The 61,310-nt window shown below is 50.1% G+C and overlaps 3 protein-coding genes across 4 annotated transcripts; 1 reads left to right on the forward strand and 2 right to left on the reverse strand.

Annotated features, from left to right (window-relative positions):
- Window positions 1-8,205: 8,205 nt before the first annotated feature.
- CHMP4B (charged multivesicular body protein 4B) lies at window positions 8,206-27,258 on the reverse strand. The gene is made up of 5 exons (XM_005532872.3): window positions 26,963-27,258; window positions 13,195-13,372; window positions 12,350-12,464; window positions 11,738-11,864; window positions 8,206-9,030 (listed from the first exon to the last, which is right to left on the reverse strand). The coding sequence occupies exons 1-5, from the start codon at window positions 27,156-27,158 to the stop codon at window positions 8,963-8,965; spliced, it is 684 nt and encodes a 227-aa protein (XP_005532929.2). The 5' UTR covers window positions 27,159-27,258; the 3' UTR covers window positions 8,206-8,962.
- Window positions 27,259-31,722: 4,464 nt separating this feature from the next.
- ZNF341 (zinc finger protein 341) lies at window positions 31,723-51,521 on the reverse strand. Of its 2 annotated transcripts, none has more exons than XM_005532870.3 (15): window positions 51,224-51,521; window positions 47,234-47,344; window positions 46,043-46,230; window positions 44,825-44,977; window positions 43,689-43,922; window positions 42,231-42,426; window positions 41,584-41,668; window positions 40,393-40,583; window positions 39,283-39,476; window positions 38,125-38,333; window positions 36,791-36,887; window positions 35,740-35,872; window positions 34,875-34,986; window positions 34,014-34,084; window positions 31,723-32,810 (listed from the first exon to the last, which is right to left on the reverse strand). In XM_005532870.3, exons 1-15 carry the CDS (start codon window positions 51,252-51,254, stop codon window positions 32,299-32,301), a joined length of 2,517 nt encoding a protein of 838 aa, XP_005532927.1. In that variant the 5' UTR covers window positions 51,255-51,521; the 3' UTR covers window positions 31,723-32,298. The 2 variants fall into 2 exon arrangements, with proteins under 2 accessions (XP_005532927.1, XP_087920626.1); XM_088064500.1 differs by lacking the exon at window positions 51,224-51,521 and adding an exon at window positions 49,418-49,542.
- A 156-nt stretch (window positions 51,522-51,677) lies between these two features.
- On the forward strand, window positions 51,678-58,785 carry PXMP4 (peroxisomal membrane protein 4). Its single transcript, XM_005532869.3, has 4 exons — window positions 51,678-51,842; window positions 52,145-52,207; window positions 52,716-52,914; window positions 53,828-58,785. The coding sequence occupies exons 1-4, from the start codon at window positions 51,712-51,714 to the stop codon at window positions 54,089-54,091; spliced, it is 657 nt and encodes a 218-aa protein (XP_005532926.1). The 5' UTR covers window positions 51,678-51,711; the 3' UTR covers window positions 54,092-58,785.
- The last annotated feature ends 2,525 nt before the right edge of the window (window positions 58,786-61,310 follow it).

Raw genomic sequence — 61,310 nt, forward strand, 5'->3', positions numbered from 1 at the left:
ATCCATCAATCCATCCATCCATCCATCATCCATCATCTATCTATCATCCATCCATCATCCATCATCCATCTATCATCCATCCATCCATCCATCCATCATCCATCCATCCATCCATCCATCCATCCATCCATCATCCATCCATCCATCCATCCATCCATCATCCATCCATCCATCCATCCATCCATCATCCATCATCCATCCATCATCCATCCATCCATCCATCCATCCATCATCCATCCATCCATCCATCATCCATCCATCCATCATCCATCCATCCATCCATCCATATCCATCCATCATCCATCCGTCATCCATCATCCATCCATCCATCCATCCATCCATCCATCCATCCATCCATCATCCATCATCCATCCATCATCCATCCATCCATCCATCATCCATCCATCCATCCATCCATCCATCCATCCATCCATCATCCATCCATCATCCATCCATCCATCCATCCATCCATCCATCCATATCCATCCATCATCCATCCGTCATCCATCATCCATCCATCCATCCATCCATCCATCATCCATCCATCCATCCATCCATCCATCATCCATCCATCCATCCATCCATATCCATCCATCCATCATCCATCCATCCATCATCCATCCATCCATCATCCATCCATCCATCCATCCATCCATCCGTTAATCCCAGCTCCACACATCCATCGGCACCATCCCCCAGGCTCACCCTGTAGCAGGATTTGGGCAGGGTGAAGGTGCTCTGGGTGCCATCTGGGAGAAGTTCAGTTGCCTGGCTGCATGAGAAGCACATTTTTTGATGGAGAGCTGGATGATGGTCACTGGAGCACTCGTGGTGCTGACAAATGAACAGCACTGGCTGGGCCTGGTGGAGTTGAGGCTGGGGCAGGCCCTGCCCCTCTGCAGTTCCCCAGAGGTGCATGGATGTGACAGCAGCTCCACCACGGTCACCTCTGCTGTGATGAGATGTGCTGGAGCAGAATGGAGGAGTTGCAGATCCTCCCCTGCATGGGAAGTGAGGCAGTGGGTGACACCAAGCAGCCACCCCAGAAAAGAATGTCCCTTTCCTTGCAGTGATGCTGTGACACCCTGGGGACCCTCTTTGCCGTGAGATCCCAAGGATCCCGGCTGTGCCATGCACCCAGCAGACTCCAGACTCCCCTGGAGCAGAACCACACCAGGCATTTCCCAGTCGGGTGTTGGGGTTTCACCTGCAAGGTTCGATGCTGGCCCAGCTCTGCCCATTGGGTGCAGCCTTTGAGGTGCAGAGACTCCCAAGGAAGGACTCAGCCATTCCTGGTGCATCTTGAGCCCCGGGGTTGAGTAGCAGAGCCTGGATGCTGCTTTGCCCTGAGCTTGGCTGAACCAGACACCGGCTCAGCACGAACTGGTGCCAGCCATCAGCTTGGTTGGGATGAGAGAACCTTGAAGGTCTTTTCCAACCCAAAGCATCCTGTGATTCCATGGTTCTGTAAGCACGGAGCATCTGTGACATCCATGAGGATAAGCAGAAAACAGAGGAGGCCTTCACCCTGCCTAAGCCAAAACCTTTGGCTCTGGTTCAAGGCAAGAGATTGGAGCCAGTTCATGCCCACAATGTCACCAAACCCCAGAGCCCCAGCAGGAACAGCCCCCAGCTCCTCGCTGGCCACACAGAAGTGGTGGGAACCCTGCCAGCACATGTCCAGGAGAAGCTGCAGTGCTCCCTCGCTCTTTATCCCGACGCTCCCATCGCTCTCCCTGAGCTGGAGTTGGGGCTTGGTGGATTGGTAAAATAAAAACACCCCAAACTTGCCAAGCAATAACATGAGCCCTGGTGCTGAGGAGCTGAGTTAGGACCTCCTGGCCTTGCTGAGGGATGGTTTGACAGGGGAGAATAATGTCAGGTGAGGAATGGAAGAGGTGGGTGAGGGAAGATTTGTCACGTTCTCTGATAGCAAATGTGTCCTGGAGGGTTTTGCAGCTGAACCGGGGCACTGGAGTGAATCCTGGGCACAGGGGATGCCCCCACAGCCACCCTGCTGTGGGCAGACATGGGGAGAGCATCCCTGGTCCCCACAAGCCCTCCCAGCAAACCACACACACACACACACAGCCCCTCTGCCCTCATCCTTTTGCTCTTGCAATTGAGCTCTGTCCCCGTGTCCCTTGGCTCCTGGCCAGGGGATATGGAGGTCCCGAGCTCCCTGCAAACAAAAGGAAGTTCTCCAGGATTGCTCGTGGGATTATCTGAGATTTGTCAATATTTGCTCAGGACTGAGGTGAAACTGAACTGAATGAGGCTGAAGAATGATGTCAGATATTGGATTAGGAAGTGCTGTGACAGCCCATGGAGGTGGCTACTGAGGCATCACCAACTGTTCAACTTAAAAATGCTCTTATTTTTTTCCCCTTTTTCTCCTTCTTTGTATTTTAACTTTAATTTTGTATTTTAACTTACATGCCAGGCAGAGCTGCTCCGTGTTGCAATAAAAAAGAGTGTTTTGCATTTTATCTTTGTGTCATTGCTGGTCAGGTGGAGCTGTTACCAAACCATCCCTGGCACGAGTGAGGACAAGAGCCAGGAGAGGCCGTGCCTGACCCCAGGGACTCTGGCACTGGGGATCACAGAATTCCTTAGGTTGGAAAAGACCCCCAAAATCGCCGAATCCAACCATTAACCTGCAGTGGCAAAGCCAGCCCTAGGCAGAAAGCCCCAGCCTTGATCTGTGTGAGCTGTCCCAACACTCAGCGTCAGCCAGGATCTGCCCCAGCTTGGTTTGGGGTACCCCAACCCCGCTGCCCGTGACAGGAGGGTGGCAGCTCCTGGTATCACCTCCAGCCCTCCCTTTGGGGACAGGGACAGGGATGGGATGGGCAGGTCCCCTCCGGCCAGGACTGAGGCACTTTCGGGGGCTGCAATCACAGCATCTGTCACCGTCCTCCTCCCACGCTGGAGCTGTTTCAACACCCTGAACTGCGCAGGGAGGGAAACTCATCCCGGCATTGCCCTCTGCTGGCACATCCCTCTCGGATAAGCTTTTCCTCCGCTGTGTTCTCCCAAAATATCCTGGGGAGCAACTGCGCTGGCTCTGGATGTGCATCTGGGCAGCCACAGCATCCCCAAATCCCGGCGGCACCAGCAGCCTCAGCCGGAGGGGCTGGGCCAGGAGAAGGTTCCTTGAGGCTTGGTGCAGGCTCTGGGTGCCCAGGAAAGCAGCTGAGCGACTGGAAACAGGGACTGGAGCTGTTCAGGGGCTGGGATTTCCCTCGGGGAAAAGGGAGCTGAACATTAAAGTGGGGAAAATGTTTTTATTAAAAGGCAGCAGCCAGTGACCCCGTGAGAGCAGGGAAATATTGGTCTCGAATTCGCAGAAGTTTGATGGTGCTCAGGAGAGAGACACAGAGTGGTTTGTTGGGAGATGGTTTTCCAGAGAAGCGGGATGCTGGTGATGAGCCACTGTTATTTAGGGTGTGGGTGGCCTTGTCACAGCGGCCTCAGCAGTGTCACCTGTGCCCCAGCCCCTTGGGCCCCCTGGGCAGAGCTCCCCGGGTCAGACCCTGCGTTCAGGACAAGTGGCTTGTGCCCAGGAGCTGGGGCCAGTGACCTCCGAGTCTCAGGGGAAGGGAGGGCAGGAGGCTCTGCTGTGGCACCAGAGCAGGGAGGCATCCCGGTGTCCCTCGTCTGTCTGTCCTGTTTTGCCTCCAAGTGTTGGAATAGGAAATTGCAGGGACCGTCCCGTGCTCCAGCCTGGCTTGGGGCGGTGTTCGTGTGTCCCTGCAGAGGCTGAGCCGGCACGGGGAGGGGATACTGGGCAGGAATCCTTCCTGGGAGGGTGGGGAAGGCTGGCACAGGGTGCCCAGAGCAGCTGGGGCTGCCCCTGGATCCCTGGAAGTGTCCAAGGCCAGGCTGGACGGGGCTTGCAACAGCCTGGGACACTGGAAGTGTCCCTGCCATGGCAGGGGGTGGAATGGAATGGGATTTAAGGTCCCTTCCCAAACAAATCTGAGGATTCTCCAAGCACAGCAGAGATGATGGGCCAAGGCAGGGCAGCAGGACAAGCTTTTAGGGTGTGTCTTTGCTGGACAGCCCAGTGTAAACCCCACTGGTGCCTGGGACATTTGGGATCATGACACCAGGGTGCTGCCAGCCCAGCACCCTAGAAAGCCCTAGAAGCCTCAGTTCTACCTCATCCCAAAGCCATCTCCTCCCTAATGCCCACTGGGGAGTCCCAGGAGCTGCAGAGGTTTTGGAAAACTTGCTGTGGATGGGAAGATCTCCCCAAGCCCTGCACATCATGTCCCCGTTTTCTGCTGACCAAACCCCTCTGGAACCCCCTCCCATCACACACGGAGCTGGTTATGGAGCAGGATGGGGCCAGGAGCAGGGGAACAGTTCAGCAAAGGGCAGGAGAACCCCAAGGACAGCAGGAGGTGACATGAGCCAGCCCCAGCTGGATCCAGCCCTCCCTCGCTCCCAAGGGACAGCCAGCGAGGGAAGCTCTGGGCCACAGCTCTGAGGTGACACAGGGGAGGTCACCAAGTTTCCTTAGCACAGACAAAGAAAGGGAAACCTTTGATAGAGCCCTAAAACACGGCCTCAGAACCCTGGCAGCTGAGCAGACTGGGAGATGTCCAGCTGAGCTGAAGGCCTGGAGCCAGGGGAGGGAGGAAGAGAGGGAAGAATGGGGCTGGGCCACCAAGAGCCACAAGATTTGGAAAGCATCACTTTGATTTAATGGACCTTGATGTTTGAAAATTAAGTTGAGAGCTCTTTTCTTTGCCACAGGGCTGAACAGCAAGCAGGATTTAGAAGGGCAAGAGCTTTCCAGATGAACAGTGCAATTTTGTCACAAGAACCAAAATAATGATAAAAATAATGAGCAGGGGAGGGAGGGAGTGCTGGGCTCCCATTGAAATGTTAACCTGAGGGTCCTCTCAGCAGAGCCCTAGTAAAGGGATTAACCTGTTCTATCAATTAGTGGTGTTACATCTTGAGTGGGAATAAACACATCCTTACAGACTAATTCCATAAACATGCTGCATTTGGGGCCTTCAGAGTGCTTTTAATGAAAGGAATGAGATTTCAACACACATCTGCAAAAGGATTAGAGAGTTGCCACTGGTGTTGGCATCGCTGCAGCTGGAGCCACGTTGCCACAATAACCCAACAGGGATGGGGAGTGCATCCCAGGGGAGCTGTGGGGGATGGAACCACCCTGGAGAACCCACAGCCTGGCAGCCCCAGTGCAGCCAAGGGGGTCCCCAGCCCCCTCTGCTCTTTGGATGTCCTGAGCTGTCAAACCCTCACCTGGCAGCAGCAGCCCAGAGTGACAGAGGTGTCCCCAGCACGCCAGGATGTGGCACTGGGGTTGTGCCTGGGCACGGAGGAGCTGCAGCATCACCAGAGTGCCCAGTGGGATTCTGTGGGGGGGTTTAGCAGAGGGGGCAGGTCCAAGGTAGGGAGAGCAGGAAGAGAGAAGCACAAGCAGCTTAGCCCAGGCTGTGACCTCCAGGCCACCAGTTCTGTCCTTCAGCCTCCCTGCAGAGCTGGAGGCTCCAGCTGGGGCACAGCACATCCCACAGCCACCCACCGTGGCACCAGCAGCCCTGCAGGACAGCCCAGCACTGGGACCCTGCAGGGCTGGGAAAACTGGGAGCAGAAGGAACCAGACTTGGGTGAGACAGAGGGGGGCAGAGCCTGGGGGCTGGGATGTGCTGCTGGGAGAGCTGCAGCAGGGCTGGGCTGGCAGTGAACCCAGGTCAGCTGGCCCCAGAGCAGGACCAGGTCCCGAGGGTGAGATGTCACAGGAAGGGGGAATGTGGAAGGCACCTGATTTATGGCACTGGCAGCCACGACCTCTCACTGCTAAGGAAATGCCATGTCCTGTGTGTTGCTCCAGGGGACACTTCCCTGCAGGCACAGCAGACAGGGAGCTGATGGCATTTTCTGGAGAAGCTGTGCTTTCCCTCCAATGCTTCAAGTACCAAATTGCAGATGATAGATTTTAGTGAGGACATTCCCTTCAGTGCATCCCGGGAGGCTCCTTGGCACGTTCCTGTACCCACCTGCTTCCATGTGAGGCCAAAGGCTCTCCAGAGAGCTCTCAGCACCAAGCACCTCCTCAGAAGCCACTCCTAACCCCCACACACATTAACAACTCACCAGAGTGAAGCAAGTCAATAACAATTTTCCTCCCCAGTGGCCGTGTCTTAGGACAGTCCCAGAAGAGCATCTCCTGCAGAGAAGAGCAGGAAAGGCCCACAGGAGAGCCATTTATGCTCCTGGAAAGGTAAAGATCCAGCTGGAGATCAGTCTGACAGAGGGAAGTACTGGGCAGAGCTCTGGATTCCCATTATTCCCGGAGGGAACAGCCCCCCAGCTGCTGCACAACACAAAGGCTCTCCAGCCCCAGGGGTGATGTCTGCTCAGCTTTATTTATCCTTGGTTTGTCCACCTCACCTCAGCCTCTCTGACCCAGCTTTACCAAGTGCTCTGTGAGTGTTCACCCTGTTCCCAGGGTACAAACACAGATCCTCGGTGTCAGTGGACTCTTGAGTCTTGAGCAGCCACCAAGGAGGGATCTCCTTCCCAATTCCCCCGACCCAAATGTGCAGCTCAAACACCAAACACTTCCCTGTCCCTCCCAGGGTTGTGCTTCCCTTGGATCCCAGTACAAATGCCATGTCCTGGCTTCTCCACCTGCACAACAGCCCTTCTCTCTGTCCTGAAAGTATTCCAAGGGAAAAGCAGGGATGAGACCCTTCAGCCCAGTCTGTATTTTCACAGAATCCCAGAATGGTTTGGGTTGGAAGGGACCTTGAAGTGCCACCCCTACCACAGCCAGGGACACTTTCCACACATCCCAGGCTGCTCCAAGCCCCATCCAGCCTGGCCTTGGACATTGCCAGGAATCCAGGAGCAGCCACAGCTGCTCTGGGCACCCTGCTTCAAATGAATCATTCTGATACACACATACAACAGTGACAATGCTTTCCACCTTCCCCAGAGGAAAAAACCAAGAATTTTCCATAAACTGAGAACACCTGGATCCCAGATTTCTGCTTGCCTCCTTTAACAGCTCCACAAGAAAACACTGGCACAGCTGCTGCTTGAGTTTTGGAGGGCAAGTTAATTGAGCCGAGTTTCCCAGCAGGAACTGGAGTGGCTTTCCCAGGAAAAGGGACTGAGTGGCAGCTACAGCAACTTCTGGCAGGCACAGCTGCTCCCTCCTCCACTGCCCTGTGGGGCTCTGGACAGGGAAGTTCTGCCCTCAGAACCACTCTGAGCAAGGCAACAAAATGTTCACTGTAAACATTCCAGCTGGATATGGAATGGATAAGGAACTCAGTGATAGCTGAAGCAGAAAGGTGATCAGTCCTCAGACTGTTAAACTGAAGGATTAAGGAACCACCCCTTCACCACTGATTAAAAGGATGAAGAAAGAAGAGGGGCTGGGGTTGCCATGGCTCAGAGCACACAGGCTCTGTGCTTGGGTCAGGCTGAGAGAAGAGCAAACCCAGCTCCCCAGGCACAGCTGGGCTGCCAGGGGCTGCCTCTGCCACAGCTCCCACACCAGGACACTGCACAGCGTGAGTGGTGCTTATGGGCTTGGGATTTCCCCTCCCAGCTCCACCTGAATGCTCCTGTTGGGACACTTCAGTGCATCTGAGATGCTCCCCTGTGATTCCTAGAATAAAATAGAGCTGCTTTAACAACATCCATTAGCACAGAGCACAGCAGAGATCATTTCCATGATGGAAAACCAAGGGCCCCAGCTCTGTCCCTAAACCTCTTGATTTGAACTTAATTCAGCTGATTTCTCTTTAGTGTGGGGATTTTCACATAGAACAGAATCCCAGGATCACTGAGGCTGGAAAAGATCCCCAAGGTCACTGAGCCCAACCTGTGTCCAATGCCCACCTTGTCACAGAGCTCTGAGTGCCACATCCAGACCTTCCTTGGACACCTCCAGGGATGGGGACTCCACCACTGCCCTGGGCAGCCCCTTCCATGAAGAAATTCCTCCTGCTGTCCAACCTGAACCTCCCCTGGCATAGCTTGAGGGTCTCTCCTCGTGTCCTGCCCCTTGTTCCCTGGGAGCAGAGCCCAACCATTGCTCAGCAGGTTTTAGAGTGGATGTCCCTCATGTAGAAAGAGGCCAAACTACACCTAAAGCACAGCCACATCACTTAAACAGGACACAGAATCGAGCACAGCAGCCACAGGTGAAAATTAATCGAGATATTTAATACAGTGCAATCCATAGTAGTTTCTTAATTAAAATAATTGTGTGCATGTATCTGAATGGGTTATCAATTATCACAAAAAAGCAATAAACATTGTAGTGCTATGTAGAAAAATGTACAACTGAACTTGAAATCTTCCCTACTTCCAAGAGAGTGTGGATCAACTGCAGATCATTCTCACCAATTAAAATGGGCACAGTGACTACGTCGTTGCGGTGACAGACACAGGGCTGGCCACACAGCAGTCAAGGGATATAAATAGAATTGGCAAAGAACTAAAAACCTAAAGCATTCTTGCACCTAAAACACAATAAAGAAGCCGATGGGGGCTTACGACTTTTCCTGGTTTTTAAATGCCTTACAAGACTCCTAGACACACTTAAACTGACTTAGAATTACAGAGTGTTTTTCAGCTTATTTCAATTCAATATATGGCCCAAATTGAAGATGAAGATCCAGCAGTGGCAGGAGCACAGTCCCAAAGCTGAATGTTTGATTTTGCAAATACCTTTTCTACAGAAATTCAACCGTATCGACAGCAGGAAATGCCCCTGCTCCCCCTTCTCTCCTCTGGGCAGACTTTTTTCCATGCTATGCAGAAAACAGCAATGCAGTTCCCACTGCTCTGGGTTAAAATTAAAGATAAAGACATTTTGCTTATGCTTTCTCCTCAATCAAACACATTTGCACCCAGAATAGGTAACCAAAGTCTTTTTTCCAGCCAAGGGCTGCTGTGGTTACATGTTTCCTGCCCAAGCTTCCAGCTCTTTCATGTCATCATCCTCTTCTTCCTCTTTCTTCTTGGCTGCAAAACCACAAAAGAAAACAAGTGAGTGGGAATCCTGACAGAACCCAGTGGCCTCTGTGCCACTGACAAACCTGTAAATGAAGTACCTAAAGCCAGCTGTGGACAAAAAATTCACAAAACCTTTTTGAACTATTTTTTTTTTTTTTTAATTAAAAGGTGCTTTGCTGAAAGAAGCCTAAACTTCCTGACAGTCCAGCTCTGAGTGGAAGACACAGCTCCCACAGGAAGAAGGCAGTGGGCAGGAAAGTTAAAGTGTGGTATTTTTTCATAATTTTCAAGCCTCTTTCAGAGGAATACAGCTTCTTACAGAAACTCATCTGATGTCTCCAGTATTAATCTGTTCCCCATCAAAAATTAATTCCTTATTCCATCACTGAGTACTGCAAATGCAAGAAATGAGGTGTTTGGGTCAGGTATGGAATGTGGGAGGGCTGGGGAGCCCCAGGAACATCCCAGTCCCTTCTCCTGTGCTCCCTGGCAGCTGGGTGGATGTGGATGGGAGGGAGCAGCCTGGACACTGCACTCTCCTCACTCCTGGTTGTTCCAGGGCAGAAAATGCTGCTCTTTGTCATAACCTGACATGTCCAGTTTCCATTAACTCAGCAAAAAAAAGGTTGGAACCCACAAATAACTGCAATAATTTTAGGAAATGTCAGAAGAAAAAAAAAAAAAGTGTGAAACAATTCCTGGTCCAAGTGGTTCGTGTCATTCCAAAAGAAACATTTACATCAGGAAAACTGAGTCAGCTCCAAGCTCCAGACCCTTCATTTGTACAAGGCTGGAATGGAATTTGGTTTTCTATATTAAGCTGCTCCAGCCTCCATTAAACACAAACAGCTTCTGCCTGAATTTCTCCTGACACCACCAAAATTCCTCATTCAAAGCCAAAATCCAGACAGCTCCCGAGAACTGGAAAAGCAGGAAAGCTCGTGGTCATCTTTCCTTCAATGGATAAAAAGGAGGCAACAGAGTCAGCTCTACCTCAAAAGACACATTATTCTTCCCAAAAGACAATTACACATGAACCTGAACTGTTATGGACAGTATTCCCTTTGGAAGTCTGACCATGATAATCACAAGCAAACTTTTAATCAAGTTTTAAGTGAAAAACAATTTAGGTTCAAAAAATAAACCCACACAAAATCCCCACCCAACACCACCCCAGAATCCAAGTTTCTCCCAAGTGCCAGCCTTGGAGGCAGCTTTATTGAAGCAAAAAGTGCTATTTAAATACATTAATGGAATTCATGGAATTCTCATTTCCATCCAAAAGCAGCTTAGCATAAATCCTGTGAAACACTGAGCTTTATGCCTGAAGCTTTTACTATCAAAATTGTACACAATTTCTATTATTTTAGGGAGTTTCCCTAAGTTTTATGCTGTGTAAGTCCTTAAATATGTCCACAATTAAACCACCTCTTACTTTGTGTGCAGTCACAAAATGCAGCTCGGTCCAAGACATTTTGTTTTAAGACTATTTAGGGAACAAACCTCATTGAACCAGCCAGACAATAAAAAGGCAATGCACTGCTTCATGTAATCTATTTCTCCTTAATCTGATGAAGTCTCAGATTTCAGATGTTCTGATAGAACTCCCTCCCCACTCACCAATTCTGGTCAGCAGTTCTGCCTGGCAAAACACAACCAGGAACACACAAAATCAGTGGTGTCAGTAAAAGCAGAGTAACACACAAGAAGCAGTGGCACAAAGCAGAACCTGTTCTGGCAGTGCTACTGCTTCCCACACCCATCCAAGCCTGGAAAGGCAGCAGGAGAATTACAGACACACTGACCAGTTGAGATTATTTTCATCCACTGCTTTTTTGGACTTTTTTTCCTCTCCTTTTCCAAGTAAGGACATGGAATAGAGCTGCGAAGTCTACAAATTATTCATCATAGTCAGGCAGATTCAGCAAAATGGGCTTGTAAAGCTTCATATCCCATTAGTGCTGCCAGAGGTGTCCCAACTTAGCTGAATTCCATGGGGAATGTTCATACAAGAGGGACCAGTTCAGATTTAAGAGCAGCTTTTGAACCATGTGTAAATACAAACATTTCTTGTCCATCCTCCAGGTAAAATCCTCACACCAGCTAAAATTCCCTGGATATGTGTGCTCCAGGATTGGGATGACCCTGAGTTTGGGACTGCCTGGCCTGGGTACTGCAGAGGAGCCCACAGGAAGATCCTCCCAAAGGGCAGAAAAGCAGGGATCAAATGAAAACCCAAAGCAGCAGCAAGGAAGCATGGATCCATGGGGGAATCTAAACCTGCCTGGGACTGGATGACTCTGAAGGTCTTTCCCAACTTCAATGACTTCATGAGTTAATTTACTCTGCCCTCCCCTTTTACAACCTCAGGGTATCTTATTGAGATTTCTTCCTTGCTGGCCCAGCAGCACCTGGAAAAAGGCTCCCTTCTCCCACACCTCCACTGCACCCTGAGCATCATCCAGGCTGCAGATAACCTGGATGAGCTGGAGCAGAAAACAGCTGCTTCTGTGGCAGGGAGTGATTTTTGTGCTTCTTCTGAAAGGCATGTGCACCTCATAGAGAAGTGGCACTGGGTGTGATTTGGGATTCAGGAAGCAATTTCAAGCAAAATGTCTGTGCTGCCTGCAGCCAGATCCCCAAAATCCAAGGAACTGGCAGATTAAAAAGCACACTTTTAATGATCCAGGATCTTTCAGTAAAGGTTGATCCATACCTGGCTTGGAGGGTATTGATATTGAGGGCACATTTGGTAGTGGTACTGTCTCCGGACCACTGATTTCCAGCAAGTTTTTGTCTAGTTCTTCTTGTTCTAGTTCCTCTAATTCTGCCATGAGCTCATCCTAGGATTTCAAGGAGAAAAAAGAAGGAACTTTAAGTCATATTTATTAACAATCAGATATAGCTGATCATACTATTAAAGAAAATAGCACTAATGCACAGGATGAGAGCAAAGTGAGGAGATGGGGAGTCTGATTCTGATGTGATTCCTGTACTTGATCTCTAGGAGGGTGAGGAAAGCAGAGGAGGGAAGGAGAAATCCAAATATTCTCAGGTCAGGCCATCCAGACCATAAAGTCCAGGCCACAGCCACCAACAATTCCAGGAGAGATTTCACAGCCCAGTCCTGCACCCAGGCACACACAATGTGCAGATCTCCTGAGGAAGATCTCCCAGGGGTCACAATTCCTGGAGGGATTTCAAAGCCATGCAGATGTGGTGCTCAGGGTTAGTGATGGGACTGGCAGTGCTGGGTCAGTGGTTGGACTCCCAACCCAGAGGATTCTATGACTCACTGGTACAAACAGAAACAGGTTGAAAGCCATACCTCATCAAATTCCTCCCCAAATCCTACTGGCTTGGAGATGGCTGTAGAGATCTCATCTGCCAGCTCTTGCTGTTCTGCAATGTCCTGCATTAATTCATCTACTTTATCAATGTCCCTGGAAAAGAAAGGAAAGAATTCAGTATCAGCAGGCACCTTCCCAATCAACACGATTTCCTGGCTTCTGCAGAAATGCCACACCACAGTTACATTTCCAAGGCCCTTTCCCAAAATATAATTTACATGCAAGTCTGGGCTTTACCCCCCTGGTCCCAGCACAATTAGAGATGTGTTTTTATAAAAACACAATTATAGATGTGTTTTTAACTCTTCCCTGCAAGCTTAGTTCCCAGCAGTTACAGAGACACCAGGGAGAGGTTTTGTTGTGGACCACTGATGTTAATAATAATCTGCTCTTTTCCCTGATTCAGCATTATTAAATCCACAATATTTGCTTGTGGAGCAAGCACAACATTCCCATAATGCAGTTTTACCTTTAATTATTGCTACATACACCAACTCCACTGCAGAACAAGTTTCAAAACCCCCATTGAGACTTAAAATTCTTGCTGCTACGAGATGGATCCGTAACTGCTGCAGGTTCCCATTTTCTTTAGACCACACTGGTGCTACCCAGCTTTTGGATAAAGGTAGAAAATAAAACAGTAGTAAACTGAGGAAGCATCGACATTTGTGTATTTTGTTCAATTTTAGTTTAAGTGAGAGCCTTTCATAAGGAGGTTTTGCTGCTCCAGCTTTTCCTTTGGTTTGGAACACCTGGCATTCAGTAGCTCTGACAAATGCCAAACTACAGATCTCATGGAAAGATGCAGGAAGGAGTAACTTACATGTTGTCATGAGCAGCTTTCATAGCCTTAGCAGCAAAACCCATGTTCTTAAGCACTTCAGTGTTGGTGTTGGCATTCTCCAGGGCTTCCCTCTGGAATTCAATTGTTGATAACGTGCCATCTATCTGTGCCAGCTGCTTCTCATACCTCTTCTTGCGCTTCAGGGCCTGCAGGGCAGCTGTACAGCAAAGGACAGGATAGGATTGATGAGATTTGTGCCCAAAACACAAATTCACACTTTGCAGTCACACTTTGCACCAAGTGCCACTCAGCACAGAGAAATATTTAGCATGTTCTAGTATTTGTTGTCCATTCTTCCCAACTAAACTATGATGCCCAACCCTTGATTTGTCTCCTTCAACAAAGTTGTTTTGAGGTGGCTGCTGCCCTGTGGCCACCACCTGTCACAGCAGGATGCCAGCCCAGACAGAGACCATGCTACAACAAACAGAAAGCTTCAATATCCAAGCTCATTTCCAAAACCACCCTTGTGCACTCACACCCCATCACAGGAAGGCAGCACTGCTGGTGCAGCTCCTGCCAGATGAGGTCTTTGTGCTGCTGCAGGTCCCCACCTCCTGCTGAACCCCTGGGAGAAGCAGCTTGTTCAAATCCAAGGAGAAATATTCCCTCAGCTTTGTGCTTAAATGTGAAATACACATTCTAGAAATGCTGGTACTTATGGATGTTTTGTCTTACTCCTCCAAGGTGTCCACACAGCAGCCTGAGCTGAGAGAAGCCCTCACTGAAGGTGGTTTGAGCAATTTGCTGCTTGTGAGCACTGGTACAACGTGGGCTGTGCAGGAGGAGCCCACCCAGGACAGCTCCCACCCCTGAGGATCAGTGTGGGAGGACTGGTCCAACCTGCTCTACCCACCCCACCCACACAGCACAGCAGCCAGCAGGTGACAACAGCCCACAGCCAGCTCTTCCCAAGGCACCTGGACAGAAATCATGGGCAAGGCCACTCCTGAAACACTGACAGGGAACACGAGCTACCTTCACACAGAGCTCTACCAGATGTGGTCGATGCCACATCCCTGGAAGTGTCCAAGGCCAGGCTGGATGGGGCTTGGAGCAACAAACACCTCGTGTCACATGGAGTAAGACACAAATACAGCTTCCCTTCGTGGCACTGCCACTCCCCCCTGCTCTGGACTGACCTGTCCTCTCCATGACAGCCCTGGTCATACATACCCTTTGTACTTTAAACCTCACCTCGGGCCCAAGCTGCTGCTCCAGCAGCCTCGCCCTCAGCTCCTCACACACACACACTTCATTTCTTCAGTGCTCTGATCTCTGAGAGTCTCACAGCAGAAACCACTTCATGTGACATAAGATTGGCTCTGCTAAAAATCAGGCTTGGCCCTCCCAAAAGCTCAGTCACACACACCAAGAATATGGTGGTAAATAAAAGCTTTAAATCTTTAAATCTCTGAGAGATGTTATTTCCAAGAAGAATTTTTTGAGGAGAGCAGGAAACAAGGAGTAGGAAATCCTGACAAGACACAGCTTCCCTTATCTCCCCTTCCAGAGGGTGCTAAATCGGGGATGTGATGAGTATGTTTCTGCAGCACACACACAGAGGCTGCTCTCCTAAAAACTGATGGAGCCCACAGGCACCCCAGGTGTTTTGGCAGGTGCCATCCTGAGATGCTGACAGTCCTGCAAGATAAAGTCCTAAATAGAGTTCCAGCTCTGCAACTGGTTATAAATATGCTGTATTTGGTTAATTTCAAATTAACTAGTGTGTTAGAGAAGAAAAAAAGCACTTTTTTATAGGAAGGCCCAGCTAAGGATGCCAAGCACATGAAGTAGCTCAGGATTATTTAGGAGAAGCCAGTAAAAAACCTCAACTGTTCCAAGAGGAGCCCAGGACACAAAACAAACCTCTGCACTGACTTTCCCTCTAGTGGCCAGCAAATCTCCCCTGTTTTGGGACCAGTCCAACATCCACGTGTCTGACAGGAGTGAGAACAGGGGGTTTTCAAAGGACAATGTTTGCTCTGCAGAATGAGGCACAACACAAATATCCCAAACATTCCAGCTTTATGCCAGATCATAAAGTGATGAGCAACACATTGCTGGGATATTTAGGCTGGTTCATTCTGCACTAATGGTTTAATTATGGATATAAGAAGTTTTCTTACTCAGAAAGATAAAAACTGTTAATAGCTGTGTTTATATAGTGACAGATGCTGGGGAAATGCCTGACAACAAGGGGATGTTCTTCATTGAGAATTTTGTGCCTCACAGAGAATTACTGGCAAAACCAGAGATTTTACAGCATTATAGAACATTATACAAAGCCAAGGAAAGTGCTACAATTTATGTACAGCTCCCCACTCCAGCTTTCTCTGGGAACAATTACAGTTTGTCTGCATTTCATGTTTAAAACAAGCTCCTCAGACACCAAACATTGCAAGAATCATCATGAACAATCACAAGTTCTTATCAGAATTGTTGGGTAACCCTGTCCCTGCCATTCCCACCCACACCACTTGTGCACCAGAACTGCACTGCCCTTAAACTTAACCTGGATTTGTGGTGTTTTCTGTTTCCCTCCCCTTTAGCCCAAGGAAAATAAACTTACTTTCTCCTCTCCGTCCTAAGGCCAAAGATCAGGAACCTACTGAAATATTATGAACTGCCATAGTAACACGTTTTTGTGTAGTTTTTATTAAAATCAAAGCCATAAAAATTTAATCTGAAGGGAATTACGTTGGCTCTTTTTCTCAAAAAAAAAAAATTCCGAAATCAGAAATAAATAAGAACCAGAGACAGTGGGGTACAAATGTCCTGTAGCATTATGCACATGCAAGAATTGGGTGTGTTTGAAATCAGAGCAGGACAGGGCCTCTCTCTGCCCTTCTCAGAGGCATCTATCACATCAAACAGCCAAGGCAGAGGCTCTCCTCAGCACCCACACCCCGAATTATGCCTTTACTGCTTCCAAGACAGCAATTATAGAGGCAGAAATGCAATCTCTAGCCAGCTTTAATTGCTGTAGAACTGCTTCAGCAGGACCTGTGACCATACGCTAAGTGAAAAGCATTTATCCCCTGGCCAGCCAGAGTTCACTCAAGCCCTAGAAGGTTTTGTAGAGATCACCCAGCACAATTTTCTAGAAACAGCTGACCTGAGCTTTCCTGCAGTGGGACAAACTCCTTATCTTGGAGCCAAAAGCCAGGCAAGATTTCCAGATGGCCGGGCCAGCCTCTCCCAGCAGCTCCTGCACAGGGCCTGATATCCAGAGGTTCAGTGCCTGAGCTCACCCTGGAATATCCCTGTGACATAAAAACCAGCTCAGCAGCAGCTGCTGTAAGGGGGATTTAACATTTAATACAACCCCCAACAACAGCAAAAATATTTGATCATTCCATGGGAAGTTTTCACAAGACAAGAGCAAGAACCTACCAATAAAGAGAGTTTTAGACAACCTTTACAACCCACACTTCCTTACCAGGCACAGTGGGTGTTTTAACTTGCAAGTCCAAAGTGCAACATGAATTGCAAGCACTTAAAAGATCCTCTAAAAAAAAAAAAAAAAAACAGATAACAAAGCTTAGCTGCACTTTATCTGAATTGTAATAAAGCTTTCAGATAATACATATGACTGGGGGGGAAACAGATATATTCATCTATAATTATTATTATAATTAAATTAAATGTAATACATTTAAAACTACCTGGTGACTCCTGCTATCCATCAGGAGACAGTGAATAGGCTCAAAATGCCCTTCTCCATATGACATATGATATATTAATTGTTTTTATTACCAGCTATAACACGATGTTGGAGCCAGGTTTATTCATAAGGATTGCCCCCCAGAGCTCTGACCAGTTAAAATGGATATCAGTAGTTTATTACCACTTTTCCACTGGCAAAGGAATGTAAAATTTCTCTGTGTTAATGAGCATCAGACTGTGATCTCTGCAGTTCCTTTTTACAGAGAAAAGAAAACACCAGATTCCAGAGAGGAATAAAACTGCAGCTCAGTCCAGTGAGATCTGGGTTGGCTGCTTCCATTTCTTGAATGCAAAACATGCCTAAAACTACATTCAAACGTTTTTTCAAACTTTTTAACACATAAAAAAAAATTATTCCTTCCTCTGGTTTTTGGTTTGGGATTTTTTGGGAGATGGTTCATCATTGTTGGTTGGTTGGTTGGATTTTTTATTTCCAGTCTTTGAACTAAAAAATACAGTTTTAATTGTCTATATATTTGAATTTCTGTGGTAAATACTATTTTAATTGTCTATTTGAGTATCTGTGGTAACCCTCACTGCTAGAAATTCCAGCAGAAGTTCTACACCTCCTGTTTGTCCATGGTGATTTCCATTGGGATGTCACCATGACAGGACCCAGCCCTCCAGCACAAGTTAGGAGCAGGAACTCATGTCACAGTTTTCAGTCACTGCTCCTGATTAATGAACACCCAGAAATGAAAAGAGCAGAGTCATTCAGCCACACTCTCCTCCTCTGCCAGCAGATCAGAAAAACATGACTGCTCACCCAGATCATTTCATTTTGTCCTCCACAAATGCTATCTGTAAGAATTGGATGTATTTTGAATTATTTTAACCTGTGTATAGGCAAATTATTATTATTAAATGAACTGTTGTAAGTCTAACGATTTTCTTTGCAATATTTACAGCAGTTTGTTAGTCAAATGAGAGGAAAATTCACTGTGATAAGCAGCTTGCAGGATAATAAAAATATAATTTTACTACATGGTATTGCATTGAGAGAGGAAGAATTGACTGTGACTGTTAGTGGTTTTGTTAAAAATCAACAGCCCTCCTGCAAATAAATATTCCTTATACACTGGCAGGACAGGCAGTGTTCCTGGGATATTTATGTACACAGCAATGCTGTGGAATTAATGCTTTTAAATATCATTAGTAGAAAAGAGAAGATCAGCAGATAAAAACCTGGGTGAACAAGGCTTTCTCTACTTAATTGGAACTTCAAGTTTTGCTGGCAAAAACACATTTCAGCTTGAGAGGAGCAGAGAGCACTGGGAATAGAACTCAGGAGTTTCACTGAATTCAAAAACACCCCTGACTGAGGTTGAAGTGTTGATGATGCCACAGGATTTGGCCCCACACAGTGCAGGTGTCTCCTGCCTCTTCAAAATCCTCCCAAAACTCACACTGCCACCTAAAATAAAGAGGCTTCTCCCCCAGGGGAAGACACTGCAGTTCACAGCTCTGATTACTCCAATTGAGGGGAAAAATAATTTCATCTCACAGCTAATTCTTGCATTCTCTCTGGCAGAAATGGCAGCAGCAGAGATGCCAGGGCACAGGGACAGCAGCAATATTCATATGGCATGAGAAAATTCCACAACAGCCTCAGAAAATAAAGTGCACCAAATGTCAGCCATGCCAAAATAATAGAGAGTGCAAGAGCTGCAGAGGAGCTGCTCAAATTGGGGTGCCTTGGCCCCTCGAGCTGCAAGCCCAGGCACTAAATGGGATTGAGATAATCAATTTAATAGTGTTAGAGCATTCCACGTTACCCTGTGCATCCATCTATAATTTGCTGTGCAGAAAGAAGCAGCATTATTTTTGCTGCTTCTGAAAATACCATTCCATCTTCCTGGCACTCGCCTCAGCATCAAATTTAATCAGGAACAACATCCTGGCTTGTCCTTGGAATGGGATAAACAAGGGGCACTGGGAGGTGGAAGCAGTAATTGCCTGCCTTGCCTGCAGTGAGGAGCTTTATCCTGGGCAGCAACTGCTCATCTCTCACTACTGAGGTCCAGCAAACTGCCTACAACATCTCCAAAAAAGAAGGGAATTTAAAGCCATTGACAAATTATCCCCCAATGCTACGAGCAGATAAAAAGACTGGTCACTACAGACTGAGCAAACTTTGAGTTTTGCCTTGAGTAAGAACCTTTCTGCACAGGTGTGATGGCTCCAGGAACTGTTAAACCGGGATTTGGTTCATTCCAAGGGCATCCAGGCCATACCAAGGAAGGCTCAATCCCAGGTGAGTCTCAGAACACAAAATGTCACAGGTCCAAAAAGCCAGGTGTGATTTTAAGCACTGTGGTGTCCAAGTGGTTGAGACCCAGAGGTACCAAATGATGGTTATAAATAAATCCTCACCAATTCCAGCGCTGATCCTGTGCACAGCACAGGAAGAACAGGAGTTCCTTCCCCGTGGGGATCACCTCCTGAGATCTCTGCTGTCTCAGGGATATATTCAGGTCTAAAAGTCAGGATCCACATTTCTCCCTGTCTGCAGCAGCCTCCTGTGCCTTGCTTTTGGGAAATGGGCACTTTTAGCAGGGAACTGTGAGCAGTTAAGACTTGGTCCTTCCTTTGTCTTTCTCTGCCTGTTGATTAAATATCTAATAAAGTTTCCAAACCCTGCCCTCAAAGGAAGGCAACTATTCCCAGCTCAGAGACTGTGACTGATTAAAACTACCTCAATAAAGTACCCAAACCCAGGCAGAGAACACAAGAAGGTTTCTGCCTAATCTTTTAAAATACGAGATTACAACTTCCTCTTGAGCAAAGCAGTGCCAGAACATTTAGTCTATTGTGCAAGAGATGAAACAAAACAATAAACACTTCTGCTCTGAAGATATATAAATGCACAAAAGAAAAAACCCAAAGAGATAAAGAAAAAAGTATCTGTAGAGGAGCAGTCAGGGCTGTGATACAGGAATACCTAAACACAGGAGGAAACACCATCTTCTCAGCACCATGTCTCTGTCAGAGCATCAGCTCTACCCTGCACCAGGGACTGCTGATGTTGTCCCACATCCACACCTCCAGCCTTGGAAGGTGATTCCTCTGTCCTTTGAATGTCAAGGCAACACTCCTCTGGTCAATAATCCTCTGTAAAATAATCTCCAGGCAACTCTGGGACAGTTTTGATTTAAAAAAAAAAATAAATAAAAAATCATCTACAGTGAGCCTTGAAGTTCAAATGAGAAAACCAGGAACAAGAAATCCCAGTTACAGAGACAGCTTTGTTCCACCCAGGAGCTGGAACGAGTCTAAGAAATGCTGCTTCAGCCAAAAACATCCAGGCCTGAAGTTTCAAACCATTCCTTTAAATGTGATCCATGCTCTGGAAGCAAAGCTTGCACTGCATTTCCCAGTTTTCAGTGTCTCACTGCTCAGGGTCCTGCATGTCTCTGGATGATGGCAGGGGATTGCAAAGCATCTGCAAAGCTGATATACCCAAAATACATTCCTTCTTTCCAAATTGAATTACGGATTTTCTAAGGCTGCCTGAGCAAATTATCCTCTCTTACTCTTTCCAACTGCCACTAAATTTGCCAGTTAAAAATCTGCAGCTTCTCTGATACACACATAAAATTTTGATGTGAAATGAGATAATTATTCAGTATTCAACCAAAGTTTAAACTTTTAGGATGAGAAACGTATGTTCCCTAAGGTATCCCTGAGATTCTCACAGCCCCCAAATACTCTTTATGGGTTTTCTTCTTTAGCTTGTGGTTGCTGAAGGTACCTTGTTAAAGAGAATTCCAGTGAAAACTCAGAATATTCCTTTGAATCCGTGCCAGAAAGGCTATCAGGTTCAGCTTTGCAGGAACAGAAGTAGCTCTTAAGTATCTCAAAATGCTGTTTTTTCACAGGAATAAAACCAGACAACCCAGTTCCCTAAGCTGAACAGTGTTTTTGTAATTAATTTACAAAATTCAGAAGATCCTACCCTGAAGTGGCACACTTCAAGACCTTTTCTTGCTGGGGAATTAAAAGAGTGGCTGCCTGGGAATCCATCAGGCATTTTTCAGTCTTGGACTATTATTATTAGAGTGTTGCCAAGTCTAAAAATTTCGTTGATGCTGTCATAATATTTAGCATTTCTCTTAACAGCCTAACTTCCCCAGATGAGATATTTTGGGATGTGAAAAAGCACTTTTTTTGTGAATGCCGAAATTCTAATGCTGATGACTACAGGGGAAAAGTTCAGAACACAAACCTTTAGAAAGCCAAAAGTTATAAAGCAAATAAGTCAAATAAAGCAAAGAAGTCAAACTTCTTGACTCAACCTCCAAACACTCCAGTGGCAACACTGCAGTACATTTTGAGGCTGTATTGCAGTTTTTAATAGCAATCCCATGCTCTGAGGCTGGGATCAGCTCCAGAGCCACAATAAGCAATAAATAAACTCTGTCCTGCTCATGGGGCTGCCAGGGAAGCACTCACAAAAAATCCTTTCTGCCTCTCACTGTCCTCCCAGGACAGGGCTCGTGCAGAGCCCACCATGGAGAGGCTGCCAAAGCATTTTCAGGAGGTACCACCTTCACTGGAGATGCAGTGACTGTGCACAGTTCCCAGGGAGCCCACAATGAAGTTTGCTTTCTATTAATTTGTTTTATTTCATAACCAAGCAAAATCACCTCCAAATGTTTGAATACCACTGATGTTCCTGTCACTCTGACATTTCACTTTTCAGTACCGCTACATCTGAGCAATTAGTAATTAGGCCTGGAATTTAATGAGATACTAGAATCCAATATCTAATACATTTTGAGAGGAAAAAGTAATAAACACAGTTAGTAGCTGCAAACATGCCAGGTTTCCCTCCTTACAGAGAACAGGACCAGAGGAAGGATGTGTTGCATCAAATACAGTTACCAAATCATATCTGCCAGAATCACAGGGTTTGGAGGTTTTTTTGGGGCCACTTTTTAAAGCAGTTTTTAAAAAGGTGTTTGTGAATCCCACCACTGCTCCCAAACTGTTTTACATCAGAAAGTCTTATCTCCAAAAATCTCTGCTAAACATAGGTGGGGTAGAGTCCAAAGGAGAATGTTCCTCTTGTTTTTTAGGATCTAATTAAAAAGAGCAATTATCACTTTTCCCAAGCCAGGTGGTGAATGTCCATCTAATCAACCTCGGGGGAAGATGAAGGACTCAGGCCTGCACTGCCATCAATACTCCTGCACTGAAGCCCTGGGTTACGAAGAAGCGCCTGCAACTCAAACATCAATTTTACATTAGACTGTGACTTAAAACACAGAGGGGGCAGGTTAAGGGGCTAAAGATGGGCTGGAAGTGCTGCAGGACTTGTGCTTCCCTGCAGCAGCACCTGATGATTCACAGAAACAAAACCAGGGTCACATGTGATTCTGGGAGGATCACTTCTCTCGGCAAGCAGGATCTCTAAGGCACGCTCACAATCCATGTCTGAGGCCCTCTGAATCTCTGCCCGTGCCCAGAGCTGAGGCTGCAGCTTTCCCCTCCCTCACTGCCAGGTCTGAACCACCCAGTGCTCCAAACGAAACCATCCCGGCCATCCTGCAGGCATTGCTGCCGTGCCTTAATTAATGATCCGTGTGTCCCTCACTGGGAGATCCCATGTCACCCTCAGATGTTATCACAGGTAGAACCTGTGAGCAGAACTGCCCTCCCTCCTCCTTCCCATCAAATTCCTGCCTCCCTTTCCCAGCCAGCTCCAGCATTTGTGTGGTTAAGTGTGGAAAACAACTTTCTTTTTTTTTTTTTTTGTAAGACTTGGGTTTTGTCTGGCTCAGCAACCTAATCCAAGTCATGCCCTGCCCACACAAACAACAACAGCAGCACAGAACAGGCAGGGCCTCTCCTGAGCAGCCTCAGTCAGTCCCAGCTGCACATTCCAGACAGGTTCCCTGACAGGGGCAGCTCTGACACCAGAACCCTCCAGCTGCAGGGAAATCAGACCAACAGACTGATGGGACACCTTAAAAAAGATAAAGGGATGTAAGCAGTTAATTTCCATCACACACCATCACCTGAGGCAGCACTGAGAGGCCAAAGTGAGCTTAAAGGACTTCAGCCTACACCCAACCTCCTGGCTTGTTTGGTTTTGGTGCTGGGTGGAGAACAGGAGTGTTCTCTTTCCAGGAAAAGCCTGAATTATACAGCAGGAATCTAGCAGTAGGTTTGCATCTATATTGTGTACTCAGTGCTGGGAAAAAAAACCAACACTGTATTTATGTACAGTAAAAAGACATACTTTGACATCATGAAAGAAAAACTACTCACTAACAGAAACCAGAGCAGAGGAAAATCCATGAAATGTCACTCTCCTGTTAAAGCCTGAATGTATTTTGGCACAATATTGTCTTTTCACCCTTTCCACTATTTGTGGCCCTAGTGCTAACTAACAGAAAGGTAACACCAGTGGCAGGCAGGCACAAAACTGCATCCACTCACTCCGGATCTGAACTCAAGCTGCTTTTGTCACTGGCACTCTAAGGCAGCACCGAGTTTCCCTCCCTGCTCTAATCTTCACACTGAGACATAACTTGAGCTTTTGGGTTCCAGGAGAAACAGACTGTAGAACTTTTATACCCAAGGTAGTCAGAGCTCAAGGAATTAACCCCTTGTTCCTCTGTGTGCCTGTGCTATTCCTCTGGCAGCTCGGCTTGCGTGACTAGGCACAGCCACAGGAACAGAAACACCAGAGCAGCAATGATTAGGATCAGCTTAAACTCCCCTGAAACTGAAAACTGAACCCCAGAGCTCCAGAACCCTTGGAATAGATGGAACAGCTTAGTTTGTATCACGAGGTTTGAGCACTGAGGAAACATCCCAGATGAAACAACGCCGCGGACAAACTGGAGCGGAATAAAAGGAGGCAGCAGCAGCACGGGGCTCCCAGAGCATCAGGCTCACAGCTGCACTCTGCTTTTGTTAGAGCAAAGTTGATTTTCAGGGCAGATGTAAAATGCAGCGAGATACTGGCTCAAATTAGTCAGTATTGCTACCTCTTCTAGAGGTTCATTGAGAGGAGTAAATCCACGACTCATAAGGTAGAGCTGAAGTGTGGGAAGGCTTCTTAGAGGGGTGGGGACAAACCCCAGAACACTGTTTTCAAAAGGTGGAACATTTCCATGAGAACACAAAACAAAGCACAAGCATAACCCAAGTTCCTCCCAGAAGAGGGAAGAGTAACTTGCCTGTTTTCAAAAAACCCTTCTAATGATGATTAATCTTGATAGTTTTTCATCCCATAGACAAAACACAGCAAGCACGTTAACGCCATCACTGCTCCTCTCCCTGGCACGCTCAGAACTTTTCATATAACGTGAAAACCTCCCATGCCAAGAAACAACACAGACTGAGGAAATTTATACTACAAATTTCCTTATTATAACCTCAGAATTTCCTGAGTTGTCTGGTTACACAGCCTGGATATCTTAAATGCGGATTACGAAAAATACACATGTAAAGTAAGTTAATAAATTAACAAAACCCTGCATGTGCTTGGGGCAGGCACAGGAACCAGAAGCCTCTAAATTTCTTAGATTAAGCCTTCCTTAGACTCCAGAGGTGCTTCAGGAATGAGTGAATGAGCCTTTGGAAAGCGGCTCACTTGGCACCTGAACAATCACCCAGTGTGCTGGGGAGCAGAGAATGTTTCCTTTTGTTTCCTCAAGTGTGCCAAACACCCGGCTTTCCTCTGGCACAATAAAAACACCATTCCAGATTTTCCCAAGGTGGCTTTAAGCTTCCAGGTAAGCTCCCTGCCCCACTGTATCACCTTCTTTTGGCTGTCCCACAGCAGCTTCCAGGACCATCAGCAGCACTGCCCAGCTGAGATGACAAATGTGCACCATCCACAGGAGATCCTTCAGGAACAGCAGGGATTCCAGAGTGAAGTGATTAAATCTTGGAGAACTAAGCCTAAGGATTCTTCAAATTTAATTGTTTAAAAGTTGACCCAACACTTAAAATAATCTCTAGCTAACTTTCTTTAGTTCAGTTTTACTTAAAGGCGTTTTAATTATATCAAAGTATTTCCATTAAAATAACACTTTCACATATAAAAACAATATATTTTTATTTTCAGTTATAATATGGATTTAAGTGACTTTGCATTAAAATCGCATAGATTATGGATTATAAACCAGCCTGAAGTCAGACAGGGGAAAATCCAATATCTGGAGATAAAAAAAAAAAAAAAATGCTCAGCTCAGCTGATGACTGACAACTTGAACTCAGAAAAGCTGAGTGTGTCCTGAGGGGGATTCACTTCCCAGCCAGCCACAGACAATCAGCTGCCTTAACTCACAGCCAAGTAAGAACAGTTAGCCTCTCAATTCCAGAAATGGAAAAAAAGTGGTTTCGTTTTCCAGCAGAAACCCATCCCTACCCTTCTCCTATTCACAGCTCTTTAATTACTCCTCAGGCTCCTGTGCTGCTGCAAGCCCTCAATTACTCTGACCCAGAACCCTGCCGGTAAATGGGCAGGTTTTCCTCCTTCCTCCACCTCCAAGGAAATTTAATCCCTCCCCTGCTCGAGGTTCTGAAGCAGACAGAGAGATGGCTTTACAGCAGAGCGAGACAAAGACCTGAACAGAAAGTTTAGAAGTTCAAGAGGCCCAGTGTGACCGAGAAGATGAAGAAACTACAGACAGACACATTTTAGTTCTCCTTTTGAGCTCATTACCAAACTAGGCCAAAAAGCACAGCACAGTCTCGCTTATTAGAACTGTTGCAATGCATTTGATTTAGAACAGACTTGGTTAAGCCTGAAGTCAGGCTTTGCTGAAGTCCTCTGATGCACCCCTGAGCCCTTGTGCGCCGGCTCCATCCACGTCACCCACACACAGGGAAGTTCTGGAATCTGGAAGGAGACTAAAAGTGCTGAGTGAAGGAGCGACATGAAACTCCTAAGGGTAATTACTGCCAATTAACCCTTGCCAGATGTGTGTTTGCAGCTCCCTGTGCCACAGGCAGATCTACTCCTGCTCCTGCACACAGAAATCAGGATGTGATTTCCTGAAAACTTTTAATGACCAAGCTAAAACACGAAGTTTGTTTTCAGAGCACTGGAATACGTAAGGTGACAACTGCCTTATCTCCAGACACACAGACACATCAAGCACTGCCTGGAAAACACAGCCAGGCCTGCCAGGGAAGCAAAGCTCCACTTGGGAAACACCAATTCCATTTATAAGCTTAAGGAGTGTGTGTGGAAGAGCCTCTTGGCAGGGGCTGAGGAGTGGGAATAAACTCCAGAACAAACACCGTTTCCAAAAGAATGAATATTTCCATGAGAACATTAAAAAAAGAACGAGCATAACCCATGTTATTCCCAGGAGACAGAATATTAGCTTGTTTATTAAAAGGGTTTATTCCAGAAACGCTTTTAATGCTGGCCAGTTTTCTCCCTGGAAGTTCTTCATCCCACAGATAACACACACATTAAAGCTGTAACTCCTGCTCTCCTCAACACGCTCAGAACTTTTGGTAAGAGCTGACAAAAACGAACATAGATTTAACCAAAGTCTGACATCAAGCGGGTTTTGGTGAAGACTTTTGTTGGTTAGAAGAAACACCAGCAGGGCAAAGAAAGGCCTGACTGCACGGTGCTGCCCTGCTCTTCAGAGCTGGGATATTTCCCTGACCTCTCCCCGAAGTGAGAGGGCAGGGGACGGGGAGGGAGCGCCACGGAGGAGCCGAGCACTATCGCGACATGGGAATGGCGAGGGAGGGACGCGACAGCCGGACGGGGCAGCCCGCGGGGGAAGGGGAGCTGTCCTTCCCCTCAGAGTGAGGAAACACGGCTGGGGCGTGAATGCCGCCGGGAAGGGCGGCACGGCCGCGGGGAGGGCGCTGAGGGACAGAATAATGGCAGTAGGTACAAAAGAAAAGCACTGAGGTATAAAAATAAAGGCTCCAGGTATAAAATACAGCAGCACAGACGCGGCTGCGCTGTCCAAGGGCCCTCCCGACCTGTTGCCCGGGTTCGGGGCGGCGCGGCCCGGCTCCTCCCGCTTACCGCGCTTGTTTTTGGTGCCGTGCTTGCGAGCGGCCGCCAGCTCCTGCTCGATCTTCTTTTCCAGGAACTCCTGCTTCTTGCTGAGCATCTCCTCCGTGTCGCGGAGCCGCTGGATCGCCTCCTGCGGGGACGGGCCCTTCCCGCCGCCCTTCCCGCCGGCGCCCGTCCCGAACAGCTTCCCCAGGAGCCCCGACATGGCTGCGCGGGGCCGGGCCGAGGCCGTGCAGCTGCAGTGCCCGCTCCCCTTACTCCGCTCCCCGCACACACCGACCCGAGGCCCGAGGCCGCCGCCGCCGCCCGACTCCGCCCGCCCGCCTCGCCCCGCCGCCCCCGCGTCGCCTACAAGTCCCGGCGTGCCTTGCGCAGCAGCGCCGCGCGCGCCGGCAGGCTCTGTGCGCGAGGGCTGCTGGGAGATGGAGGCGCGGCCGCAGCGAGGCGCGGGGAACGCCGGGAAGGCGGTGTCTCCCGAGCGGAACCCGGCGGTGGCGCTAGGGCGCGCTGACGTCACGGCCCCGGCGACGTCACGAGGCGGTGTGACGTCACGGGGCGGTGTCGGGCGGGGAAGGCGGGGCGGCCGGAGCCGGAGCGGGAGGAGCGGGGGACGGCTGCGGCCGGGGCCCGGCCCAAGGAGGGGCTCAGGCGGGCAGGGCTTGGGCAGCAGGCCCGGGAGGTCACGGCCCAGGAAGCCGCGGGTGAAGGGTCACAGAGTCACTGAAGCTGGAAAAGCCGGGCAGGGTCATGGAGGGGTTAACCTGTGCCTGATCCCCTCCGCCCAGAGCGCCACGGCCAGTCCTTCCTTGGACACCTCCAGGGACGGGGACTCCAAACCGCCCTGGGCAGTCCCTGCCAAGGCCTGACAACTTTTTCCATCAATAATTCTTCCCAATATCCACCCTGAGCCTCCCCTGGCCCAGCCTGAGGCCGTTCCCTCTCCTCCTGTCGCTGTTCCCTGGGAGCAGAGCCCGACCCCCCCGGCTGTCCCCTCCTGGCAGGGATTGTGCAGAGCCACAAGGGCCCCCTGAGCCTCCTTTTCTCCAGGCTGAGACCCCCCAGCTGCTCCAGACCTTTCCCCAGCTCCATTCCCTTCTCTGGACATGCTTGAAGTCACCAAGAAGTGGCCACAGGAGGCTGCCCAGGACCAGCCTCCTGTCCCTGCCAGCCGCCTCCTCCTACAGCACCCATCCTCACTGCTGGGGTGACTCCCCTTGAGGTACCCCTCAAGCCTGCTCCGCTGCTGAGACAACGTGTTGGGAGAAATTACTCTTTCAAACTTCTCTTTCTAACGTAGCAACTGTACAAAAGCAAGTCTTTAAACCCACAGGCAGGGTTGTTTAATGGGTGGTGACTCGCTGTGAGCTCATTTCCTGGACACTTGAGTCACATGCTCTGAGCTGTGGGGATAGCATGGACATAATTCCATGTTGTAATCCATAATTTCACAGTACCTACGTTCAAAATCCCATGAGGAAATTGAGACTTGAGTACCTAAGCCTGGTGCCAACCGGGTACTTTTGATTTTTCTTTGTGCTTGGCCTCAACCACCTGTAAAAGTGATAAACTCCCATCTTCAGTCACACCACAGTTGTGACAAATTAATAACAGACTTAGACAATAATAATGTTTGTCACTGGAAATCACAGAGGAAAATTAATCACTGCTTTGGAGCAGGGCTGGGATATCACACACCACATGGAAAAGAGGAAGAATGACCCAAACAAATGCTTGCTGGGTAAGAGAGCTTTTTTGTGCCCTGAGTGAGAGGGAAAAGCAGTGCTCTGGAAAACACAAAGAACATCCTGCCTAGCAGGTGGGAGTTCAGCAACTGTAATGGCTCCTGCCCTGTTCCATCTCCAAAACACTGCAGGTAGGTGGGAAAGGCAAATATACAGGAAAAATCACTGAGGCTGATGGAAACACTGCCAGGGCAGGAAAGCTCCAGCTGACAGCACACGAGACTGAGGAGAACGGGGGCACATTTTACATGCCCTTTTCTTCCTCCCACACAAGTGTCTGCTGTCACTGAGCACCACAGACCTTTGCTTTGATCCAGTTCTTCCAGGGCATAGCTCTGGTATTTGGAACTTCCAGAAAATGCTAAGAGACTTGCAGAGTTGGGTTTGTAAAGAAAACAGCAGTGCCCAGATCACAGGATGGAACCAGGGAGTAAATCAGTGCCCTGAGCACCTCCAATCCACCCCAGCCAGTGGGCAGGGCTCTGCCAGGGAAACAGAAACAGAGGGAACTCAGGCAGAAATCTCCCCTGAAGGAAATGGGAGAGCTTGTAAACATCTGATTTGCAGGTGAGGCAGCTGGACAAGAGTGGGGCAGGGACAACAATCACTCCAAGGTTTACTCTAAGAGGTCAGTTATTCTGCTCAGGATAAAACTTGCTCTGGTTCAACACTGCCCCATATGTAAACACTTATCAAGCATCTAGGGTGGTATCTCTGAGCCCTCATGTCCCACACTTATGTTAGGAGGGGTTGCCAGCCCTGTATCCCTCAGCAGTCACACTCGAGGCAGCTGTGTGGCTCTGCTCCCACTCCCCGAGTTACACCCAGTGTTGCCAGCTGGGTTCCAGCATCCCACTGAGCCAGGGGAAATCAGGATTTGGGAAGGGCAGGCCAGGTCTCCAGACAGGGCTTCTGAGCTGAAGGAGCTGCACCCACACATCATCACCTCAAAATAGACCTGACTGCATAGACCATGTAATGACACTTACAGTGTGGGACAGAGGGGAGGGAAACAGGAAAAGTATATTTAGCCAACTACTTCCTGATCTGATTCCACTCCTGGGAAAGCAGAGTAAAATAAACACTGTGGGTAAATAACAAAACTTACAGGTAAATAAACTCTGCCCTTCAAAGCAGACAGGAGCTTGCACTGAAGCACAGACACACCTAAGGAGGAAGGACCACTGGGATGTCCCTGGCCCTGTCAGCTCATGCCAAGCACATCCACTCAGGGCAGGATGTTCTGTGCAAATTGGTAATGAGATCTCAGGACTTCTCTCTGCAGCCTCCTTCCTTATACTGAATCAGAATCATGGAATCAGAGTGGTTGGGATTGGAAGGGACCCCAAAAATCATCTCATTTCATCCCCTACCCAGCACCTTCCACTGTCCCAGGCTGCTCCAAGCCCTGTCCAGCCTTGCCTGGGACACTTCCAGGGATCCAGGGGCAGCCACAGCTTCTCTGGATAACCTGTGCCAGGGCCTGCCCACCACTCTCACAGGGAAGAATTTCTTCCTCATATCACATTTAAATCTTCCAGCAGCTTGAGGCTGTTCCCCCTTGTCCAATCACTCCAGGCCCTTATGAAAAGTCTCTCTCCAGCCTTCTCACAAGCCCTTTTAAATACGGGAAGTTGCCATGTTTCAACACGTCCCTGTCACCTCTCTTGCCATCCCTGTGCACCTCTGGAGCCTGGCTCCACCTTCTCCATCCCTTCTATGAGGTGGGGCAAGACTTCTCCATAACCTCAGGTAAACCCTCAACAACCCCTTCTCCCAGCCTCCTCTGGAAGCCCTGAGCTCCATTTCCTCCCACCCAACAGTTTGAGGTGCACAAACATCACCAAAAACGTGAAATGAGCAGAAAGTAATTTAGGAAGTGAGTGAGCAAAGTGAACTGGTGGCAGGACTCATCCAGACTGGAACTGTGTGTCCCAGGAGCGACAGTGTAACCCATCATTACCTGGCACAGCCGGGGAGCACAGCGTGCAGCCCTCTGCCAGCTGCTGTTTTTAAGATTTTAAGGAAGGAGACAAAAAGAACATCTTGAGGTCAAACAATGGGCTGGGTCAGACCAGTCATGCTGGGCTGACTGCTGCAGTGGCCAGAACAGCCAGAGTCCCAGACACAGCCAGGATTTCCATACCCAGGACTGACTGAACCCTGCACTCCCTCTGGATAAACAGGCTGGGAATGCAGCACTTTGCACCCACAGACACCTTAGCAGCTCATCACACAAACTCACCTGGGAAAGCCCAGCTTGGCTTGCTCTACACTTGGAGCAGGGAGAAAGTGTGGGAGAGCAGAGCACAGGGACACTCATCCCAGGAGCAGGGATGTGCAACTCCCAGTCCAGATCCTTCCCCAAAAGCCAGTGCATCCTGTGGCGGTGGAAAACAAGAGGCTGAGGGCAGTACAAGAAGGAAGGAGCCTGACAGGGCATTGGAGCAGGCAGCAGCACCCCTCACCTGCCTGGGCTCCAGACCCAACCCCATGCACCTCCCTCACCAACACTGCACAACGGGAATTCTCACTTTCTGGGTTTGGTGCTCCTGTGCTGGCTTTGGGACTCCTGCTTAGGAAATCAGAGAAGCCAAGAGGACAACAAATGTCCCAGTCACAGCAGACTTCCTTGCCGCTCAACGACACCAACTCCCCAGTGAAACTACTGACAAGAACTGAGCTGAGGGAACACAGAGGCTGGGAAGCAGCTGCCAGAGCTTCTCTGCAGCACCTGGCCCAGAGCTGACACGGCAACATTGGCTCCTGGATGCCTCACAGGTTTCCTGTGCTACCCCAGCCACGTGACCTCACCCAGCCCTTAGTGCCCTTGCTGAACACAGGGGTCACATTTAACTGTTCCCAGGGATTGACTCATTGATGTCTAAGGCGCTCAGAAATCCTTGGATTTGGGAAAATCCAATCCCTGGATGGGGAAAAACCATGAACAAACACTGTGGAGAGAACAGCACCCAGACAGAAGAGCCCACCCCACACACACAGGTTCCCACACACTGACTCCACACGTGAGGTCCAGGGTGTTTATAACGTGTAGTACAGACACGGTGATCTTTCTACTGAGACAGACAGAGAGAAGATACCAGACAGAAGTCTATCAGGGTATTTCTGAACGGTGTTCCCAAAGGATCTCAGGATGAACTTGCTTCCACTAGGAAGGATGTTTGCTCTCAGAAGGGCCACCCAAATACTGGGCAATACAGCTTTTAGGCCAGAAAAACCACAGATGGGACAGGCTGTGATTTGCAAAGCCACCTGATTTCAGCAGCTCTGTTTGTTCCAAGTTTGCATGGTCCTTCTTCTTGCCCTGATTCAGGGATCTTTGTCTTTCTTGCCCTAAGCTGACCCGTGGTGCAGAGGGACAAGAAATAACGGAGCCACTCTCTTCGGTGCCTTGTAGGCATCAGTGGCCTCCAAGCGGTCCTCTGGCCAAGGATGGGAAGAACCAGTGGAGACGGAAGCCATTCTCTCCCATATCCATCCACCTCCCCAGAAGAGCTTTGGTCTTTTCCACGGGGATAAATTTGAGCACCAAGTCAGACAGTGCCAGCAGCACCCCCAGCCACACAGTGGCTCTGGGTATTGTCACTCCGAGGTCTGGATGTACACAGGGACAGCCAGCATGGTGCAGGGCCCGTCCGAGGCCGTCTGCAGCTCTGCCAGGGCCAGGTTGGAGGCCATGCTGTTGGGCTGCCCAGGGACCAGCTCCGAGTCAGCAGCTCCTGACCCGCCAACCACAATGGACAGGACGGCGTCTGACTCCTGGAAGGGCTCTTTGTTGGGGCCCCCCTCGGGCGGGCTCTCCCCAGCAGCGCCGTCCTTGAGCTCCGGCAGCCCCAGCGCTCCGGGCAGTGCCAGCCCTGCCTTGCGCCCCCGCGCCACCCGCTTCTTCTGGGCCTTCCTGAGCTGCAGCTCCTTGTCCTTGGGCGAGCCCAGGCGGCACTTGTGGTCCCTCATGTACTTGTGGCGCGTGAAGCCCTTGCTGCACGTGGGGCAGCGGTATTTGTAGTTGCCGGTGTGCGAGCGCTGGTGCTCCACCATGTGGGCACGGCGGCTGAAGGACTTGTTACAGTACTGGCACTTGTGGATCTTCATCCCTGCACACAGAGGGAGAGCTCAGTGAGACCCAGCCATCCCACCAGGGAGAGCGGGACAGCTTCTCCTCCTCCTCCTCCAGGGAGCAGGAGGTGCTCCCTGATCAAAGGGAGGACACACTGTGCCACACACAGTAAAGGGTGGGTGGCTACAGCTTCAATGTCTCTGTTTAACCATTGTTTTAATCCTTTGTAAAGTCATAAAATGTCCTGAGGTAGAAGAGACCCACAGGATCAGCCAGTCCAGCTCCTGGCCCTGCCCACACCCCCCAACAACCCCACCCTGGGCATCCCTGGCAGCGCTGTCCAAACGCTCCTGGAGCTCTGGCAGCCTCGGGGCCGTGCCCATTCCCTGGGGAGCCTGGGCAGTGCCAGCACCTCTGGGGAAGAACCTTGCCCTGACATCCAGCCTGATCCTCCCTGGCACAGCTCCAGCTGTTCCCTTGGATCCCATCTCCTGATCACAGAGAGAGCAAAGATCAGTGCCTGTCCTTCCACTGCCCTTCAGGAGGAAACTGCAAATAAATATTCGTGCCCCAAGTAAGAGCATTAAAATATCAGCAGAAAAATATGTCAGGTAATTGTGATGAAAATGCATAACAAACTTGAAGTATTGTTTTTTTCAAGTGTATCTAGTAAATGAAAAATTTTTCACTTTTTTTCCCCTCCAAAATATGGGAATGTACAGTCTGAAAGAACCCATGACTGCACTATCAGCCCATCCCATCTAATTCCACTTCACAGGGCTTTGGGCACAAGGAAAGATGTCCAGATTTACCCCAAGAGATAAAAGTCTGATTGTTCCCTGGGGCATGGGAATAAATTATTTATCTTTATCAGAATTGGGAGTATCATTTTTGGTACACAGGAAAGGAGTCTAATCCCATGAGATCTTCTTTTGCCTGTGAGATGGGACTGGGGAGAAGTGGACAGAGCACTCTGGATATTCACTTGGTAGCAAACAGACCAAATAATCCAGCTCCTGAGTCTCACCAGCAGGCCCTGCCTACAGATTATATTGTCTTAGAAACCAGCCCAAAGCTTAGACATAATACTGAAGAGACACTCACTTAAACAGGCCTGCAGCACAACAAAGACAAAAAATCTACTGCTAGTAAATGATTCTTATTTCTCAGGCTTAGTCCTTCTATCACATCCCCTGCAGCACCCCAGGGAATCCCAGTCACTGCATTCCCAACCACTCACCTGAATGGGACAGAATGTGAGCCTTCAGCTTGTCAGGCCTGTTGAATTCTTTATTGCAACCTGTGTGGCTTCTGCAACAACAACAAATGCTGGTGAGATGTGGGAATCAGCTGAGGAACAAGGTAAAGACAGATCTCAGATGATGAAAAGATCCATGATCCTTCTCCTTGGCAGCCCCTAGAAGTTTCACTTGGTACAGCCTTAGCTGGAGTGGAACTCAGCAGAAGTTCCACTATTTCAGCCTTTCTGGGGAGGGGCAAGGACTAAACAGGCTGCCACAGGGATATGTGGCTTTTCCTAAGTTACTCATGGTCTATGTCTCACTATGTCTGAAATGCAGCAGGTTCAAGATCCCAGCTGGAGACAGAAGTATTTTGGAAGGAGGTATGAGGTTGGTTGGAGCAGGGAGAAGCCAGCCAGCCTTGGCTATCTCAGAAAGTCCATGGTTGTGCCATGGATCTGGGACTGCACCTTCCAAAACTCAGGTCCTCTGGCTCATACATGAGGTCCTATGTTGTCACATGCTTTTGGAGACACGGCAGTGAGTGAGAGCCCATCATCCAGGGAACCTCTGTAGTCAAATAATGCCCCTTCTCTTTCTAGTGCTCCCCCAAGCCTCCCATGGAGGCAGGAGTTATTTTACAGGGCTGATGAAATGATGAAATATGTGACATGTGGCCTTACAGGAAGTCAGTAACAAAGAACTGGGATTCTTTGGTTGCCAGTTCAACAGCACACAGCATTCCAATCTCCCCAGGCAGCCTGGGAGGAGCCACAGCATCCCCTAGGATCCCTGCAGGGGACATTCCCCCCATCCCAACCCTGTTCAGATATATGGTCACGTGCAGACACACTACATACGAGAAGGGGCATTTGTATTTCTTGAAGGGCTCGTGGATGAGCATGTGGCGCTTGAGCTTGTCCTTGCGATTGAACGCTGCGTCACACACCGAGCACTTGAAGGGCTTCTCACCTGGGGAGGAGAGAGACCAGGGCTCAGGGACAGTCCAGCCACACAGGCTGCTCTGGCCATGGACAGGGCACCAGGCCAGCTGTGCCACACTATAAAATTCCTTGCCCTATGGATAAATCACACAGAATTAGGTTGGAAAAGACTTTTGAAATCATCCAGTCCAACCTATAACCTAACACCACCTGGTCAACCAGACCATGGTACTGAGTCCAGACTTTTCTTAAATACCTCCAGGGATGGTGACTCCACCACTTCCCTGAACAGCCCATTCCAGTGCCCAATCACCCTTTCTGTGAAATTCTTCTTCATGTCCAGCCTAAACTTCCCCTGGTTAAGGTGGCACAGCTTAAGGCTGTGTCCTCTTGTCCTGCTGCTGGTTGCCTGGGAGAAGAGACCAATCCCTACCTGGCTGCAGCCTCCTGTCAGGGAGTTGTAGAGAGTGAGAAGGTCTCCCCTGAGCCTCCTTTTCTCCAGGCCAAACAACCCAACCCCATCAGCCACTTCTCAATAAAATAATAAATGGATGGGCACAACCCGTGCTGCACACTGCTCCTGCTCTCCTTAGCTCTGCCACCACAGCAAGTGGGGAAAGCACCTGTGCCCCCCCATTTCTAACTAGTGCAGTGCCGGGCACGAGGCCGAACCAAACCCATTCATCTGAAACCATGTTACTACAAATGACTCAGAGCCAACTCTGTCATTGCTGCTGCCAGGGCACAGAGGTGACGAGCACTGGGAGCAGGGGATGTGTACCCGAGTGGATGTGGGCGTGCAGCTTGAGGTAGTGCTCCCGCCGGAAGAACTTCTTGCAGATCTGGCACTTGAACTTGCTGCCCCCGCCATGCGTGGGGATGTGGCGGCGCAGGTACCGCTCACAGGGGAACACCTGCAACACACAACAACAGGCTCACAGGGGAATGAACACCTGCAACACACAACCACAGGCTCACAGGGGAATGAACACCTGCAACACACAACCACAGGCTCACAGGGGAATGAACACCTGCAACACACAACCACAGGCTCATGGGAACACCTGCAACACACAACCACAGGCTCACAGGGGAACACCTGCAACACACAACCATGGGCTCACAGGGGAACACCTGCAACACACAACCATGGGCTCACAGGGGAACACCTGCAACACACAACCATGGGCTCAGAGCCAGCACCACACACAGGATATCACGGAGCTGGCACGGGGGGTGTAGCTGGGATAGAAAACATAAGAATCATGGAACGGTTTGGGTTGGAAGGGACCTTAAAGATCATCTAGTCCCAACACCCCTGCTGTGAACAGGGACACCTTCCACTATCCCAGGTTGCTCCAACCTGGCCTTGGACACTTCCAGGGATGGTGCAGCCACAGCTTCTCTGGGCAGCCTGAGCAAGAAGCTCAGTCACTGTTTTCCCAGTAAGGAAGCACTGTGAAAACCTTCAGGATTGTATAAAGAAAGTACATATAGAGTTTTAAATACAAGCTAACAAAAATTCCAAACAGAAAAAGTGCCAAAACTTTCTTAAGAAACACATAAGCTGAAACCTTGCTGTCAATTGTGTAATGCCACAGTGCTGAGGAGCAGCATCCCAGAAGGATGCACAGTCTCCCACCAATGCCAGCAGTAGGATGGGCTGGACAGGGATCCCCAGGAGTTCCTACCCTCCCCACAAGTTAACTTCACTTTCTGCCTCCTCATAATCTGTTATCCAAGGCTCCTACTCGTGGAGCTGAGGGTTCCTGTTCCCCCTCAGAGCTCTTGCCAGGTGTCCAGGCCTGGCTCAGGCCATGGTCAGCACTCACCTTCTGGCAGTGAGGGCAGGGGAAGTTGTGCGTTGCTGTCTGCAGATGGTGCTCCAGGGCTTCTGGGGTGGAGTATTTATTGACACACTTCACACACCTGAATGTGGAGAGAAAGGACAGAACCCGTGAGCGAGGCTACTGCAGCAAACCTCACACCACAGGCAGACCTGCCCAGCCCAGCCACCTTCCAGGGTGATCTTTGACAGGACCGATACAAAAAATAACCACTCAGGTGATCTAAAACCTCAGCAACCCACGTGCCAGCTCACACTCACACTCAGCATCCTTCAGAGAGGGAGATGCTGGAAAACTGTGTGGAGGAGTCTTTACATACTAATGCACTTGCCACAGGCTGCCATGGTAGCACCCAGACCTGAGCACATACTCCACACTGCTTCCTCATGGAGACAAGCCTTAGCTAAGGACTTCACTTCAAACATCTCCCTCCATCTTCATTGCTTGAAGACATCAGCCCCCAGAGAAGGAGCTGAGTGAGGACACAGCATGGCAGGGGTCACACATCCCAGTAGTGCTTCTGCCAGAGCTGATTGACAGCAGGCACTGGGGACAGGCATTATCAGCAGTGAGGACAGAGGCACTCACACCCTGTTCCTGCTGGGAAACCCCTTCTCCCTAGGTCAGACTAAAACTTCCTCATACTCAAGCAGGGCTCTGATCTCAGGGATCCCCACTACCTAGCTGTAGAACAAAGCTCTGTAGTGCAAGGATAACTAGAAACCATGGTCTAGGCAAGAATTAGCAGATATTTATTCTATGAAGCTCCTAAATGACTCCAGTATCTCCTGGGCTTCCTACTCTTCCTGAATATCTCTGTGGGCATTCCAAAAGCTATGTGGAGTTCTTTGTGGAACTCCTCACACTTTCTCTCCACCCTAGTAGAAATGCTTTCCAAGGAAGAGATCCTTTTGCAGCAATTTTTTTCCAGGCACGGCTTCTACAAACTACAATCCCTTTGCTGCAGGTGAAGAGTCACAGAGAACAGTCTGGGAAGGGTTTCCCTGGCTCTGTGACCCAACCCAGGGCACGTTCAGCTGTGCCCATCTCACTCTTGTCCAGTGATAAGAGGAATTGCAGTGATGGGATCTTCCCACATAACCAATCCCAGCTTTTCACTGTCATTCAAAGAGACTCCCTGCATTCAAAGTGTTTGGCCCTTGCAGTCTGGTGGAGGGACCCCTCCCCATGTTCCACCTGGGTGTCCAAAAGCACCATGGCCACTGGACACAGGGCCCCATGTCCCCTCTAAGGCCCCACCAACCATGCTCTGCACCCACTCACTCCTACAAGCCTTGTGAGCAGCGATTGTACTGTACTTGTACACGGCCATGTCCTTCTTGGGGCTGTGCTGGGGCAGCAGGCTGTGCGAGTACTGGTGCACACCCAGCTCGTACAGTGAGGGGAAGTCCTTGCTGCAGAGGTGGCAGCGGTAACTCAGCTCCTCCTGGTGGCTCTTGATGTGCTCAAGGAAGGACTCCAGCTTCTGGAAGGTCTGGGCACACGTCTTCACCACACATTTGTACACCTGGAAGAGAAAGCAACTGGAGAGGCTCACCATGGAAACAAGCAGGGAAAAGCCTCTGCCAACAGGCAGAACTGACTGTCAGGGTACAGCCCTGAGAAAGCAAGGTGGGACAAAGGGGTGTTGGTGTAAGGGCCTGAAACCACTCGAGTGGATGAATGTCCCAGGACCCAAGAGCTGCCACTTACACTGAAAATTTCAGACTTCACAGAATTATAAAGGTTGGAAAAGACCTCCAAGGTCAGTGAGTCCGCAGAACACCACCTTGACAGAACACTGACAGAACACCACCTTGTCAACAAAACCACAGCACCAAGTGCCAAGTGCAGTCAGTTACTGAACACTTCCAGGGAGGATGACTGCACCACTTCCCTGGACAGCCCAGTCCGATGCCTGACAACCCTCCCAGTAAATAAATTCCTCCTGATGTTCAACCTGAACCTCCCCTGGCACAGCTTGAGGCCATTTCCTCTTATCCTGTCCCTTGTGGGAACAGAGCCTGACTCACCCCTGGCTGCACCCTCCTGTCAGTGAGTTGTGGAAAATAAAGTCCCCTCTGAACCTCATTTTCTCCAGGCTGAGCCCCTCCAGCTCCCTCTGCCACTCCTCCTCTGCCTTACTCTCTAGAACCCTTCCCCAGCTCCACTGCCCTTCTGTGGACAGGCTCCAGTACCTCCATGTCTTTCTGGAAGTGAAGGGCCCAGAACTGGACACACTTCACTTCTTTGCTTCCTATTTAGCCACCCAAACCTCCTTGTCTGAATTGTCACTCAGTTTTCAAAGGAGTTTTCAAAGCCACCCAGACCACACAGCTGCAGCCTTGAGAGCTGAGCTGCATGTGAAGAACTGGTGGCTTTAGAAACCAAAAGGCTCAGGACAGACCCCAATAATGGGTGCATTATATGAAGCCAGTCCAAATACTGCCACCCTCACAGACACCCTCTGTCCATACCTGCTCATTCTTGTGCTGTGTCATGTGTGATTTGAGCTGGAAGTAGGTGTTGAACTTGCTGGGGCAGAACTGGCACTGGTAAGAGCTGTCGATCAGGACAACCTGCTTGGCCTCCAGCTTGCCTGCCTCGCTCTCCTCCAAGGGGCTCAGGTCCTGGGGTGGGGGCACCACGTTCCTGGAGGGCTGGGGCAATCCTGGAGACAGGGAAAGTCACAGCCTGCCATGAGACAGCTCTGAAAGCTGCTCTGCAAGCACCATGCTGCCAGGACACACCAGGCCAAGCTCTTCCTCCTTTTCAAAGACAGACTCTTTAGATCAGATGAATCTCTCTAACAGGATTGTTTAAAATTTGTTGACAGATTATTAAGAGATCTGATTACTCCATCTTGCCCTCCCTAGCCCATTCTCTTTCTCCAGGGATATAACTGTGCTCTGTGGAGCAGCCAGAGAACAGGCCTCCAGCAATGAACCAGAGCCAGATTTACTCCCACCACTGGCAGAAGACAGGAGGTAAGATCCAGCCAGTGGTTCAGAGTCCATGATGCCTACAAAGAGCAGCTCCAGTTGTCACTTGTCCTAGACATGACACTGTTACTGCATTCCCTCCCCTACCAGGTCTGGGGCCACCAGCAGAAAGGGAATCCAGACACCAGCAAGGGGCTCTTCTCTGCCTCAGGTGTTTACGGTGGCCACTGTGGCCAGGTCCAGCCTAGGCATGACCTGCACAGAGCAAAGCCAGAGCACTGGGCTATCCTAAACCAGCAGCTGTCTGTCCCCTAGGCCAGAGCTGTCAGGTGTGGCTGGTGCATTGCCAAAGCTGTAGTGCCAGGGAGTGAGAAGGGGAAGACACCTTGTCCTGTTTATGCTCATACTGGGACAGAGTTTGGAGCCACTGTCTCCACCAGCACCTGAACCCACCATGGAGGTGCGGAATGATGCAGCTTCTAACTGGCGCTGAGCAAATTCCACTCTTAGTGTGAGATGCTAAATACCACCAAGGAATGCAAACAGCACATGCAGCTCCCCTCCCTCCCTCTGTGGAGGTGCTGAGACCTGCAGCCTCCTCACATCACTGCTCTGCCCCACACACACCATCCCCAGGCACCACACCTGTGTTCTCCTCATCCTCAGGCTGGTTTGGGTTCAGGGCCATGACCTGCACAGTGATGGAGTTGCGGGAGATGGTGCAGCCCAGCCCTGGAGGCCACACTTTATGGGTCTGCATGTGCTTCTTCACGTTGGACTTCTGGGCAAAAGCTCGGCCACACACGATGCACTGGAAGGGCTTCTCACCTGTGTGACTGAAGGGGAAGGCACCAGGTCAGCAGCTGGTGGAGAGAGGAGACAGCCCCCAGGCAGGGCCCGTGGGGGAGTGGCTGCCAAAGGACACTGCTGGGCACCCGGTTTGGCAGATCACACCTGGACCCACCAAACAAGGGCTTTGAGAGCTGATTCACCAGAGGAGATGGACTGTGAGAGGCCTGGGGAAACAAGGCTGGTGCACAGACAAAACACCTGTGGTCTCGGAATGACAAGGAAGAAGCAGGAGAAGAAAACAGCTCTGTAGCAACATTCAGGGCATTCACAGTCAGGGTCCCTGAATAGACCTTGGGGACTCCATCAATTTCTCAAGAGTACAAGCCTTTTCTTCCCTGTCATGCTTCTCTCTCCTCCACACATCTCTTCTAGCTTGCAGCCCCCTGCTCTGCCTGAATGTGTTCTCCTTTGTCCATAGCAAAAAGGTCTTTCTACTCTGCCCTTCTGCTTCAAGAGAAAGTAAAGAGTCCAGGCTGGGAAGAGGTGCAAAAACCACTTGTTCCTTCCCATCTGTTTTGAGTCCAGCTGACTCCACTGGGGGGAAAAAACTGCTGATTTCAGCTTCCACCTGCCAGGGAAGAGCTCTCTGATTAGAGCTCCCTGTAAAGACACTGAGCTTGGCTTACACTTTGCTAACAGCAGCAAACCAGAAGGCTGCAGCTTGCTAGGGAGGGAAAGGAAAGGGAAGGGCAGAGGCAAGCAGTGGGAATGCTGCTACTCCAGTGATCAGGTGACACAAGGTCATCAGCAAGGAGAATGAGCTTCCAGTCCCAGCACAAAATCAGCATGAAGATTACATCCACGATACAGCCTTCACTCCAGTCCCTGGGGAAAAGGTATCCTGGGGTGAGAGGAATGAAGAATCCCTCCCACTGCTGCACAGATTCTGGGACATAACAAACTGGACTGCACAGACTCCCTCAGCAGAGCTGTGCCCTGCTCCAGCACATCCACTCTGCTGTGTGCAGGGTAGGGCACTGTTACCTCCTGATATGCTGCTGCAGGTCGAAGTTCTTGGTAAAGGCTTTGTCACAGTATGTGCATTTCAGCTTGGGGGACTTGGGTTTGCCTGAAAGGAAGAGCACACACAAGAATGAGATCATGAGGCACAGCCCTGTCCCCACTGTGTGGGGCCCTCACCCCAAGACATGAGCATTCACATGACCAAGAATAAAGAGCTTATGGAAAGATAACATCTGCCTGGCCAGACTGGGGAGTGGTTATGGGCACAAACATTCATTTAACACAGCCTGAGCCAACTCTGCCAATCCTGAGCAGTGTAGTCTGGTGGGGCAGGGCATCTCCCTCAGGGAACAACCACTGCCTTCCAGGGACTTTTCCAGCTACAAAGCACCAACCTAAAAGTTGCTTTGGGCATTGGGAAAAGACACAGCATGCTTGAGAGGAAGGGCCTCAGCTCTGTCTCTGCTGTGAACCCACCAGGTCACCCACCAGTGCAAGGCCACCGTGTTACCCCTCCAGAGCTGCACAGCCAGTGCCACCCCCCAGGGAGCCCATGGCTGGGACAAGCCCAGTGACCCACAGGGCAGGTGCCAGAAGGGACTCACCTTCCTGCAGCCCACTCAGAACAAGCCCAGTGACCCACAGGGCAGGTTCTAGAAAGGACTCACCTTCCTGCAGCCCACTCTCATTCTTGCAGCGGCGAGTTTTGACAGCAGCAGGGGAATCAAAGCCAACCATAGAGCCTCCTCCTGCACTGCTCAGGGGGGTGGGAGCACTGGTGCTCTTGGCCTTGAACCCCTGCTTTCCAGGGCTGTACACAGGGGGAGAGGGGTACACAGGACTTTCCACACACTGGCTCGGTACCTGTGAGAGGGCAATTCATCAGTGGAACAGGTTTGCTACAGAGAATTATGCCATGCCCTAACTTCCATCTCCACCCGCACCAGGCTGCAGTTGGATTGACTTTTCTTCTGCCAAACTGGATCAAATTTCTGGTTACCAGTCCAACAGTGTCTCTCTAACCAAAACTAACACCCTGCACAGTGTGAAGCTCTGCTGCTGAACATCAAAAAGCATCCAGAAGTTATTACAGCAGGAACAGAGCCACAGAGAAACACTCTCAGGGAGCTGTCTTGTCCCTCATCTATGTCTCATGCCTGGAAGAGTTCCTTATCCCTCTGGAGCAGGTTACCAGAAGGATTACTGACCCTGTGGGTTCACACCAGTCCTGAAGCAGGGATCTCCAGGTCCTGCTGCCAGTCCTTGCAGGACTGCAGAAGGGAAGGAAGGCACAATGAAACTCCAGGTGCCAAAGCACGGCTGTTTATGTCAGCATCAAGATCAGGAAAGAATACTGAAGAGACACAGTGATCAGTTTGGGGTGATAGTTTAAGGGCATGTCTGTTTAAGGGCACCCTGATAAATTAACACAGACCATTACTTATCCAAGATCCCCAACCATTCCTGTCCACTGGCAGTTCCAGATCAGATGCCAATTACACAGGTAAGGAAGTCAAACCTCAGTCAAATCCAGCAGCTCTCGTTGTGAAAAGTAGTGCAAATGTATAGACTGCAAACACCTGATCCACCAGTAGATCCACCTTGCCTGTGCCATTCTTTAGCAAAAGCCATCTTGACAAGCTCATTGAGATTTAGACTTTTTCTCTCCACATAAGCCTGAGGTGTGCAGTGTGATACTTTGTGCTTCTATAGAAGGTGAACCCCTCACCTCTAGTCCCTCTCACTCCCAACATACTCAGGTAGTTGTCATACTACCCAACATACTAAGGTAGTCCCTCAGCCACAAACAAATGTTCAGGTCTCCTAAGCCTGTGCCAGGCCTCTGTCTCTCTTAGGTGTTTCTCCTGTTCTCAGAATCCTCATCATCTTACTGAACCCCTTCTGATTGCTACCTTCTCCCAGAGAAAATAATTGTTGTCAAATAACCTAGCCCACCTTCCCACACTATAATTCCACATTCCTCAAGGCCAGATTGGATGGGGTGTTGAGCAATCTGATCCAGTGGGAGGTGTCCACCCAAAAGGGATGAGCTTTAAGGTCCCTTCCAACCCGACCCATTCTGTGATTCTCTGAGGACCGATCCTTACGAGCAGCCCTGGTCTTACCTCCATGGGTGGGTAGGGCTGCATGCCCAGGGTCTGGATCTCCACGGTGCTGGATGCTGCCATGGGAGCAGGGGCACTGTACACCTCCACCACCCCGCTGCCGCCGCCGGGCTGCCCGGGAGCTCCCAGGCTGGGCGGGGGAGGCGGAGGCTGCGGCGGGGGCGGGGGTGGAGGCGGTGGTGGCGGCGGGGGCTGGGACAGGTAGCCAGCCCCAGCGTGCATACTCATGCTGCTCTGCAACCAGAGAGACACGACACGTGTGAAATGCAGCAGCCAGGAGCTGGAGGGGCTGCTCCCTCACACACATTCCCCATCCCAATTCGCCTGCAGGAACAGCGGTGATGTCTTGGCACAACATGGCACATCCAACTGGCAGGCTGGACCAGGCTGTGCTGGAGGCCTGGCATGACCTGTGGGTATACACTGCCTCCTCCAAAACCCAAGCCCTCAAAAACCCCACTGCTTTTATTGCTTTGTCTTTAAAGTTTTCTATCCTTCTGGCTACAAGGAATATTTTCAGAACATGGAGAGCGTGTACAGCCCAGCCAGCTTGGGGAGAGCCCAGACAATGCTCCCAGGAGGAGAGGAATCCATGGAGTATGCTGACAAGGGCCCTGGAATCCAATCATTATATGGGGGCTCAGAAAACAGCTGGAGAGAGCACATTACAAAGATCTGAGCATCCAGCAACAAGCAAGTTTGTGAGCAACACCAAGCTGTGTGGTGCAGTCAAAACACTGGAGAGAAAGAATTGGGCATCCAGAGAGATCTGGATAGGCTTGAGAGGTGTGTCTGTGTGAACCTCAGGGAATGCAAATACAAAGTGCTGCACCTGGGTCAGGGTGACCCCAAGCACAGATACAGGCTGGGCAGTGAATGGATTGAGGGCAGCCCTGAGGAGAAGGACTCCGGAGTGTTGGTGCAAGATAAAGCAAACATGACCCAGCTGTGGCCACTTGCCGTCCTGAAAGCCAAACATGACCTGGAAGGCATCTTCAGCAGTGTGGGCAGTATCCCTGGAAGTGTTCAAGGCTAGGCTGGACAGGGCTTGGAGCATCCTGGTCTAGTGGAAGGTGTCACTCCATGGCCAAGGGGTTGGGATTGGGCGACTCCCTGGATCCACACGTGCCCCTTACCTGCACTGGGGGCTGCACTGCTGGCATGGGCTGGTCCAAGGAGGTGAAAGCAGACATGGCTGACATCAGCACCTCGTCACTGACCAAGATGTTCCCCTGCACCAGGGTCTGAATCAAAGGTGATGGGGGAACCGTGATGTACGTAGAGATTTGCTAAAACAAAAGAAAGATACAATGTTAACCAGCAACAGGACAAATCCATACCCAAAAAACAATGACACTGCCTTTTACTGAGCCTCAGAGTCTCTGCTTTCACAGCCTCTGGTCAGCAGTGAGCCACAGTAATTATCTGCAGCTTTCTGCTGAGTACGTGGGAGTTCTTAGCTTCACAAACATTCTTCAGAAAGGAGGAAAAAAATATCACAGTGGCTCAGAAAGTGGCCATTGGCTGCAATTCAAATCAGGGGCTATTAAACCAGATTTGCAGGACAAACTGGTCACAGACAAGTTCAGGCCTCTCCTGGGTGCTTGCCCCAGCAAGGGAAGGTGGAAAACTCAGAGAAGCTGCTCAAGCTCAGATGGTGAATGTCAGGCTCGTCTCTTCACACTCAACTCGTATTATAACAAGGGAGGGAGGCTGTTGAATTTTTTGGCAGTAAATAACCTGTGTTTGCAGTCCTGGGGAGAAGCACCATCCACTGAGACTAAATTAACTTGCAAAAAGCAGTTGGTTTGAAAGTACTTTGGAAGCCACAACTGCAGGCACATTACATTTCATGCACCAGGGACTCACACTGGAGCATTCTCTAGGGAACAAGAGTTGCTCCAGAGGGGATATTCCCAACATTCATCACTCCACATTACGTGGGCTAATTTGCAGGAAAGAGAGGAGGGATGCAGGGACGAAGCTGCTCCACTTCAGCCCACGAGCCAGACCAAGGCCCAGGGGACAGCAAGAGCCACGGCCCCCTGAGCACTGTGAGAGTGCACCCAGGCTTGTGGCCAGGCTCTGACACTGGGGCTCTTCAGTGGAGCCAGGGTCTGGCTGCAGCACAGACAGAACACAAAACCTTCTGTCCCATCCTGAAAAAAGGCTGTCAGACACTCCTGCTGGAGGACACCTCACTGCAGAGGGCTTCACTTTAACCACGAGGTGAAAAGCCAACAAAGGGACAACAGCTTAACCTTCTAGAAAATAGCTCAGTCATGAGTCACCACTGGATGTAAAACCATCAGCCCCAAATCCCAGCAGCAGAGGCTGTGCCTGCAGCACGGTACCTGCCGGCCAGCACTGGGAGCCTGCTGCACCGAGGTGATGGACGGGGTGTACACGCTGTTGGTGGCCAGAGATACCGAGGAGAGGGACGGGGCGCTGCCCTGGCACTGCTCTCTCTTGTGGGTCATGAAGGCAGGCAGGGAGTTGAACTGCTTCTTACACTTCCCACACAGGAACACATCTTCGTCATCTGCAATGAAGAGCAGAGCTTCAGGCCTTCTGAATTCCCCAGTGCTTCACCCAGCAACCACAATGTAGGGTAACAGGCACCTTCGGATCTCAGCACCTCGAGGACATCATCACCAGGAGCAAGCAGCCGCAAGGGCCAAGCTGTCCCTCCTCTCCCAAGGCCAAGCTCTCCCTAAAGCCCAGCTTAGCCCTGCTCCCATACACAAACCCCACTGTCTCCCTGGGACACACTGATCTCACTGTCTTCTCATCCCAAGTACAAAAACAACCAACCTTGCTCCTGTAGCACCCTCTGCTTTTAGTGAAAGCAGCTCCTTCCAAAGCATCAGCATTATGTTGGCTGAGGCATATTTTATTACTTAGGTTGCACAAAGCACAAGAAGTACCTTGGATAAGGGCACAGAGTCACTGTCAGCTGGTGTCCTAAAGCCACCCCTCCACACCACTGCTGGTTTTTGGCACCTATGCCTGATGTTAGAAGCAGTAAGAAGACAACACAGTTACATGCCCCAGCTGAAATCTGCAGTGTTAGCAAACCACACATCTTTTGCACTCCATCCAGGCAGACTCACAAGGCTGTTCCCCTGAGTCACAGCCTGAAAGTGACCATTTTTGGGGACTGTGACTCCTCGGGGCATAACTCCCCATCCACCCAGCAAGTTCCAGTCCAGCGCTGTGAGGGTCCACATGCACATAAATGACCAGCTCCCATATTCATTCACACTGAGATGCTCCAGGACTGGAGCACTTGAATGTCTCCAGAGGAGGAGTGAACAGTAAATAAAAAACATGAACAATAACAGGCACTAGAGGTAGGGAGAGTGGCTGTTCCCTCCCTTTGTGGGCACTTGTCCCTTCCTCCTGCTCTGTCTGGTCCTGCTGAGAGCTCACAACACTCATAGCAGCACCCTACACACCCAGCTGTTCTGCCAGCTGTGCGTGCTGTAGGGGAGATGTGCAGCCCTCCTGCCCCTGTCCTGTCTCCCAGGGCCACCAGGACTCACCCATGGGCTGGATGGCGGCCGAGGAGTTGACATTGGGAGCAGACGGATCCGTGACACCTCCTTGCCCATCCAGTAAGGACTGCACAGCCAGCACTGTCTGATTATCCATCCCTGAAAGGAGACACAAGCATGGATGGTAAACTGAACACAGACAGACAGGGCGTGTTTGGGCACTGGGAGCTCACTCCTGAGCCATTCTCCAGCTGCTGCTCTCTCCTCCCTGAGCCACTCTCACCTTCTCACCCTCTACTCACAACCACACAACAGCAACACTCCCACCTGTCTTCAGAACTCCTTTGGTGCAAAAAGAGAAGGGAAGAAGGGCAAGGAAAGCCAAAAGAGGGCTTGGTTCCAGGTACTTACTGCAGAGAGGAAGGATGATTATAACACTGGGTATGAAAAGAGCTGAGAATGTCACAAGGAGTGTGGGGATGTCCCAGGGCAGAAGCCTGGGTGGAACTGCCCAGGGATGCAGTACAGACACCAAGCTCAGACAAAAGCCTTGTGGTGCAGCAGCTCTCCCAGCAGCAGTGTCACTAATGTCTCCCTGTTCTCAAGGCCAGCATTCCCAGATCTGATAAGACACAGGGCACACACAACCAGTCAAATTTGTTGTTATAATCACCTTATTTGCTTTGGCAGAAACATTTTTCACTACAGCTAAAATGTTTTCAAATATTCCAAATGCAGAAGATTGGGATTGTTTATTTAGGGAGACAACCTGGCCAATAGCACGGGACTGTGGGTTAAGCATGACACTCTTTCTTTTTAAAAACTGAATGATGCAAAGGACAATCTGATTTTGAAATAAAAAGAGCAAAAAGGGGTGATTTTTATGCATCACTACTTCCTATCACTCTTTTATGACTCAGAACTCACAAAGGAAGCAAATGGCACAGCAAGGTTGTATGCTTTATCTTTTGGATTAGGGGAGGAAAGAAAGCTGGGGGGTTCTTAGGTGGTTTTTCACTTCCAGATCTTTGCAAACAAAACAGCAAAGCTCTGAACTCAGAATAATGTGCCACGGGAAAGGAAAATCAATTGGTCTGATCACTCCTAAGTAGTGAGGTGAGGACTGTGCTGGGATGAGGAGAGGTTGTTCAGCAGACAGCAGCAGGAAAGATAGTGAAGCATCATAGCAGGTCACAGCATAAGGGATCAGCACAGCAGGAGCATCTACTACTCCAGGCTCCTCTCATAAAATGTCTCCTGAACAACTGGAATGTTACCTTCTTGATGAGGAGTATAATCTACAGCCATTTAATCCACAGCCTTTTAAAGATACCCTAAATAATCCTTTCTTCTGCATTTCCAGTGTGAAGTATGTCAGATTAAGAATCTGTGAACACCTTGTTCATCCTTGCACTGAGAAGATGCTGCAAACCCTGCTTGTTTCCCCGGGAGAGAGCAGAGCACCATCCTCCAAGGGCACAAGCAGCTGCTGGGAGGCAGCAGATCCCACTACATCACACATTCCCATCAAATTCCCACCATGCCTATGGGAAGTCTTTCACACAGATGACAGAGGCACAGCAAAGCTGCAGGTCCAGTTCTACAAGCCTTGGCTTGCAGGGAGAGCTGGAGCCAGCCCTGCAGCTCAGCCCCGCCGGCAGAACGCCGCTGGAACAGTGCTGGGAGAGTCTCCTCGCTCCAGGCAAAGCCCTGCCCTAAAATACAGCTCCTCCTGCATGAAGAACATCTGGAGCTGCAAAGGGAGCACTGCAGGCTTCTGATGGCACAGACAAAGCAAACAGTGGCACGGAGCAGTGCTTCTCCAGCAAAATTAAGCTAGAAGGAAAAGAAGGATGAAAAATTCAGGTGAAGTATAGTATGGGGATAATTACAATTACACAAACAGTGCCACTCTTGATGTTCCTGGCACTGGACAACTGGATTTCCTCCTGGCACATAATCAGATCTTCCAAGGAAAAAAGCCAAACAATTGCCTTGATCCCACTAGGAGGAAGAAGCTTGAGGAGAGGCCAGGACTTGAACACAATGGTGCAGCAACATCATCAGTGTTGCACTCAGCTTCTTGATGGAGCAAAATGGCCCAGAAGAACAGAAATATTTATTTGGCAATTCAGAGCACCTGCACATCACTGAGTAACTGCACACCACACTTCCCAGAGGGAAACCCTTGAGGACATGGCTAGCAACCCATGAAGACAAGCTGGCAGTTACTTGGTTACATGGATGCCCGTCACAGCCATCCACAGACTCCAGGAGAAAGCTCTGGATCGATCCTGCCCTGCCTCCAGCCAGCACCAGTCTGCAGGATGCTCTTCAGTCATGGAACTTTAAAAACCCAGCTCCCTCTCTCCTGGCAGCAGCAGGATCTGAGGTCCTCAGAGCCTGACAAAACCAAGGTGATTTGGGGAAGCCAAGATAAAAGCACAGGACTACTGACCTGTGCTTTTTGTCTTCCCTTTCAAATTTCTCTCAGATGGAGATGAAACAAGACTTCCCATGTAGCCCAGGTGCTAATTTGCCCTCGTGATAAGGTCTTTTTTTCTGACAGGAGGACCAGGTGCTTTAGTGACAGGTGAAGATGCACCTGTGTCCTGCAGCACCCTGAGACCAGGCTGCTCTAAGAATGCCAAGTCACCATCGACTTGTAATCCAATCAACAAGACAAAACAAACAAGCTCAGGCACTAAAAGCTGCCAATTGCTGTGGGCTTAAAAAAAAACCCTCTCTTTTTCAATTTGCTAAAAAGCTTTGCTGTCCTGAATGCTGCAGGGAAACTAACACAATGAGGAGCTGATTGCAGAGAGGAAATAGAGACCTGATTCTACACAGTGCTGGCAAATGCACCAACTGACCTAACAAAATAGAGGAAAAATATTTATTCTCTGCTCCCCTCTCTGCTGCTGTGGTCACAGGTGATATTCAAAAGCACAGGTGACAATCCCAATGCCACGCCTTCCAGGCAGTGGTGTCTCCCCGTGTAAAGGAAAATACATCTGTAATCCAATTTAGGAAATCAGGAAATGACTCTGAAATAGTTTCTCTCCAAAGAGGCTGACCCCTGGCCCAGTGTCAGACTGCCACAGCGTGGCACGTCCTCCTCGGATGGCACCTGGCTGTAACAGTGTCCCCACACTAAAGTGAGATGTATTTGAGCACAACCTGTGCACCCACACAACAGGCACTGCCCGGGCTGTGTGAAAGAGCACAGCACCCCTCAAAATACACGTGCAGGAGCCAGCACCCACGCACTGTCCCTGGGGCTGGCACGGAGCATGGCACAGCGGTGGGACCGGCAGTGTGAGCCCTGGGGCACGGAGAGGATGGGGAACCCCAGCATGCAGGGACATGGGAGGCACAGGAGTGTTTAGAGCGCCCTGGGCATTGCTGGTGCTGTTTCCTGGGCACAGAGCCGGGGGTGATGGGAATGCCCCCATGTGCAGGGCACAGGAGCAGGGAGGGGATGAGATGGCCAGGAGCACCAGGGACAGGACGGGGATGGAGTGTCCAGGAGCACCAGGGACAGGGAAGGGATGAGGTGCCCTAGAGCAGTACGCACAGGGCAGGGAGGGCACGGGGCAGGGTAGGGATGCGGTGCACCGAGTACAGGGCCCGTGGTTAATGAGGGCTACCCGGTGCTCAGGGCACCGCGCTGGGCGGTGCGGGGATGCCGCGGCGCACAGGCAGGAGGTGGCACAGGGCCGGGGGACCGGAGGTGACAGCGGTGCCGCAGGGAGCCGCGGACGACGTGGCGAGCCCCGGGCTGCGGGGGCTGCCGGCGGGGACTGCAGCTGCATCCGCGGTGCGGGCAGCGGAGGAGCAGCGCGGGAGACAGCCCGGGGCTACCGGGAGCGCCACACGCCGCGCCGGGCCGGGGCTCACGGGGCGGCCCCGCGGCGGCCCCTCGTCCCGCGCGGCGGCGGCGCTGGACAGGGGGAGCTCGGGGGAGCGGGGGTCGCGCACCCCGGCTGGCGCCGCGACCCCGGAGGGCCCGGCGCGGCCCCCGTCTGGCCCCGTTACCTTCCAGCGCCTCGAAGATCGCCTGCGCCATCTTGGAGCAGCGGCGGCAGCGGCGCCGCCAGGGGGCGCCCGCCGCCCGCAACGGGCCCACAGCGCGGGAGAGGCGGGGGAGGCCCCGGGGGCAGGGGGGTCGTGTTCAACTCGGGCCGCGGCGGAGCGGCACTGTGACAGCCCGCGCACACCGGGCAGGGACGGCCCCGCGGCCGCCCCTGCCCTGTTCGGGCTTCTGGCGCGGCCGTGGCGGCCACGATCCCCGGCCCATGACCGGGCTGTGCCGGGCCGGGCTCTCAGCGGCGCCCGCCGCCCTCACGGAGCGGGTGGGCGGGACGCCTCGCTCGACTCCCCTATTGGCTGCAGGACGGGCTCTTCCCACCAATGAGAACGAGGTGATGCCGCTTATTGGCCGAGAGCCGTGATTGACATGGGTGAGAGCCTATGGGAGCGGCGTGCGGGGCACCGCCCCCGGAAGCGGCGTGCGGCGGGGTGCCATGGCCGGCGGGGCCATGGCGGGCGCTGGGGATTCGGTTCGCGCTCTGCTCCGCGCCGCCAACGCGCTCCTGCAGCAGCGCCGCTACCACGCCGCGCTCGCCGTCATCAAGGGATTCCGCAATGGCGCCGTGTGAGTGCCGGGCCCGCTCGGTGGGGAGGCCGGGGATGCTGTGGCGGGGGTGCGGGGAAGGCGACTCCTCCTCCCTCAGTTGCAGTTGGGGTGGTCTGAGCTGGGGTTCGGGCCTGGCTCGCTGAGGTGCCTGTGCTCTTCACCCTCCGGCTGGTTCCTCCCGGTTTGTTGTGCTGCTGCTGTTGGGCAGTGTTAAAAGTAGTAGATATTTGGCTAAATAACCTTTTTTGGCTGTTAGAATAGAAATGTAATAATTTCGTGGTGTAATACAAACTCTATGAAATATCTATCCACCTTTACAGTTATGGAGCCAAAATCCGTGCCCCGCATGCCCTGGTGATGACTTTCCTGTTCAAGAGTGGAAGGTATGAACCCTAATTCTGCATTTCTGTGGTGCTGCTTAGAATATTTTCATCACAGCTGTCCGTTTTTCACGTTTCCAGAGAGTTTAAAAAGTTGAGCCATGTCCTGATAGTGAAGCAGACACAAATGTATATAATTGAGGGAGTTAATCACTCATGGAATGGTTGATGCGAACCAGAGGACAGAGGGGGAATCAGCAGATGCCAACAGCAGTGTTCTGTCCTGTGTTGAAATATGGGAGCTCAGGCTATAGCAGTGCCTTTTCCTTAGTGCCAGAGGTTTGCATTTAGAAGAAAAAAAAAAAGAGTTTTAAAAGGGCTGTTTGAGTAGTGAGAAAATGAAACACAGTCCACAGTCTGTGCTCTGGTGGGTGAGCCTGAGCTGAGAGGATTTCTCCTCCTTCCTAAGACGTTCCTGGGATGCCCAAGCCATCAGGGTAGGTCAGGGGTGCAGTGACCAGGCTGAGTGAGTGCTTTTTCGCTCTCCTGATTGTCTGTTTCTTTCCCTCAGCTTAAGGGAGAAGCTGAAATCCATTGCCCAGGCTACGTACGCTCATTCCCGGAACCTGGCCTATTTTGTGTTCACCTACAAGGGGCTCCTGGCAGCACAGTCTGGGCTGCAGGGGAAAAAAATCCCCTTTCATTCTTTCCTTGCAGCCTGCATTGGGGGCTGGCTGGTGTTTGGTGACAACAATCCCATCAACAGCCAGGTAAAGGCATTTGCTGTAGGTTTCTTTGGGAAGGAGAAACAACAGGCGTGCCAGGTTGGTGGCGCCTGTTTCTTGTGGTTCTGACCACAAAGCATTGCTCTTTTATCATATTCTCTGCACAAATTGCTGTTTTCACTGCTCTACACCCAAGTCCCAGCTGTGGTTGTGTGTCTCCATGGGCAGTGTGGGCAGTTGGAGTGCTGGAAGGCCAGGTTTGCCTCCAGAGATGTGCTGAGTCCTTAGGAAAGCAGTCAGGTGATCCAAAGCTGTGGGGTTATCCCACCTATCTCCTGAGCTGTGGTCACTCCCTGTGTGTTCATGGTCTGGCCATCACAGGGTTAAACTCTTTACCTGAAGTCTTCTGAGTGTAGGCTGTGATTATTTAGATCTGTGCTGGACTAAACTGGCTAAACTGACAATTAAACTGGTTAAACTGAAGAAAGCTGCTCAGGGGGTGTTTGATTTAAAGCTGGTGCTTAACACACAGTCACAAACCAAGGAGTAAAACACAGAGCTGCAGATTAATCCAAAGTGCTCGACTTAAGTTGGGCCTTCAGGCTGGTGTTAGGCTGTGCCCAGGCTCCTGAGCTCACACCTGCTTGGCAGGACATCTCTGGGTCTGTTCCACCAGCACCACCTGAGGTGGCATGAGCTGGGCAAAGACAGAAGTTGTGCAATTGCACAGGAGTGTTGCATGAAGTGCAGCCTGGTGGTTGCTAAATCAGAGCAGCAGGACTTTGAGGGGACACAAATACCTGTGGCTTTGCAGACTGCTTAAACAAGAAATTACAGCATGTTTGCTTTGAAGTGGGGGAATTGTTGCCACCCCTCCTGGCTGGATTGTCACTTCTGAATCCCTGGAGCTGGCTGTGCTCAGTACTTACCCCTGCTCTCTGGGTTTCTCCTCCTGCAGATCATCATGTACCTGCTGTCCCGGATCCTGTTCGGTTTGTCTCGGCTGGCTGTGGAAAAGGGCTACATCCCACAGCCCAAGCAGGATCCCTTCCCTCTCGTGGCTGCCCTGGTGTGGGGGACAGTCCTGTGGCTCTTTGAATACCACAGGGAGACTCTGCAGCCCTCCCTGCAGTCCTCCATGACCTACCTGTATGAGGACAGTGAGGTGTGGCACGACCTGTCTGACTTCCTCATTTACAACAAAAGGACAGACAGCAAGTAGGTGCTTCACTCTAAAACAGCTCAGAATGGGATGGGAGCACCCAGCAGCTGAGGGAAAAGGTTATTCTGTTGCTCTTGACCTGTGATTTTTTAAGTTAACATCTATCAAGTAGAGTTGGCTCTTGTGTCCTGGCCAGAATGTTCTGATCAGTCTTTTGGCTCCTTTTAGAGCAGGCACACGCCTCACAGAAACTTGGTGGAGTCTTTTTTAAGAGGCCTTATTTTCCCTACAAGTGTGGTGTTGGGGTTTGTTCTTTAAAAACTAAATATATTTATAAAATGACAGCCTGACACTAAGTGGAGAATATGAAAACATGTTCTAGGACTCATCTGAATGTTTACAAGTGGGTTTTTTTGTGCTGCTAAGCTCACCATGGTGTGATTGAGGGTGAAGGGAGTGGGGGACCTGCTGAGCTCTGAAAGCAGGGCCATCATTTCTTCATTGCTGTGGATGGCTGGAAATCCTGTTTAAACTATTACAAGGACAGCTGTGTGCTCCTTGAGAGAGTTCCTCTATAGTTTTCCCTCAGGGACACAATAAAGTGGGTGAGAATAGAACTGTTAGGATTCTCTTGTACAAGCCTGGTAAATCAGCTTGGAAAGACTATTTTTGCTTGGTTTCTTTCCTGCACTTGGGCTGAATCTGTGCCTCTGCACTAATGAATACCCTGTAATTATTTTAAACTTGTTTATAAAGCTTTTAAAAGCTGCTTGAACTGAATACCAAAAAACAGTTACACAACTTGGGCTCCTCTATAACCAGGCTGGGGACTTTGTGTGTCCAGGGGAGCAACATTTACCAAGCACTTTTATTTTGGTGGAGCATGACAAGGGTTTCTCTGAGGTCCAGAATCTGCCCTCTGCAGTAGTGGCACTTGTTGGCTGTAGCCAGATTTGAATCTGATTTTGCACCTGTAGTTTGTGCAGACTAATTACTGAGCCAGGCTGAGACCATGAATTCATTTATTAATTATCTTCCTCTCAAAAACACTCTTCTGAGCCCAGGATAGGGCAGCACACCCTGGGCTGTGGCAGAAGATTGACTAGATAGCTAAGAAAGCACAAAAAGGGATTTAATTAATCAATTAATAAATTCAAACTCCTAATAGTTCAAGGCATTCACCTGCTATATAACACTACACAGTTCACTCAATGATGTGCACTGAAATAATTCCTGCCACTCTGGTTTGATGTGGTGATATTTCCAAGAGAATCATGGCTCAGTTGGGACTGTTTGGTTCACTTTCCCTGTATCCACCTGCTTTTTCCTGACCTGCCCATGTAATTTCATAATGCTGCTGATGTTCTCTTCATCATCTTTTGAACTCTTTACCCTCCAGGCTCTGGCAGTTTCTCCTATTCAATGGTACAGCTGAAACGGTACATTTAACTTCAGGGAGCTTCTGAGTAGAAAAAAATTCTCAAGTTCTTCTTAAGTCATTTTGCCTTGTCCTCCTAAACTCCTTTATTACTGTTGCTCATATTCAGAGTGCTGCTTTGCTCTTTATTTTTCCACTTTTCTTCATCCATGCAAATCCATGATGTACGTGGTGGCCAAAAACCAAGATACTTCTTTGTCATAATAACTCTCAATGATCTCTTTAACTTCTAACTTCATTGCTAACTTGTAATTAACTGCTGTTACAGTCTGGACTGAATAATTGAATTGGGACATCCATCAGACCCCATGAAAGCTGTAAAATTAGGAATTTGGTTTCTTTCTTTTGGTTCAATATTTTTCTCTGTACAGAGAAGCATAAAGATTCAATACAGAAAACCTGAAGCTATAGGTGAGATCTGATTCCTTTATAAACATCTTTATTTCCACCACTGCTGGGTATTTGAAGCATCACAATTTTTCTGTTGGAACCTCAATATTGTTCCAAATAAGAGCATTGGTATTCTGCTAAAATTGCTGAATTCCTGCAAGCTTTGATGGGATTTCAGAAAGCTGACAGCTGTGGCTTGGGAATTGCTCCGTAAAACTATTAAACTCACAAATCCTTGACCATGTGTAATTATTGCAGCAAAAGAAGCTGTGGGCTGGTTCTGTGAGCTGGGTGTCTCTGAGAAGGTTTTGATCTGTTAAATCTGTAGCTGGTATTTCTTTCTCTGAGAAAAGCTTGTGGTTCCCTTGGAGGTGGAATAATCTTCCTGTGCTGGGAATTGTAGCAATGTGGCTGCTGCTGAAGCACCTCAGTGTCCATGAGAAGGACAAGGGGCCTTTCATGACCATTCCACACTGCTCTCTGTCCTCTCTAGAAAATAAATCCCAGCCAAAAAACCAGGAATCAACCTGGCACCAATGACCATGACTTCTTGGTTCAAAATGCCCTTTTTCTCTTGGGAATCTCTCCCTTTCTAAGGAAACAGTGCCTGAGCTTCCAACCATCTGTAGTGGAGCTGCAGGAGGCAGCTGCCATCCCTGGAAGCCCAGCTCCTCCCGGGAGCACAACCTTCGGGGCTTTGCTGACCGTTGGTTTTCCCGCTGTGCTGGGGCAGGACGTTAAGCTGCAAGTCACTGCTTTCCCCAGGGAAGTAATTGGGACAGCTCCTTAATGACATCAGCCCCCATGGCTGTCCCTGGGACCAGATAGCTGGGGATGAGCCCCTTCTGCCACCAAAGGTGTTGGAACAATGCAGGCGTGTAGTAGGGAAGTGAACTAGAAGTAATTTGTCTGAGTCAGACTTTTGGGATATGTAAGTGACACTCCCTGCCCTCCCCCAGGGCATTGTGTGGGGAATGGAGTGGCCTGTTTGGGTTCCCTTTTTATTAGCATTAAAAGCAAAAGAAATAAAGAGGCAGTTGGGAAGCCACCTGCGTATGGCCAAGTGTTTAAGGATCACAAAGAAGGGCCATTTTCTCCCCCCAGCCCCGACTGGTTTTGAATTTTAAGATGAGCATGGGGTTGTTTGCCTACAGCAAGTTTATTTTCCCATGTTATTTCTTCCTAGACACCTGACTGATGCTGAGTGTCTCTAAGGAGGAGCAGAGTGTCTCGATCTTAGCTCAGTTTGTCAAAAACGAGGAGGACTGGGTAAAATTGAAGTGTTTTAAAATGATGCTTCTCCCTCAGATTTTAAGCTTCTCTTAGAGGCAGTTTTAAAGGTTAATGAATCAAACTGATCAAAAGTTTTCAGCCATCCTGAGCTTTTCAAGCAGACTGACTATCCTGGGCTATTAATCATTTATTTTATGAAGGAACAAAGCAGGCTCAGGGTTATTTACTGCTGCTGCCTGCTGCCCTGGCATACCCACTGTGCTTCCCTTCCCTTTGGAGGACAGCTTGTGTGCTGGGGCTGGCTCTGGGGATGGCTGGAGAACCCTTTCCGGGACAATTGCATTATTTAACAAAGGTGAAAATGAGACAGCTGCCTGACATTTGGGTTAGGGAAGGTTTTCTGGGCTGTTTTTGATGCTGGCAGTGAAGGAGAGGATATTTCTGAAAGCAAAACCTGTGTTTGGCCATTCAGTGCTGCAGAGAAGGGCTCGAGGAGGCTGGGGCTGCTGAAGGTGTGACCCTGTGTCTGTAATGGGATTTGTCCTGGTCACCATCCCTGTGGCTGTGCAATAAGCAGAGAACTGGCCCTGTTCAGGGCATTTATCATAGAATTGTGGGATGGTTTAGGCTGGATGGGACCTTAAAAACCATCCCACCCCTGCCAAGGGCAGGGAAACCTTCTACTATCCCAGGAGGCTCCAAGCCCCAATGTCCAGCCTGGCCTTGGACACTTGCAGGGATGGAGCAGCCACAGCTGCTCTGGGCACCCTGTGCCAGGGTGGAGAGGCTGCAGAGAAGCTTTGATATTGGTGCTATGAGACTTTCCTGCCCTGCTAGAGCAGGTCAAGCTCTACACCGAGCTGGGTGTGGGTGGAAGGGCAGAGATGATCCCTGGCTGCTGAAAGAGACCCAAAGCAGAGTCTCTCTGTGCAGAGTGAGCTCTGCTGCCAGCTGGGAGCTGCTGTGGCTGACTGGTGCTACTGGAGCCACCAGAACCCTGTGCAGATCCCTCACCCAGGAGAAACTGCTGGGACTCCAACTCATTTTCCCTGCATCAGCACAAAGGTGACCTTTGGTTAATACCCTGAGCTGTGCACTGCTCCCTATTTGTCAGCTTGTGTTTGTCTCCCTGGCTCATGCCAGCCTGAAGCAGAATTTGTTTTCTGATGTTGCTTTTGAAACCCAGAAGATAAGGGAGGAGGGAAAATAAGGTGTCATGTCTGTCTGCCACTGTTAATATTTCTGGGATGTTAATCTTGAGTTTTCAACCTGTGTGTTCCTACCAGATTGGTGGAGGAGGTAACTTTTTTCTTTACTTAGAAGAACTTTCATGTATTTGGTGATGAGGAGGGAGAAAAACAAACTAAAATCTCTATAATGCAGGTATCATTACCTCTGCTTTTATATATATATATTTTGTATTCATAATTGCTGTGTAATCCAGGCCCAGATTTTCTGACAGCATAGAATAAAGAACATAAACTCAGGTAACTTATGTGACACTGATCAGAATGCTTGTAGAAAAATCTTGGGGTTTGGGTTTAAAACAATAAAAAGAGGAGGCAGTGGGTTGTTGACATGGCTCTGTCCATAATGAATTGCCTTCTTGTGGTTGTTATTTCTGTATAATCACTCTTTGACTATTACAATACTGTGCTTTTTCTAAAAATAAAAATCCTAATTTTTTGTCTTTTTTTTACTGTCATCATTTTTAGGCTAAAATCTACGAAGCAATGCTTGATTATTGCATGTCTGTAGTTCTGGATGTAGAGAAGCCATGTACAAGATGCAGTTTTGGCATGGTTTGGGCTCTGGTGTTACCAGCTTGGGAGCAACAGCCAGTGCTGTTTGACCCCAGCATCAGATTTAATTCCTGCAGGGGTAAGGATGTCAGCTGCAGAAACAGATTGGGATGGCTGACACCCTGGGGGTTTTTTTGTTGTTGTTTTATTTTTTTTAACATAACAAATAGAGAAAATAAGAATGCCTATGGATGGTTTTGCTGCTTCTTCCAAGCTAAAAGTTCAGAGGGGATGTGTTGTAGAGGTGACTGCTCTGGTGGTGGGGATGAAGCAATTGCTGAGACCAAACCTCCAGCTTTGTAGCTGTTGGAATGCTGGAGTGTCCAGCCTGGGCCCATGAGAAGCCAAATTAACAGCTCCAAACTGATGCCAGTCCTACCTTCAAGTGTTTTTTTTCTCCTCACAGTGTCATACTCTGAGCTCTTGTTCTGCTCCAGGTGAAGCTCTGTAGGTTTTGTTCTGACAAAAGCAAAAGTATTCCAACACTTCTGCTACGTTTTGGGTTCTCAGTGCCAGTGACCATGCTCTGAGTGCTGGGAAGTGAACCTGGAATGGCTGGAGACGCTAAGGAGAGGTAGAAGGTAGAGCCTGGCATATTCCCAGATCACCCCTGGGTAACCCCCAGGCTCCCCAGAAACACTTCAGCCTCTCCATTCTTCCATGGGGTTTGAGTGAAGGAAATGGAAGAGCCTTGTGGAATAGAGTGGCTTTTAGTGTTTGTGGTGCTTTGGCTCAGAGGATGAGACAAGGCTGCCCTGGCTGGGTGTGAGGAGCAGAGCAGGAGGGGAGCGGGCTCTGTGCCCTCGCTTCCACTGAGAGACACTGCGTGATGTGAGCTTTAGAGACAGATGCCACCACAGGAGAGGAGGAGATTGCACTGCTGAGACTCTTGTGCCCAGCATCCAAAAGAGGAGCTGACCTGGTGTCCTGCGAGGAGAAGGGCTGTGTCATCCTCTGTAAAAGATGCAAGGGAACAGGCACTGCCTGGCTTTTGGGACTGGGATCTGAGAGGAGCCACCTAAAGCAGGGCTGTTCCCTTCTGCCTCAGGCCAGCTTTAGACGCTCAGTTTGTGCTTCCAGAAAATTGCTTTGGTTTGCACAGAACAACAGTGATGGCTCAGGTGGCAGAGATAGGGGACTGTAGGGTCAGGGCAGCAGAACTGGGGGGGCTCTGGGCTGTCCCCACCACAGGAAGACTGTGCCACACTGCCAACTCACCATCCTGGGAGCAAATCAGTGAACTGGGAACAGGAGCGTTGGCAGGAGACCCAGGGATGTCCTGCTCCCCGTCATGCCCTGTGTCACATTCCATGTGGCAGCTCAGCACACTCCGTGTGGGAACTGCTGCGGTGACAGGGACAGTAAATGTGCTCTGGGACACCCAGGAGCTGCCCTTAACAGCCCAGGGGTGCAGGTTCACATCCTGCCGGCTCTCCTCCCACCCTGCTCCTGCTGCCAGGTGATTTTCCAGCGCAGGTCCCAGCTCTGGCTCCACCTGCAGACTTTTTCCTACCCTGGGTCTATCCCACGGTGCAATCCACCCAAACTCAGCGGCTGCCGCGAGCGAAACCCTGTTGGGACACAAAGTGTCTGAGCAGCCTTCCTGATGCTCTGCAGGACCGAGCGGGGCCCTGCAGACAGGACTTTATCTGGGAGCAGCACCTGCCAGACAACTAATCTTGGGAGCACGTCTGCGCTCCTTAGCAGGGCTGGGGGGAGGCTGCAGCTGTGCAGGAGACAGGATTCATCTGCTTCCCCTCATCCACATGCAAGGAAAGCCCCTGCCCGCCCTTCTCCCACCTCCCTTTGCCTTTCATTTGTCTCCACGGCCTCCCCTTCTCGCGCCGCCGGCGCTGAAAGCCTTGGAGAAGTGGCAGCGCAGCCTCCGGGAGAGGGGCAGAGCTGCTCCCCCCGAATGAGCTCCTGCATGAATTAGGGGAGGGTGAAGCCAGCCTTTGTGAGCGGAGCGGGAGCAGCTGGTGCAGCAGCTGTGTCCCAAACCCTGCCTCATCCCAGGAAGCGCCGGGCTGAGGCTCCCCAGGGATGGGGAGAGCCCCGCCAGCCATGCGCTCCCGCCCGGCTGCCGGGGCTGCCTTTTCCCCCCTCCCCAGATGGAAGAAGCATTAACTGTGTGCAAACATCTGGTCTAACTGTTGCTTATGCTTCGCAGTAATGATGATATTGCAGTGGAAGGGCTCTGGAGAGTGGGACCTGGAATATTAGAAGGGCTGAGTGTTAATTAACTGTATTAATTTCCTTTAAGCAAGGCAGCGTTTCTGTTTGCTCTCTGCTGATGAAGAAATGAGGCACAGCGAGTTGATTTGATTGGTCACGGACATGCACCATGTTACTGCCGTATTTAAGGATGGAGGGATCCAAGGAAATCGCAGCCCTGCCCCGCGTTGGCTGTCCCCAG

Source organism: Pseudopodoces humilis, chromosome 19, assembly GCF_049639895.1.
Source record: "Pseudopodoces humilis isolate 2021_Gansu_Grassland_sample_001 chromosome 19, ASM4963989v1, whole genome shotgun sequence".
In the NCBI taxonomy this organism is placed as follows: Eukaryota; Metazoa; Chordata; class Aves; order Passeriformes; family Paridae; genus Pseudopodoces; species Pseudopodoces humilis.

Coding starts and splice junctions, on each gene's coding strand:
- CHMP4B (XM_005532872.3), bottom strand. CDS start 27,158: ATGTCGGGGCTCCTGGGGAAGCTGTTCGGGACGGGCGCCGGCGGGAAG. Junction 13,373..26,962: donor CGGCACCAAAAACAAGCGCG/GTAAGCGGGAGG, acceptor TTTGCTGTACAG/CTGCCCTGCAGGCCCTGAAG. Junction 12,465..13,194: donor AAAGCTGCTCATGACAACAT/GTAAGTTACTCC, acceptor TTTCTTTTCCAG/GGACATTGATAAAGTAGATG.
- ZNF341 (XM_005532870.3), bottom strand. CDS start 51,254: ATGGCGCAGGCGATCTTCGAGGCGCTGGAAG. Junction 35,873..36,790: donor CCTGCCCTCACTGCCAGAAG/GTGAGTGCTGAC, acceptor TGTGTGTTGCAG/GTGTTCCCCTGTGAGCGGTA. Junction 34,085..34,874: donor AAATACAAATGCCCCTTCTC/GTATGTAGTGTG, acceptor TTGTTGTTGCAG/AAGCCACACAGGTTGCAATA.
- PXMP4 (XM_005532869.3), top strand. CDS start 51,712: ATGGCCGGCGGGGCCATGGCGGGCGCTGGGGATTCGGTTCGCGCTCTG. Junction 52,208..52,715: donor TTCCTGTTCAAGAGTGGAAG/GTATGAACCCTA, acceptor TCTTTCCCTCAG/CTTAAGGGAGAAGCTGAAAT. Junction 52,915..53,827: donor ACAATCCCATCAACAGCCAG/GTAAAGGCATTT, acceptor CTCCTCCTGCAG/ATCATCATGTACCTGCTGTC.